Raw genomic sequence first — 72,089 nt, 5'->3', positions numbered from 1 at the left:
TGACAACAAAAAGGGCTATAAACTATAACACTTACAATCTCCCCCTTTGTCAAATTAGTGACAAAACACACTTCCAAGATATGTTACATAACATAGAATATCTGATTAAAGAATCATGCACTAGTTGTTATATCATGTACCAGTTGTTATCAACCGGCATACAAACATGATCCTACAAACCTGTAAATTAACATAACATACAGTCCACTTCTGCACATGCCCCCCTGAGTAATATACAATGCTACTCTCTCCTCATAACATAATCATGTTATGATATATGAGTGGACAGATGACACATCACATCCATATCCATTCTCACCCTTTTTGTCACAATAGGACAAAGGAAGCATAGAACAGATGGCTGAGGAGAAATAAGGAAAGAGATATATGAGTGGAAACAAGACATGATATGATTAACCAACTAAGTCAAAAATAGCTATAGTCTCAAAACCAGTTAAGCTAACATAAGAGTAATAAAGTTATAACAGACCAGCTAACTTAAAAGATCTAATCAGAACTAGATGAAGGTGCAGGGATGGAAGGATCAAGTTGATACAAGCCCTTGTTCAAGCGCCTAAGATATTTGCGCATATACTTGAATTGAAAATCATGGGTAACAGACATGTTTTCCATCTTAACATTCATATTCTCAACTTTATCTTTCAATGCATGTAGACGTGCATCAAACTCAGAAGGCTCATAATCTGGATCATTTCTAGAATCAGATTCAAGTTCTTCAAATATATCATCCATGTTGATATCATCAGGAGGAAGATCACTAGCTTCTTCCTCATGTTCAGCTTCAGCATTGCCACCACCAACACCTTGACCAGGAAGGAAATCAAGCTTCATCTTATTGATATTAGAATTGTTAAATATTAGATGATGGATAAGGGCCTCTCCAACCGGCATATCGACTAACATATGCATAGCCAACACAGTTATCAAATAATAAAAAAGAATGTCACTGTGATCAGGATGGAGTCGAAATTGAATAATGGAGTGACAAATCAAGAATGATAGACAAACATGAGCACCGCTAGCAATAGCATGAAGAACACGGACCATGAAGGAAGTCAATTCAGATTTATTACCCGATTGAGGATACAAGTTAGACACAAAGATTTTGTGAAGAACTCTGTATTTGGGTAACAGATATTTTGAAGGAAGCATATTCCCTTTATGAGTCCATTGAACATCTAAATTACATAAATCTTTAATGAGCATACGTTTTTCAGATACTGAGGGTTTTTTAGATAATTTATGGATAGGAATGCCCTCATCATTCACAAGAATTTCCATAAGAGCGGAAATCAAATGACGATCAACTTAAAAGATAAATTTTTCAATGAAAAATCACATATGCATGTAAACATGGACTTGGCAATGGACCGGTATGCTGGCCCACCCCAATGTAATAAGTTATCCCAACCTACAGCTTGGAGTATAGGAAGGACATCAAAAGGAGCAACATGATCAATATCAACAGGATGTTCAACAATAACATTACGCAATCTGATGTCCCGAACATAGGATGGATCATCCTCGGGAGCTTGAAGATGACGCTTAGTAATAAGGGTTGATCTGGAGGAAGAAGAAGGACCACAGGATGTTATTTTTCTTCCTCTAGATGCCATTTGCAACAAGGATTTCAAGAAAAAAGAGAGTTGCAAAGGGTTAAGAAGTGGGTTTTCTTAAATTAGATTTTACCTAAGAAAAACCCCAAATCTCAAAGAAATTTGAAAATAGATAACTTTAAGAGTCAAATAGAAGAAATCTAGACACAAATCTATAAGAAAAATACAAATGAAGCACTAACCTTGAAGATTTTGAACGATGGGTTCGACTGGTCGTGTGTCGGCCCGTTGGCGAGTGAAGAAGAAATGAAGAAGAAGAAGCATTTCCCCAAATTATAAGAGATTCACGCGATTCACGACTGGTTGTGGATGTACACGACCGGTCGTAGCATGACTGGTGGTGTAGATTCACGACTGGTCGAGTACCGGCCAGAAAAAATGGATTTTCAGCATTATATTCAAAAATTTGAAAACAAATCAAGCAATTATATACACTATAATATAAATAGGCATAAATAATCACTTTAAAATGCACATGCTAAGATTAAATTTCATTTTGTTAAACCTGCTTTTGTTGAGCGGTTTAGTGAAAATGTCAGCACGTTGATTTTCGGTAGGGATATATTCCAAAGATATAACCTTTTCTTCTACTAATTTTCGAATATAATGAAATCTAACGTCAATGTGCTTAGTATGAGAATGTTGAATTGGATTTTTTGAAATATTTATGGCACTGGAATTATCACAATATAATAACATAGAATCCTATTTAATTTCATAGTCACTTAGCATACGTTTCATCCAAACAAGCTGCGTACACGCATTACCAGCTGCGATATATTCAGCTTCAGCTGTTGAAAGTGATATAGAACTTTGTTTCTTACTAAACCAAGAAACTAAATAGTTTCTAATATAGAAACAACCACTACTGGTTGATTTTCTATCATCAAGATTACTAGCCCAGTCTGCATCTGAGTACCTAGCTAATTGAACACTAGTCTCATGTGGATACCAGAGACCGAGATTAATAGTACTTGTGACATATCGCATAATCCGCTTGACAGCAGTCAAGTGTGACTCTTTAGGATCAGACTGATATCTAGTGCAAAACTAACACTTAGAGCGATAGCAGGTCTACTAGTAGTTAAATACAGTAAACTACCAATCATACTATGATATAATTTCGGATCCACATTTTTACCTGTAAAATCTTTTGAGAGTTTCAAAGTTGTACTCATAGGAGTATCAAAGTTCTTACCATTCTCAAATCCAAATTTCTTAATCAAATTCATTACATGTTTAGATTGAGAAATAAACATTCTGTCAGGTTTTTGCTTTACTTGCAACCCAAGAAAATAATTCAATTCCCCAACCATGCTCATTTCAAACTGAGATTTCATCAAATCTGCAAACTCAATAGTCATGTCAGTACAGGTAGATCCATAAATGATATCATCAACATAAATTTGTACTATTAAAATATTATCATCATATTTTTTGATAAACAAAGTCTTATCAACACATCCCATTTGAAAATTATGGCTTAATAGAAACTTTGTTAGTTTCTCGTACCATGCCCTAGGAGCTTGTTTTAAACTGTAAAGTGCCTTTTTAAGGCGATACATATGATCAATATTTTTGAGATCTTCAAAACCCATCGGTTGTTCAACATAGACTTCCTCATGCAGATCACCATTTAAAAAAGCACTTTTCACATATATTTAGTAAATCTTAAACTTTCTAACACAGGCAATGGATATAAAGAGTATAATTGATTCAAGACGTGCTATTGGTGCGAAGGTTTCATCAAAATCAATGACTTCAATTTGAGTGTAACCTGGTACCACTAGCCTAGCCTTGTTTCTAATAATATTGCCAAGCTCGTCAGACTTATTTTTGAAAATCCATTTGGTTCCAATGATGTGTTTATCTTTAGGTCTAGGTACGAGATACCAAACATCATTTCTCTTGAATTGGTTAAGTTCTTCTTGCATCGCAACAATCCAGTTTTCATCAGCAAGAGCTTCTTTTACATTAGATGGTTCTATCTGAGATGTAAAACATACGTAATTACATATATCCTCAAGTTGTCTACGGGTACGAACACCAGTGAGAGGGTTTCTAAGAATCTGTGTGGTTGGATGATCTTTAACAATCCTTAGTTCAGAATCAATTTGATTAGATGAAGTATCAGATTTATCAATTACTAGTACTTCATCATTATCTGAACTTGAGACTGGTGTGTTTAAGTGATCATCAATGACTACACTGATAGACTCTTGAATCACACCGGTCCTTTTGTTCAGAACCCTATAAGCTTGACTGTTTAAAGAGTATCCTAAAATGATCCCTTCATCACTCTTCGTATCAAACTTTCCCAGATATTCACGATCTCGTAAAATATAGCACTTGCTACCAAAAACTCGAAAGTATTTGACAGTAGGCTTTTTATCGAACTACGATTCATAAGCTGTTTTATTATACCTTTACTAGTGGAAACCCGGTTAATGATATAGCAAGCTGTATTGACTACTTCTGCCCAAAGGTTCTTAGAGAGCTTCATACTGTTCAACATGACATTAGCCATTTCTTGAAGCACTCTATTTTTCCTTTCAACTATTCCATTTTGTTGTGGAGTTTTGGGCGCTGAGAATTCATGTAATATTCCTGGTCACTACAGAACTTCTCAAAACCGCTATTCTCAAATTCGGATCCATGATCACTATGAATCTTATTGACTTAAGAACCGTTTTCAGTTTGAATCCTTTTAAGAACCTTTTTCACTTCTTCAAAGGTTTCTGATTTGTCCCTTAAGAAGACAACCCATGTATATCTGGTAAAGTCATTTACTATTACCAAGATATATCTTTTGCCACCTCGACTTTCCGTCCTGGTAGGTCCTACAAGATCCATATGGAGAAGCTCGAGTGGTCTTGATGTGGTATTGGAATTCACCTTTTTGTGTGAGTTCCTTGTTTGTTTGCCAATTTGGCATTCACCACATATTTTATCTAACTTTTGTAGTTTGGGTAGACCTCTTATAAGTTCTCGTTTGCTCAATCTATATAGATTTCTGTAGTGTACATGTCCAAGACATTTGTGCCACAAATCAGTCTCGTCTATATTGACCATGTAACACGATTGATTAGATGAGTTGGATTCACTAATAATATAGCAGTTTTCAGACGTTCTACGTCCAGTTAGTATTACTGACCCCTTGTTGTTTAGAATCTCACAACCTTGATTAGAAAACCGAACACTATGATTATTCTGAGAAATTTGTGATATGCTTAGAAGATTATGTTTTAGTCCTTCAACAAACAAAATATTTTTAAACAAAGGAAGGTTATAGAGTTGAACTATACCTTGGCCCATAATCTTGCAATTGCTTCCATCACCAAAAGTAACTGACCCATCAGTCATATCTTTAAGATCGGTGAATAAGGCCTTGTCACCTGTCATATGCCTGGAGCATCCACTATTTAGGTACCACTTTGAATGGCTTGTTGCTTTGAAAGCGGTGTGGGCAACCAAGCAGGTAACTTTAGGAACCCATTTCAGAACTGTTTTGGGTTTAGTAGTATAGTTGGTCTTCTTCTGACTGTTGTTATAAGAATGACCTACTGAGTTAGATTTTAAGAGTTCCTTGAGTAAATCCACTATCTTTTCAGCTAGTGGGTTTCTATTTTGATTTTTGAAGTTGACATAGCTACCTCCAGGTTTTTGAAAAGCTTTTGTATTTTTAGAAAAACTTTGACTAGTATTTTTCCCTTTTGAGTTAGAGGACTCTCTTTTCACAAACTTAGGAGAAGTATACTTTTGTTTAGGAGGAACATTTTTATCATAGCTTAATCCGGATCTGTCGCCACATTTTTTAGATACAGATAAAAGTTTTTCTAACTTTGGATTTCCTTGGGCATACCTCCATGTATCCTTTAAACTCAGAAGAGAAGATACTTCATTTTTAAGTCTCTCATTTTCAGATTTTAGATTTTTAATTAGGGAGGTTTTGAATTCTAAATCACATTTTGATTTTTCAAAACAATTTGAAATTTGGGATTTTTCTAAAACAAGAGATTCAAAACATTCTTTGAGTTTAAAAAACTTTTCTTTTTGAAGTTTAAGTTTGGCAGCAATTTTACAACTTTCCTTGTATAGGGCATTGTAAGCATCTTGAAGATCATCTTCATTTTCATAATCACTATTCAGATTTTCTTTGCTAGTTGAATCATCATGATTTGAAAAAGTGAATTTGGCTAGAGTCATAAGGGCTTTAACTTCCCTGCCTAACTCGGTTTCAGAATCTTCTGATTTAGAAGAAGCTTCAGAATCAGATGATTCATCCCAAGTAGCCAACATACCCTTCTTTTTGGGTTTGTCCTTTTTAGGACACTTGTCTGCTAAATGCCCATATTCTTGGCAGTTGTAACATTGACTATATTTCAAAGAATTCCAAGTTTTAGATTTGGGTTTTGATCTTTTCTTATCATTTGATTTTTGAAAATCAACCCTCTTTTTACTCTTGAAAATCTTGTAAAACTTTTTTGCTAAAAGAGCCATATCATCTTCAGAATCAGAGTTTTCTTTAGAAGATTTAAGAGCGATGGATTTACTTTTAGGAGCTTTAAAGTGTAACTCATAGGTTTGTAAAGAACCAACTAGTTCTTCTACCCTCATATTGTCCGTATCACGAAGTTCCTGGATTGCGGTTACCTTAGAGTTGAACCGTTCAGGAAGTGAGCGTAGTATCTTTACACACACTTTACCTTCTGGGATTTTATCGCCAAGACCCCACATTGAGTTTACAATGTCATTTAATCTAGTGTAAAAGTCCATAAACATTTCATTTTCCTCTATATGAATTTCTTCAAATTTGGTTGTGAGGAGTTGGACTTTAGATTTTTTAACAATTGTAGTACCCTCGTGTGTCATTTCTAATATATCCCAGGCTTGCTTTGCAGTATCACAGGATATGATTCTTTTGAACTCATCCGGTGATATTGCGCAAGTGATTGGATTTAGTGTTTTTGCATTGGCACTACTCTCATTTTTTTGAAGGGTGGTCCATGAGAAATATAGTGTTACTCTCATTGATTTTGAACCATCAATACCAGTCACTTCAGTGGTAGGTGGGTTCCATTCAGTCATTGTGGCTTGCCAAACACTCTCATCCATTGATTTGAGGAAGATCCTCATCCTGGCTTTCCAATAGGCATAGTTGGAGCCATCAAAGGTTGGAGGCCTAGTGACTGATAGGCTATCAAAATTTGACATCTTATATATAGCTTAGATCATTAACTCAAGAATTAAATCCAAATAAAAAGCAATAAGAGCGAGCTATTAGGCTTTGATACCACTTGAAATGGCCTAGCTATACATCTTAGAGGGGGAGGGGGGGGGGGTGAATAGGACGATGCCAAAATAAAACTTTAACAACGGAATAAAGTAAGATAGATAACCAAATAAACTAAATCAAATCACAATGCCGAAATAAAAGCAATCTCACTAAACAAGTATTGAGAGGTTGATACGAATTCAGTTCTAAGGACAACCTTACACCATAAAAACCAAAGGTTTATGGCAGGACAACCTTATTTCTAGAACGTCCTTTGTATCAAAAACTCAAACCTGAGAGGAATAAATAAATAGCAAGGAATTGAAATAAATTGCAAGAATTTAAAACTAAATTATTACAACATTCCCATTGTGCTTGTAATGTAAATTTTACAACATTCACATCCACACATACATTCCACAAATCTGAATGAAAAGAGATATAAAATGTAAGCAATCATTCAAACCACAAGATAAAGAATTATAGTGGTTCGCCTGTGTGTACACCAACTGTTCAACAACAGCCACACAACACTACTCCACTCCTAATATCCTCACACAGGGGATATCAGCATTCACTATCAAAGATAGGTTTTCCAGGTTCACCCAAAACCTTACCAAGTCGGAGTAGAGATTTGAATGTCAAAGTTTAATGTCTAATACTCTCTTTGTAATGGTTCTAAGTTCTAACAGATTTTAAATTAAACCAAATGGGGCGTAACTTTATTTGATTTTGATTCCAAGAAGACGGAATACAGCAATTCCTCTTTTCAAATAAGATTGGAATATAAGAACAAAATCAAATAAGAAAAGCTTAAGAAAGAGAATATTAAATATGCACACTTAGCTTAAAATAGAGCACAGACTTATCTCTCAGAAGGCCAAATTAAATTAGCTTGAATTTTATATTTTATTCTGAGATTCGTGCTCTATTTATAGGTGAGCAAATCATGTCTTCGACTGGTCTAAAGACCTCTACGACTGGTCGTAGAACCAACCGATATTTGAAAATTCGGGCGCGATAAGATCTGGCAGTTTCACGACTGGTCGTAGGTGGTCTACGACTGGTCGTAGGTCTCCTTCGACTGGTCATAGGTTTCATATGACTAGTCGAAGCTAGCTAATCTCCAACACTGTACATTGAGTCGTAGCTCTACGACAGGTCGAAGAAACAGTCGACACTGTTCATACGACTAGTCGAAGCCAAACAAAAAATATCCAAATTTTGCAACAAACTTACGACTGATCTAGAAAATTCTTAGACAGGTCGAAGCAGTGCTAAGACTAGTCGAACAAAGTTTAGGACTAGTCTTAGAACAACCTAAACTCACATATATAAAACATATGAATTATGTATCCAGAATGACCTAGTCTAAAGGTCAACCTAAGGTTAGTCATACCTCAATAGTGAAGTAAGGACATTGAAACTTAGAAACAAGAGACCTTTAAAAGTAGCAAAGCTTGAAGTCTTGATGGAGCTTAAACTTGAAAGCTTCTTGAGATCTTGAGGTTGAACTTGAAAGCTTCTTGAGATTCTTGACTTGTGAACAGTGCTTGTCAAACAAAGCTGATCTTGAGTAGAGCATTGTTTTTCACAGATGCAAGCTGCATAACAGTGTCTTTGGCACCACAAATTTGACAATAAAAGGGCTATAAACTATAACATTTACGCAGATATATTGTAATTTCAGTCACAACAAACCATTAAACACTAAAAGTATTCCTCAAATATCAAACTACAATAAAAGGAGTACAACAATAACAAGAATTAAACAAGAAAAACATCCTAATCGCGCTACAGGCTTCACCCCTTAGCACTAGTTAAGGGATCTAGACAATCATAGACATTATTGGATTAAAAACCCTAGAAGAAAGCATTAAAAACTAAGTAGAAGGGAAGAAGAACTCTTAGGAAGTGACTCTGCCCTTTTGCTCTACTCCTCTAAACCTAGATATCTTAGAAAGTGCCTAGAAACCCCTATTTATAGGCAAAATTTTACAAAATCACAAAACTGGATCAAATTTACATAGACTGCGTAATGCCTTTGATGTCATTGAACACCCTTTGATGTCATCGAAGGGGTTTGAATCTAAAAGTCGCGCCTTTTCTTCTTTTACGCTGCGTAAGTCTCTGTGTCATTGAATCGCCCTTTGATGTCATTGAGTGAAGCTTCGATCCATCGAACAGTCTTCGAGTCATCAAAAATGTGTTCAAAATAGTCCAGTGAGTTTCTTCAATTTCTTCAATAAATTCGATGTCATTGAGCAGTCTTCGATGTCATCGAGCACCTTCCTTCGAGTCATTGAACATGTCATCGATTAATCGAGAAAAACACCTAATATGTCCAACAACTAACTCAATTTTTCTTCAAAAATTTGATGTTATCGTCCAGTGTTTGATGTCATCGAACAGTTCTTCGATGTGATCGAACGGTTCTTGATGACAGAGTCTTTGTGATTTCTACGCTTGTTCTTTCGACTTCCTTCTTCACTTGATTTTCTTGGATCTTGATGTCTTGAAATCTTCAATCTTGGTCTCCGAAGATCCATTCTTTGCTTTGGTGGCTTTTGAGCACTAAATCCATGCTTCTAACATTCTTTTGATTCCAAGCTCTTAAATCACATTGTAACACAAACATATGCAAAATATTCCATTAAGCCATATTATGTTTGTAAAACCAAGAAATAAATGTGGGATAATATGCAATATTTGACCCTTAACAATTATTAATCCATGATTAGAAGTTTTAAATATTGATTGAGTCGTGATTTCACATGTCACATCTAGCTTACACATTAAGGTGTCAGGTTGATATTAAATTATTAACATGGTGATTATTAAGCATGAAAGGAACTAACCTGGGGAATTTGTCCATCATGTTCAATGAGAAAAATTGAAATAATAATAATAAAAAAAATAAATACCCAGTTAAAAAACCAGTTATCGTCGAAAATGACTACCTATTAAAGATTTTAAAAAAAGGTTGACATAGCGTGAAGGCCATCGATGGAAAAATCAAAAGCTGGAAGAATGAGAAGATGAACTGTAAGGCAAATTTTGGTTGTCCTGAATGCTCTTTTGATTATTAATATTATCATGAAAATGGAGAATTGAACCTTTGAGTGTTATAAGTCTAAGCTTTACTATGCACCCATGGAACTCAATGTTTAGAATTGTTCTAATTTGTGGATTAATACTTTGAACTTGACTATGAAATTTTTCGAGTGCTACAGTTTAGGAGAAAGCAATGCTCAACATTGATGTATCTTAGAATTATATTATTTGGATAATTTTTAAAAACCACTTGAGCTTATAGAAATTGTCTTGAGGTTCTCAAAATAATTTTTGCATACTTTGCTTGGGACTAGCAAAATGCTGGTTGGGGATTGTGTTGAGGGTCAAATATTGCATAGTATCCCCCATTTATTACTTGGTTTTATGAACATGATAATGCTTAATGTTCTATTTTAATCATGTTTGTGTTGCAAGGTGAATTTAAGAGCTTGGATTGAAAAGGATGCTAAAAGCATGGATTTAATGCTCAAGAATCACCAAAGCCATGGATGGATCTTATGAGACCAAGAATGAAGAATTCACATGCTATAGATCCATGAAAACTAAGTGAGGAGTGAAGAGCATTGAAGACTTGAAGTGAAAAAAATGAACCCCAAAAATTTGCCTCCTTCGACTAGTCCCTCAACGAGTCGAAGATTCCTCGGCTCGACCTTGACCTCACTGAGATTATTACTACATCGTGACCCTACACTTGGGGTTGTGAACAATATGGTTGTTTGATAGTCTGATGTGGTTACACTAGATAATATGATACGGTTGATGGATTATGTGATGAGGTTGCACTTGAAGATATGATATAGTTGGGTGATGGTGTGATATGGTTACACTTGATAATATGATATCGTTGATAGACTATATGATGATGATGCACTTGATAATATGATATCGTTGATAGACTATATGATGATGATGCACTTGATGATATGATATGGTTGTGTGATGGTGTGATGAGGTATATCTACTTAAGAATGTGATATGGTTGGTGGATTATGTGATGAGTTGAACTTGAAGATATGATATGGTTGTGTGGTTGTGTGATGTGATTCCACTTGAGAGTGTGAAATGGTTGATGGACTACGTGATGAGGTTGCACTTGAGGATATGATATGATAGTATGATAGTATGATGAGGTTACACTTGATAATGTGAAATAGTTGATGAACTATGTGATGAGGTTGCACTTGAGGATGTGATATGATTATGTGATAATGTGATGTGGTTGTTTCACTTGAGAATGAGATGCGGTTGATGGACTATGTGATGAGGTTGCACTTGAGGATGTGATATGGTTGTGTGATACTGTGATGTGGTTCCGCTTGAGAATGTCATATGGTTATTTATTTTGGCAAATATTATAGTTTATTTTTCTGTATCCAGTGTTTGATCTTCATTCATTTAAATCCCTCTAAAGAAAGAATAAAAGAAATAATCGAAAAGAAAAAAAATAGAAATTCTTAGGTCCTAAAGAAAAAGTACCAGCTACCTAGGTAGATTTAAGTAACAAATTTTAGTTAAACAATGGATTATGTCAGTTTAGTGAATAAAATGTCATATTTGAATGTTCAATTGAATTATGACAATACAATGCAATTAAGTAAATAACGAAAGTGGGTTCCATTACATTCACAACCGAGGTTTTTGTGGTTACTAAACAAAAAAGTTAGAGCTAAAGTTAGCTCAATTCCATTATTATTCAAGGACTTGCACCTTACTGTGGTTACTTGCATTTTTAACTAATAAGATGGACCAGACTATTTAGCTTACGGTTTTGTTGATAAGCATTCCAAATTAGCATCTTAGCAAACATTAACATCAATTCACATCAACTAGAATTCAACACCTAAGCTTGGAGATGTGGTATTCATTATACAAGTATGTTCTATTTGTAAATCATCAAAAATAAGCACCGACTCATTTCAAGAGCCTCCAACAATCTCCAAACTTGTCACTTGCATTACTTCAACTTCCTTCGTCATTATCACATCTCAAAAGTGAAATTTTAATATGTGGATGACATTCCAACGCATACATAAGTGGAATTTCAATACTTAATTTTATTAATTTTCAAAATTACTGTACATGAATTCTCACAGACCTACAAAAGAAACAAGCTTCACTTATCATATAATGCACCTAAACAACACAAAATGTACATGAATTCAAGCGGGCCCCACAAAAAAGAAATGGGGTTCACCTTTCTCACTTATTGTATAATGCACCTAAAAAGTACAAAATGTACATGAACTAAGACAAGACCCACAAAAAAAGACCTCGCCTATCGTATAAGGCATGTATATAATACAAAACATACATTTGATATAAACAGAGAAAAAAATATAGCCATTCTGAGTTCTTGAAACATTTCAAAATCTGAGCATCCTTCGACTTGAACAATGATCCTTAGCGCAACCGAATTACACTCCCGAGACATAACGAAGGAGCTGTTGTTGCTTGAACTTCTTATCTGTGCAAGCCCATCTACAACTAAATTACCCTCCCGTAGCATATAATTCAAAATGAAGTTGACCCTCATGAAGATCTCATTCATAACAACACACCAATCCTAATTTAAAGCAATACCTACAAAAAAAATGAAAGAAATCAACAAATATTTAATTACACATTTAATCCACATTTTGTATATTTGGGTTATACACCTGGAGGTGTATATATTTACATTATACATGAGAATGTGAAGAGGTTTAATGACTAAGAGATGATACAATTTAAAGACAATGTGATTAGGTTGCACTTGAAGATGTGATATGCATTTTAAGAAAGTATGATGCAGTTACATTTAAGAGCGTAATGAAAATGAAGGTGTATGTGAGTTGGTTACACTTAAGAATGTGATGCGGTTAGAGTATATATATGAGTTAAAATATGTGATGGATTACCATTGAGACTGTGATGTGGTTGATTGAGAGTATAACTTGGTTCCACTTTAGGATGTGAATGAGTTTTCAGATAGAGTGGTCCCATTACACTTGATAGTATGATGGTGGTGATGAAGTGTGTGTTGAGGTTGAACTTGAGGATGTGATATGGATAGTGGAGAGTGTGATTGGTTTACACTTGACGATGTGTTATGCATTATAAGGAAATGTGATGTGATTACACATAATTGTGTGATGAGGACGGAGTATGTGATTATACTTAGGGGCTGAGAAATTTTAGGAGAAATCTGAAAACGGTTTAAGAAAATATTAGATATGGATGAACCTTACCGTATTATATTTCCATCAAGGTTGTTGTTCATTTGTTCCAAATATTGAACTATTGCCTCTTACCATGGACTATTGGAATGCACTGTATGTAATGGGATGTTGCACAGTCAATATTCCATAAATTTCAAATTAATTTCATTAAGATATAGCACAATCAATGAAATCAAAGTTCGATTTGAATAACTACTTTTTTAATTACTAAAATACTTAAGTTTGTAAAATCTATAAACATACATTTTCATTTTACAAAACTAAATTATATCAGCTTTTCTTAAATGTTATTAATTACCTGGATTAATTGAGTAAAGTTAAAATTATCAAGTATATGAAATTTTGAATCAAATTGATATTGGACAGATGGATGTGGTTGATCCATGGAAGGAAACAACTGTGGTTAACATCAGAAAGGAGAGAGTTGTGGTTGAATCTGTGCTTCCGAGAATGTACGTGGTCATGGGGAGTGACCCAACATTATGTACAAGTAAATATTAAGTTTATCAAAAATTTCAATTTCACTATAAAATAATTTTATCTCGTTCTCTGCTCTTCTCCAACAACTTGCACATGTCCTCTCCATTTATTCTCTATCCTGGTTTCCTATTTTCTTCTACATTGATGGACTTAACCATTGTTCATGTGTTGGCATACAACTAAGAACAATATGACTCATAGTGTAATGATAATGCTATATTAGTTTCAGTTCTCATGTGTGTGCTAAGTGAGAGATGAGAATGAGTAATTAAAACCATGGATTAACCAAAAAAAAAGATGCTTACACCCATGGATTTTAGAATCATATATGCCAATTGGAATTTACCTATGTAAATGCATGTAAACAACTGCAAGGATCTTTGTACAAATAAATATAAGAATTTGGTGCAATTATGGTGTTGTTGTTTGCAGAAGGCCTAATAATAACTTTAGAAATTTCAATGTAGGGGCACTACTATTGCAGCTTATTGATGCACGCAAGATCTCACATTCTAAAAGATACATGGCATTCTTGAAAAACATATCATGGGAATCATCATGCCACACACCATGTTGAGATATTAACCCAAACATCTGACCAATGTTGAATTGAGACTCGGCCCATCATCTAATATAAAACACTTCAAATAAATTTAAAAACACTTTAAATAAATTTAAGGGGTTACCATAAAGAACAATAGACGAAAATCAACCATAAATCTTATATATTTTGTGGGTCACTAGAGTTTTGAATGGCCTAATGAATGGCCAAGATCACAATACCTGTTCCACATTGGCATGCATCCATGACTGCACAAATTGCCTTGACATTTCATGAGTTCGGACCTTTGTTTGTAACAAGAAGAAATGTTGAGAGAGGAAGAGAGTTTAGATCCTCTGTTTCAAATAGAAATGTTGGAGAGAAGAAGGAAAGCTAGGGGAGAAGTTGAGAGAGAAGAGGGAAAGCTAGGAGAGACGTTGAGAGAGAAGAGGGAGAGTTGGGAGAAAAGAGAAAGAGACGCTCTTTCTTTCTTTCTCTGTTATTTTACTTTTACTTTTTTACTTTTTCCTTTTTTCCTTTTTTTATATTTTGATAATATTTTCGGGCTTAGGCTCCATTTAGTTTATATATATATATATATATATATATATATATATATATATATATATATATATATATATATATATATATATATATATATATATATATATATATATATATATATATAATAGATGACCTAGACCAATAGGAAAGCTGTAATCAGAATATGCCTATTACCGTATAACAGAGGATCCAGACTCTTTTACTTTACGGAGCCATCGTCCGTTCCAATGGGCACGTATATAGGTCCCATGAACTCTCTCTCTAACTCTCTAACTCTCTGCAGTTGCGGGGGACTCTCGTTAAATATTTTTGTGGCCATACAACCTTTATAATGGCAAGTTCTTTGTCAAAGACCCTTTTGCCCTTTTTTGTGCCAATGGGTTGTGTTTGGTGTGTGTGAGTGTAATTAATGTTCTTAGCTAATGACATTTTTATGCTAATGGCTTTAATTTATTTATTTTAGTGATGTTGTACCTGGTGGGGTTGACCATGTCATGGAATCCAAACCATCTGATCCAGTTCGATCGGCCAGATTTCATTTGGATCCTCCTTATTTGTCGTGGATTTTCTTCTCTTCACTTCCTTCTTTTATCCACTTGAGCTACAATTGTTACGAGAGGAATGTTACAGCTCTGATCATCTTCAGCTCTGCGGAACTCATTTTACTGGGAATTTAGTTGCTGGATTGGACTTGTCTTAGATGTAATCAGATTTAGAGTCAAGGTATGCATGCATTCACCTTTCCTACCCTTTATGTGCTTTAAGGGAAAAGCCATCCATGGAAAGCATTGAAGAATTGCAGTATATGTGTATAGCTTGAATCTCGTTGAACCCACAGTTTCACCTTAGGTTCTTGAGTAACTGCACTAGCAGAGAGAAGAGGACAATGGGGTGCCAATTATGCCCGGGACCCTCCGATGCTTAAGGTAAATGAACCTAAAATAAGTGTGACTCGAGTTAGGATTTTCATGCGTACCTTTTACCCCAGGCATGGGGCATATTTATATATTTTCTAAGCATTTTGTGTATCTCTGTATATATGTTAGATACGTTGGAGGAGCTCATATTAGAGTAGGAGTTTGTTTATGAGAATATCTCTGATTCAGCCTTGATTGGCATGATTTTCGGCTGGGATCTCGTCGGATCAATCCCTGCCCAATACAACACAAGATTTTCTCCAGACATTTGTATTCCGAGGTCAAAGTCGATTTTGAAGGTCGAGGTCAGTTTGTTCAGATTGCTCGGTTGATATGGTCAGGCCTGTTGGTGAGTCTCACTACTGAGTTCTGAGCTTGATCAGTTCGACTTAGCGGGTGAGTCTTTCATTGAAGCTCAGTTTGGCTTCCCAGGTGGTCAATGCGTTAAAGGCTCAGGGAAGAAGGTTTGCTGACTTTCTGCCATGTGTCTCATATCACTGGTCAGTTCAGTTTTTTCCATAACAGTTGCCCCCTACTTTCCGAGTTCAACATTTATGAGATCGGAAGGTAATAGCCTAAACCGATCTACAAGTGCAGGAGTTTAGAATTTCAAATTATGAGTAGATAGCTCGGTTCGTCCTTCTTTTTCAATTTTTTCACCTGGTGATGAGGGTGGGAATAAAAAAGGATGACACTTGTCACGAGAATCGAAAAAGATATAATGGCAGTTTTATCGTATGAGGGTTCATGCACTGAGTGGTGAGCGTCGTTTCTCCTTTCAGATGACTCACAGGCAGACACCTGTCTCCACATCATTTAATGCCTCTCTCGGGCGAACCCTAAGTTGCCACGTGGTGGAGGTCGTGGATCAAAGCGTATCTTCATGTTCTAGTTAGTGTTGTTAGCATTAAAGGTGTTATCCCTTAGATTCTTATAAATAGAGGCTTCCCCTCCCCCACTATGCATCCACCAAGTCCAGTGAAGTTCGAGCTCTGTCGAGCTTTCTTCTTCTTCCCCTGTCCTGTGAGGCCTTCTCTCATCCCCTTGCACTCATTCGAAGACCAGATCTTTCCAATACGCCTCCTCTGTGTCCCTCCCCCTTTTCTTTTCTTTCACAGTCGGTTTGCTTTCTACAAGTAGGTCTTCTGAGGAGATCTCAAGTGGAGCCTTTATTTCTAGAGCCTTCCATAAGGAGTCTGTGCATGACAGCATAGATTCTCAGTTGGTTACGTCTTCGAGGGAAACATCGCCGGCGATGGCACCTTGTAGTGGGGAGGCTTTTTCGCCTCAGGTTGAGGTAAGGTTGGATGTGGCCTTCTTGTCTTTAGATGGGGTGACCTTATTGGCCAACATTTTTGTTTCCCGGTTGTGACAGGACTTACAGTCCATCTAGTCAGAGTTTAAGATCCCAAACACGGTGGGGTTGCGGCTTCCCTGAGTTGGGAAACTACTGGGTCATCCTATCACGGAGGAGGTGGCCCTATATCCAATCCTTTTCTCCTATGGCCAGTTGTAATGCCCTAAATTTCGAGGGTGGAGCAAAGCTCTACTCTTGAGATTCAGATCATCACTTTTGCATTATGGATGATGATATTCATATTTTTTTCATGTTAATGAGTTAAGCATGCATGAGATTATACTAAACAACACATCATACTCTGGATTTAATTAAGTTAAGCAAGTGCAGAATTCTAAACATATCTGTATAAGTATACGAATGTTTCACAAGGTTTCTTCCAGAGTATGACTACGTAACCGGGTTCAATATATATATGTATCATTTTAAAATGAATAAAATATAGAAATGTAAATGTGTCCAACGAAGCCCAGATGCTCCAGTGGTCCCTGCGTAACGATACGTGGTCTACATCGACCCGCCCGAGAGTTAGAAGTAGGAGAATTCCTCCTCATCCAAGAAGTCCTACTCCATTGCATAGACGTCATCTGTACCTGCATCTACATTAGAGTCTGGTTGGTGTTTTAAAACACTGTTCCAGAGTGGGAGTGAGTAATCAACTTAGTAGTTCTATAAGGCAAAAGTTACACATGTTATCAAGTCCATCAAAGTAGTAATGATAAAGCAATCATAACAATCACTTCCTAACTACTCTTTTTAATCCAGAAATGGAGTGCAAGTAATGATACATGCCCTCACCCATCAATGCTCCCTCACATGCGACTCCGACAGTCTATTTCGCATATGACAACACTTCTTCAAACGGTGCAACTCCAACGCCTTTTTGGCACATCCTAACTAATGCAGTGCGATGCATGGTCGTGTTAGCCAAGTAATTAATTAAGCTCATTCGTACAATAAATTTAGGAAGCTAGGGTACCTCCCTTTATATCATTAACCCAAATCAAACATTTGACATTGGATAACTGTAGTGGTCCTACTCCTATGTTCTGGATCCATCTAGGTTCATCACTCCTAGTCAAACACATACGATAGGTAAGTTGTAGGTTCGTCACTCCTTGTCAAAACACATACGATAGGCAAGTTACAAGAAGTTGTGCTCACGGTCACTGCGGGGAGGCTCGTCACCCCAGCGTAGGCCGACAGCACGAACACGATGTCCCATACCACCATGCCTAGCTTACGAGTCTTATTTGTTCACTGGTCACTACGAGGAGGCTCATCAACTCAGCGTTGGCCGACAGCTAGGACACGGTGTCCCATACCACCATGCCTGGCTCATGAGTCTTAGTGGATCATGGTACCATGGTTAAAATAGATCTTTACATTGGTGAGGGGTACCTTAGATTTAAGCAGTCACATCCATACATAGTAAATACACAATAGGTCAATCGGTTCATTAGGCAAGCTCGATTGGTACGGGCATACGTTGACTTAATCGACATGGAGCGCATAAGTGCCCCTCGTGGCCTAGCCACTGTCGATAATCGTCGTGCGACTCGTATTCATCGAGTTTACCCAAAGTGGCAAGACTAAATCGGCCACCCAAACAAGGACTTTTACCGATTGCCTGGGCTACGTTTGTAGCCTCAATCCTACTCAAATGCGGCTAGCAATCATGTGTAATATTTATCCCAGCATTCAACAAACAATCCATGTGGATTTCTCATGTGGACATTTTATCAAACACATAGACCATGCTAATACAACATGCATTTATCAATTGATTTCATAGAGGAAAATATACATACGCATAAAATAATGAAGAATCCTACCTTAATACTCGTCGTAAATACAATTCATCAACAATTTCTCATTTAGACAATTTATGAAACACAAACTACGCTAGTTACAACATGTGTTTTATCAATTCTTTATATAGAGAGATCTACATGCATATGACAATGATGAATCCTAGATTAGTAATCATGGCAAGAACTAATCATTTTCTATTGTTCATTTAAACATCTCAACAAACACATAGGGTGCATCATTTATTTATCATAGTTCATAGGTGTATCTCATACAAAAATCAATGTGTTTAAGATGATACGGTAGCAATCAAGACAGACATAAATCATTAGCTGTCATGAAAGCATTGATAAACCGCAACCTAAGCATTTATAGTCCACACCTTTCGTTAGTATGCTGGACTCAGACTCGGTCCAAACTCTAAGTTTCCAAAAATGGAATGTCAGGCACCTAAATGATGAAACTGGTTAGCTAGGTTGACGAAAAACTATCCTGGTGCTCTACCTCGATATTAGGGTTGGTATTTCTTACCCGAAATCGTAGCCGAAAGAGGTTTTGTAGCGCAATGGGGTGTTGATTTGGCGTATGGATTCGTGGAAGAAGGTTTCTGTAGCAATCTCTCAACGTTTCTCTTCTCTCTTTCCTCTTTCTCCTCTCTCTTCCTCTAGGGTTTATGAAATTCGGATATGGGAGAGTGGGGGCGAAATGAGGACTATTTATAGCCTCAGATGTGATGCAAATGGCCCCAGGGCCTCTTTATATATGGTTTATACCCCATAGGCGGCTGTTTTTGACGAACAGGGCTCATAGGGAGGCCCACTGCTCATTTACATCATAAGGTACGCTCCTTGACAATGGATCCTTGCCAAGACATGGTTTCGGTGCGATCAGATAAGCCGATCAACCGTGGAGAGCCTGTCTCAGATCAACGGTCGTACGTGTTCAATCGGGGCCACGGTTATACGGATATGTGTAGGGAAATTTCCTTTCCACATGGGTGAAGTTTGGTCATAAACTAATGGTCTGAATTCTTCAAGTTCGTGTGAGAGCGAACGACCTAATTCACTTAAGTTTCAGCTTATTTTCTAAGGATAGTCGTGTTTCCCATGCACTTCACTCATGGCTCAAGTTGGGCATTTTTGGACACTATCTGGGCTTGATTCCTGCGTTGGTTGTCAAGCCCAGTAGGACAGACATCTTCCTATAATTTCATAGTCATCGGACCCTCAACGTGCAGTCTAGGTCCATTACCGAGTTTCAATGTACTCCCAAGGGCAACAGGCCCTTGGGATTTCTTCTAGGTCTTAAGATGACATTGAGCCTATGGTATTCCTGGTTCTAGACCTTCCCATTTGTGAAAATGGTGGCCCAAGCTTAATCCACCGATTATTTAGTACTTAACTAAATCCCGTCTAAATTATACGACAGGATGCGGTCCTTGGGTTGTTCTGCCTAAGGTTGTACTCGGGTCTTTGTACGAATTTTTTTGGGATGTTACAATCTACCCCCCTTAAAGAAAAATTTCATCCCTGAAATTTGTACCTTTTCGTACTCCTTGAGGATTTGTGTGTAGTTCTTATGGACTTTAGCTTTCGTTTCCCAAGTAGCCTCCTCCTTGGTGTGGTGTGTCCATAACACTTTTACGAGTGGGATGACCTTGCTGCGCAATACTTGCTCTTTCCTATCTAGAACACGCGTAGGCCGCAATACATAGGTGGTGTCTTCTCTTAGTTGTACTTGCTCCCACCTGATAATATGAGTGGGGTAGGGAACATATTTATTCAGTATCGACACATGAAACATGTTGTGTACGCCTGCGAGTGGTGTGTGCAAGGCGAGACGGTATGCCCCCACACCTACTCGGTCTAAAATCTGGAAAGGTCCAATGAACCTTGGCGTGAGTTTCCCTTTCCTGCCAAAATGAAGTCCTCCCTTCATTGGGGAAACTTTAATGAATACATGGTCTCCAACTTCGAATTTCAACTATCTCTTTCTCGTATTGGCGTAGCTCTTCTTCCTACTCTGGGCCGTAAGGAGTCGACACCTAATAATATCGATCTTTTCTGAGGTCGCCTGAACCAGATCTGGGCCAACCAAGCTCTTCTCGCCAACTTTTGCACAACAATGTAGAGCCCGATATGGGCGTCCATATAAGGATTCGTAAGGAGCCATGCCAATGTTTGCTTGGAAACTGTTGTTTTAAGCAAATTTGGCATAAGGGAGATAGTCATTCCAGCTGTCCTTGAAGTCAAGTATGTAAGCTCGTAACATGTCCTCAAGTATCTGATTTACCCGCTCCGTCTGCCCATCGGTCTGTGGGTGGAACGTGGTACTAAACTTCAACTTCACCCCCATCGCCTCTTATATTCGAGTCCAGAACATAGACGTAAATCATGTGTCTCGGTCCGACACAATCTCTAGAGGAACCCCATGTAGTTGTATTATCTCCTTAATGTACGGCTTGGCCAGGTCATCTACCGAATTAGAAACCCGAATTGGGAGGAAATGGGCCGACTTTGTCAATGAGTCCACAATCACCCAAAGGGAGTCATGACCCTTTCTCATCTTTGGTAACCCGGAAATGAAATCCATAAATATAAAATCCCACTTCCGCTCTACTATGGGCATGGGTTAAAGTAAACCAGGGGGTCAGCGGTGCTCGGCCTTGACTTGCTGATATGTGAGGCATTAGGACACAAAGTTTGCTATTTGGGCCTTCATATTGTCTCACCAATGCAAACGCTTCATGTCCTGATACATTTTTGTACTACTCGGATGCATCGCCAACTTTGAACTATGTGCGACCTCTAGAACTTCTCTCCTCAAGTCGTGAAAGTTCGGGATGTATAGGCGGCCACGATATCGCAAACCTCCATCTAAGCCAATCCTCCATTCTGATTCTTCACTGTCGCTTGCACGCTCTCTCATCTTTAATAATAGCTCATCTTCTTTCTAAGCCGCAATGATTCGATCATTGATAAGTGGTTGTACGTGGAGGTTTGCAACGCTCTTGAATGGCTCCTCCACTGTCAGCCTCTGTTCGAAATCTCACACGAACTCCACCATATTCTACTCTCCTACCATCTACAGATTTTATGGTTTTCTTACGGCTCAACACATCGACCACAAGGTTGGTCTTTCCAGGATGGTAGGAGACTTCAAACTTGAAGTCTTTCAAAGTCTCCATCTAATGGCGTTGCCTCATATTCAGGTCCCTCTGTGTAAAGATGTACTTGAGGCTCTTATGGTCGCGAAAGAGCTCGAACTCCTCTCCGTAGAGGTAATGTCTCCAAAGATTTAATGCGAAAATGATTGCCACCAACTCCAGGTCGTGAGTGGAGTAATTTTCTTTGTGTTTCCTCAACTGTTGTGAGGCGTAGGGGATCACCCTATCCTCCTGCATAAGTACACACCCCAAACTAACTCAAGAGGCGTTAGTGTAAATAGTGTATTTAACCCCTTTCTCTGGCAGTACTAGCACATGCATAGACATTAGCTTGTCTTTTAATTCTTGAAAGGTTGCCTCTGCTTTCTCATTCTAAGCAAATTTAAGATCTTTTTGAGTAATCGGGCTATCTTGGAGAAATCTTTAATGAATCGGCGATAATAGCCGGTAAGTCTGAGAAAACTCCTCACTTCTGTAACTGAGCTGGGCTAATCCTAGTCTTATATCGCGGTCACCTTGGCAAGGTCCATGGAAATTCCTTCCTTAGAAATTACGTGTCCCAAAAACTTGACTTCTTCCTTCCAGAAGTCACATTTTCGGTACTGGGTACACAACTGATTCTGCCTAAGAGTATAAAGGACTACTCGCAGGTGTTCTTCATGATCTTTTCGACTCTTTGAGTATATTAAAATGTCATCTATGAATACGATGACAAATCTGTAAGGCCCGTATCTTAGTCTGTACCGTTCCGTAGACTCCAGCGATCCTTCCCGTCGAATTTTGACTTGTGACCTATGATTGACGTTTACGTGCGACCCTAAGTCGTATCCCATAGATCTGAGTCGGCTCAATTCGAGACTTGTACCATTACGAGCGCATCGTCATTGTGGTTCTAACGCCGCGTCTTGCACACCGATCTGATACCCAGGCCAGGAGATGTGGGCCCGCGTTCAGTTCGAGAAAACACCGCGCATTTGCAATCCCAAGAGAATCTCTACATCATGTCCCATGAATCAATCAATCAATCACCTCATGTCAAGTACAAGAGCAACCCCAAAGTCAACTCTCTCCCTCTCTCTCTTACACACCCATACATGTCAAGTACAATTATCACCTCACATCCATCACCTCTCTTACAATCATCCTCTCTCTCTCTCTCTCTCTCTCTCTCTCTTTCTCTTCACATTTTCCAGGCAACAAAGGAGACAAAAATAGTGCACGTCCAAGAACTTCCAAAAGAGAGAAAAGGGAGTGTGTTGTGTGGCCCATTTCCTCTCCCAAGATCCATCATCCTACCCCTTCATTTCTCATATTCTTCCATTAAAGTGAGGCACAAGGAGTTCGACGTTCCATTGGACCAAGAAGATTGAATGGTGGTGTTTCTATAGGCCTAGATTTCATTTTTGATGATGGGCCAAGTGAGGCCTACCAATTGATGGTATGGATCTCACTTTGGACCCTAGGTGTGGCCGATGGCCCACCTTGATTCTCATGATCATTTCATGATGGGCCCATTCTCTATGGACCCCATCATGATGTTTATTTTCCTTGCATGGCTAGGGTCATGTTGTCCTTGCATTTCAGTAGAGAAAGGATCTCCACTGTTGATTTTGATCGGTGGGCCCATATGTAATGGGACCCACTTGATGTATGTTGTAAATCATGGAAGGGAGGGCCCATAGTGCCGGGGTCCCTCCATCACTCTCTCTCTCTCTCTCTCCCTCTCTTCCCTTGTTGTTGGCCCCATGATGTATGCAATTTATCCAAGATGTCCACCTTCGTGGGACCCACTTAATGGACATGTTAGATCTACACCATCCAAACCTGTGGGCCCTACCTTATGGCGATGGGAAAACACAAATATTAGATTGATACAAATCAAGTGGGCCACGTCCATGTGGGACCCACCTGGATGAGTTATATTCACATCGTCCAGTGTCCTTAGATGCTGGACGTGTAGTGAAGTGTGAACAGATAGTGGATTGTACTAACAAAAAAAATATCACCTTGATTCTAAACTTTTTGGGTGGGCCACTTATACAAGCCCCACCTTGATGCATTGATCTGATTCACGCCATCCATCCCATTCCCCGGTTCATTTTAGGCATTGAAGTTAATCCGATTATCTGGCGGGCCATTTCATAGAAAACAGTGGTTTTACCGTTAAAATCCACTCTGATATTTCCATACATCGAAACATGCTGAATATTGGGCTTGTTTGATCTGTCTTGAGCTGTAGTATCCAATGAGTGGGGTGGATTCTCCTGATGCGGGCCCCACCTACGAAAAACCTCTCAAAAATAAAAAAAGCAACAGACGCTGCTGCTGGTGTCTAGAGGATGCTGTAGCAACGTCCTGCCGCGTAGGCGGAAGTGGGTAGGGACGTGGGTCCCAGCCGTGGGCCCCACCATGATGTGTTTTGGGCATCAACACCGTGCATTTGATGGGTCCCTTAGGGCAGTGGGCCCCCCAAAAATCAGCCATGCTCACGTGGTCCACGTCACATAGAAACAGTGGAGGGATGAACATCCACCCTTGAAACTTCTACGGTCCAGAAGTTTTGGATCATTATGAAATTTGTTTTTCCTCTTTATCTAGGTCTGTGTGACCTTATTAGCAGATTGGATGGTAGATAAATGTTATAGTGGGCACCACATGGGACCCACTGATGTATGTATTGTATTCACACCTTCCATTAGTGTGGACCCCCTACCATGAGGTGTGTGCTTTATCTATGCCGTCCATCTATATGGGGCCACACTGATGCATGTGTTGCATCCAAATCGTCCAACCCTTTGATAAGCTCGTCTTAAGGCTTGAGACTAGAAATTAGACAGATTTAGGATCAGGTGGACCACATTATAGAAAACAGTGGGTTTGAATGTCCACCATTAAAATCCTTGGGCTACTAAGTTTGGACCAATATGATATTTGTTTTCCCTCTATATCCAGGTCTTTTTGACCTTATGAATAGGCTGGATGGGAAGTAAACCGTATGATGGGGTCCACTGGAATTTAACCGTGGAAATCATCATCATCACGGTTAGATATGGTATGGTCCAGTTGATCTTTTGATATGATTCATATTTATATATATATGGATTTCTAAAAATAGATGAGTTGGGTTCGGCTTATTTGAATTGGCCCATTCGACTTGCCCCATTTGATTCGGCCCATTGATTCGACCCATTTGATTAGGCTCGATTTGATATATGAGGCCCGTTGTTGAGGCTCACCTTGATGTGATATATGAGGCCTATTGTTGAGGCCCACATTGATATACATGAGGCCCATGTGATGCGGCCCATTTGACGTATTTGGGGCCCATGGGTCGAGGCCCAATGGGGTGTATATAAGGTCCATTGCAATGTATGATTCCACCATGGTTTATATAATGATATTTATAACAGGCCATGCCTTGGGAGCAATGATGGTTTGACGTCCACATTGTAAGAATAATGTTGTTTAAATGTCCACATTGTAACTCTCCTTAGGGCCCATTGATAGGCCCATACTTGTTGTTTGTAAGCCGTCTAGGCCCATCTTCGTTGTGAGGATAGTTTATCACCATATAACATGCTTAGTATAACTCCATGACTCATGTTCATACGCATCATATGTATGCTTGATATGAGTAGTCACTGATCATAGCATATGTCATTGGGCAGACTATTTATGGGACTCACTGATAGGAGTTACCCACATGAGTGCGTGGTACGCACAAGATTGCTGCATGACTGGAGGGTGTGACTTATGCATCTCACATATGTGTGACGTGATTACTGTATGCCCTAGCTACATCAAGGATGTGATCTCCACAGGCATGTCGTGGATGGTTGGAGGGGCAATGAAAATGTTTTGTTTGAGCATCTGGGCGCTTTAGATATCCGTGGGTGAAAGTCCCTAAACCTCTAAGGCCAGGAGATGCCCTAACGTTTAGACCAAGTGGATACATGAGCGCCTGAGTGCTGAATACTAGTAGGCCGTGTCTCCCACTATGTCGTGGTCGGTTGGGAGGGGGTGTGGCCTTATCTGCCCAAGTGAGGGGGCTGTAAGCTAGGTTGAGTATGACCAGCTCGTAAATGGGTCCGCTATCGACGAGCCAAGTAGGTAATGGTAGACTGCTGCATAGGCGGATAGTGAGGTCTTTTCCACTCACTGGTTGTGCGGCTAAGGAGGCGATAGCCATTGTGCAGTGTACTAGACCCCGATGATGATCTCAGAGAGGAACCGTACTGATATGTGGACTTATTGAGCAAGAATTGCATACCCATTTATTTATTCATTTACTATCCACTCGGGCTGGTGGTACACAACTATTTATTACATGTACCTTCGCATGGCCAGGATTTCGGTCAAGCGCGCGACTAACCTGAGATCAAGAGTTTACCACATTGAGTTTGACTATCCAAATTTAGGTATGAGACTGGTTTGGATAGAAGTCTCTTGTGGTGGACTCCGTAGCCTGCGATACTACATACTATCATCTTGACTTCACACTCCAGCTTGGTCATTTCATTTGCATTGCATATTACATTGCATCATCAGACATCTGATATTTAGTTCTCTATGATTCCACATTTGTATAGCCGATCCACATTACATACTCTGATATTGTATGATTCATGATCTTGCCAGTATATTTTCGCTTACTCTGATATCGTATGATTCATGATTTTATCAGTATTTTCGCTTATTCCAATGATGTATGATTTATGGGCTTTATTGTATACTTGACACTTACCTTACACACACTTTTACCACCCTCTAAGCTTTCTATAAGCTTATGCACGATAGATGCATGCAGGTGGCGTTAGGTTGCACTAGTGTTGAACTTGGAGCGTGCAGCGGACTTCTTCAGCTTTGATTTGATACATATGTATTTCCCTTTTAGCATTGTATTCAACTGTTTATATTAGTGGATATGTGATGATGATATTGCTTTTATGATTTGAGTAAACTTATGGTTATGCTTTTTATGAGATAAATGTACGTTGGAAAATCCTCCTTGTAGGATCCCGGGATCGGAATCTGGCGTATGCCCACTGGGAGTCAAAAATGGGGTACTACGGAGCTATCGACACCGGATTTGGCGATCAGAAATTTTGTGAGCCCAGTTTTCGAGTTTGGGGCATGACAGAATCGGTAAAGATACAGACGAAACACCCAGTTCATGAGATCCATGAATACCGCCGGTGCATTTGTAAGTCCAAATGGCATCACGAGGAATTCGTAGTGCCTGAAGCTAGTCTTGAAAGCTGTTTGTTGCACGTCTTCATTCCTGACGTGTAACTAATGATACCCAGACTGTAAGTCTATCTTAGAAAAATACTGAGCTGCCTTCAATTGTTCGAACAGGTCATTTTCCTGGACAGAGGATACTTGTTCTTTACCGTGACGTGATTTAGCCTGCGATAACCTGTACACAACCGGAGCGATCCATCCTCCTTTTTCACAGACAACACAGGTGCTCCCCAAGGAAATACACTAGGTCGTATAAAACTCGAGTCCAATAAATCATCAATTTGTTTCCTCAATTCCTCCATTTCACACGGAGGCATGCGGAACGTCGGTAAGGAAATATGTGTCCCATCTGGCACAAGGTCGATGGTAAAGTTGATCTCGCATTGAGGAGGTAGTACAGGGATCGTCCTAAACACATCCTAGAAATCTTGGACCACTAGCGTTTCACCAAGTGACGAACCATTATAATCTTTCAATATGGAAGCATAACAAAAGACCTGGAAGGGATAATTGACCTGAACTGGGAAGGTGAAGGTTGTGCCCTCGGGCCCATGGGCTGTCACCAATCTGGTTTCACAATCAATCTTTACCTTCATTTCGGTGAGCCAACACATGCCGAGGATGATGTCGTAATGATATATCTTGGTTCCAATTAGGTCAATGCACACCACTATACTCCCTAAGTCTATTGGGCAACTCTTACAAAGCTTAGTGGCGTCTGAGAAGGTTCCTGCTGCGGCGATGACTCTCACCTCAATTATAGGGGTAGTGTCCACCCTAATTGCTTGACTGTAGAACATGCTATCATAGAAACAGTGGACCCGATGTCCATTAATAGGAATACAGGTGTACCTTGGACGTGGGTAGTGACTTCAAATGCTAGCGGCACTGTAACTGCTAATTCAGATGCTTCGGCGGTGAGTGCATGTACGCGATCTTATAGCTGGCGGTTAGGCTGCGCTGTCATAGGCCAATGAGGCGGCCTATTTTGGGGTACAGGAGGTCGGTTGTATGGTTGTGCTGGTGCTATAGATCGTAAAGGAGGGGCTGAAATAGAGTGAGGGGACTGGTGGTTGACCCTTTGAGGCGGGATGTAGCTGTTATCCCTCATCTTGGTAAAGCAGAAGGGGTTAGTGTGGCCTGCTCTGTTATAGTAGGTACACATAAGATCGGAACGCCTTTGCTGAGCCGGCGGAGCCATTGGTCTTGGAGGTGAGTTCATACGCGGCCTCTTGCTGAGAAACGGTTAGGTTCGTAATACGGGCCTAGGCCTCGGGCCCACTGGCAAGCTTTTTCGAGACACCCGCTCACTGTCCTGCTCAGCCCACAGGGACATGTTCACCAATTCATCATAGGTAGGAATGCTAGTACAACACATCTTGGTGCGGATGTCAGCCCCCAACCCTTTCGAGAATCGTCGCTTTATCATTGGTTCATTAGTCAAAATCAGGAGAGCATATCTAGCTAGCTCTGTGAAGTGGTTCTTATACTCTGCTATCGTCATTCCCCCTTGCTTGAGGTGAAGGAATTCGTCCTCTTTCTCATTACAATAGATGAGGGGAAATTATTTCTCATGGAAGCATACCTTGAACCCATCCCACGTCCACACAAACCCCGTAGGAACGGTTCGCAGGACACTGTCCCACCATAGGCTAGCTTCCTTCTCAAACATGTATGTAACAAGCTCAACCTGTTCTGCTTCAGAGCAGTGTAATGGCCTTAACATCTTGGATATTCTAACCAACCAATACTCGGCCTCCTCGGGTCTATGGGTACCCATGAACGTAGGAGGATGGAGGCATTGAAAATGTTCAAACAGGCCACTTGCAGCCATTGTCCCAGTAGCCTGTATGTGTTGTATCAGCGGGGCCACGTTCATGTTATGTGCAATGGCCCCCACTATAGTTGCTAGGACCTGTTGTTGTTGTTGCATCAAGAGAATCAACTACTCCAATCTATTTGGGGGTGGGGCAGTCTGAGGTATATGTGGCACCGCCGAAGAAGCATAGTTCTGACCTAGAATCGGTGGCGCACTTGCCATTGGCGTATCCGTAGGGCCGGTGGTTGGTTGCGAGTCCGGCATTGTCTCGCTACCTGGACCCAAACTAGGGCCTTGTTGGCTATCACTCAGAAAAGGGGTTTTGTCAACCAACCCGTCAGGTGGGAGGCGTGCCATGTTCAGAGTGGTTTTAGGAGACATTCCCTATATACAACATAGGGTACAACATTTATAGAATTAGGGTAACATCATTAGCTTTTCCAAAACATTCCACACATTACTAAATAAAAGGAGCTCTATGCAATTCATTAAAATTTTTTGTCACAGTTACATATGATATGGCATTACATGTATTATAACAGAAAACACATGACAGCTGACTAACAAAAAACTTCAACATTTACCAACCTAGCATCCAAACTAGGCCTATCCAAGGCTATTACAAAAAGAAGTAACTACAAACTATACTACTAATTCTTTGATTCTGGCAAAGGCAGAGGTGCTCCCTTATCTTGCATGCAGCACAGGAGGGCCTTTAGAGTACGGGACATTCTCTTGAATTTCTTCTTCAGGTATTCTTGATTTTCCTCGACCTTGGCTAGGCGGGCGTCTTGGGCGGCCTGGTCCTAGCAGTCATCATGAGCAGTGAGAGGCTCCCAGTTGGAGTCCTAAAGCTCCACTTCTTCCACCTGTTCCTCTTCTTCACTTTCTTCCTCTTCTTCTGTCTCTTCCTCTATCTCATCCCCAAATTCCTCAAGTCTGGCTTGGCATTGCTCGGGACCTATTTTCATGTTGTTGAGGGTAGTCTTGTTGATGAAATGGACAGGGGTGAGATTGTCGATGTGGAGCCTGAATCCAAAGTTGTGGGCGATCTTGCAAACTAGTCGGCCAAATGGGAGAGATGAATCCACCCAAGTGGAATGTGCCGCCTTAACTATCTAGGTCAAGGTAAGAGTGGGTAGGCACACCTTTTCTCCCTGTCCTACTCGGTACAGGAAGTCCACCATGAACCTCGTGTAGTTGCTCCATCTGGGATACACGTTGTATGTGCATATATGGTGGAGCAGGTGGTAATCGTCCATCATGAGCATCGTTTTGAGGCTGTTCTCTCGCCTCCAATTAATGAGTTAGCTACAAAGGAAGCGAGTGCGACGATCTCTCTCCCACCCACTAGTGAGATTAGTCTCACTTACTTGCACAACACCACGCTCCACTCCCACGATGTGGGCCATGATGTCCACATCGACCCTGGTTTCTGTTCTCCCCAACGGGATGGTAAACTGGAGAGGGTTAAGAGTTGGGTCCCTTATGTGTGCATAGAAGGCCCGCATGGTGCCCTCACTAGCATGTGTCTTTCCTTCAAATATGGGTCCCCATCCATTCTCCAGGAGGTGGTCGATCACTGGATACATCCCAAACAATTTCTCATCCACGTGAGCTTCAAAAACAACTTGTCGATGGCGGAACTTACCAAGTTCAATGCCCATCGGTAGAGACCTCTCTATCAGGATTTGAGGGTCGAGGTCCCGCTTCCACCTCCGTTCTGTGCTTGAACTTGCTCTAGTACTCACCTTCTTCTAGGAATAGGTCGGACGGCTTGGCCCAGCCTCGTTCGGGGCCGCTTGCTTCTTCCCCATAAGGGAAAAGAGCGTCGAAATGGAGAAGATGGTGGCCACGATCTCGAAAAGGGCCATGGAGATGGAAGAGATATGGAAAGGAGGGATTTTTGAGGAGAGTGTTTTGGGAGCCCTAGGTATGGGTTTGGTGCTTAAATGAGAAAAAGGGAAGAAATGCAAGGGAGGTTAGGAGAGAGTTGAGGTGAGGGGGTGTAAAATGCAAGGAGAAAGTGGATTTAGAAGCATGAAAATGGAAATTTGAGAGAGAGGGAGGGTTTTTGGAGGGTTAGAGGGGTTGGAAGTGGATAAAAATGAGCATGGGAGGGGAGGTGGGGTCATATAAGTGGACCCCCACACGTGGGAGGGGCCCACACAATTGGACCAGCGGTGATGCGCCACCGATCCCTCGGCACCGTAACGCCCTGCTGGATAGGCTTGCGGTGCACTGCCGATCTTGCGGCGCCGCTGCGCCCTGCTGGGCATTTCAACGGTGCGCCGCCGATTGGCTGTGGCCACCCCCCCTTGGGTCGGTATTTTTGGTTTGTGGGACCCCCTAGGCCCCACTGACTCATTGTTTTGGGTCCCCGATAGGTCAGGTCCACCCATCGCAGTACGAAGGGGTGTTTCATCTCGTGTTCTGGATCCCTTTGTGATATAGAAATCCATCAATTGATGACTCATATCGCCAAGGTTATTCAGGAGCTTTTTTACTTTGTCGGGGCTAAATTTGGCGAAGATCTATACTCAGTTTGAACTACAAAGTTCAACATTTAGGCCGTCTTGGCCTTATTAGCTACTTGCGCCAAGTCCCACTGTACAACGATCGAGTCGACCCCAAGTTGACTTGATTTGTTATCTTTGGTTAGAGGTGACTTAGGTCATTGTGTCATGCCCCAAATACATAAGTCAAAATCACAGGAATCCCAATCACCGAACTCTGTGCCGACAGCCTCTGCAGTATCCCATTCTCGGCCCCCGGTGTACCTACGTCAGGTTCTGATCCTGGGATCCTACAAGGAGAATTTTCCAACGTACATTTGTCTCATAAGTAGCATAACCACATGTATACCCAAATCATAAAGGTAACATCATCATCACATACCCACTAATATAATCATTTGAGTACAATGTTGAAAAGAAAATACATCAATCGAAAATCATGCTCCAAAAGACCGCTGCACGGTCCAAGCTCAACACTGCTATAACCTAACATCACTTGCATGCATCTATCATGCATAAGCTTATAGAAAGCTTAGAGGGTGGTGTAAGTGTGTACACAAGGTAAGTGCCAAGTATTCAATACAATGCCATCATCATACAATACCGGAATTACTGGTAATACATAAATCGTATAATATCGGAATAAGCAGAAATACTGACAATATCATGAATTATCAGAGTAAGCAGAAATACTGACAAGATCATAAATCATACGATAACAAAGTAAGCGAAAACACGGACAATTCCATGAGTCAATCAATATCAGAATACGCAATATAGAACAGCTATGCAAATGAGGAGTCATAAAGAGCCAGGTATCAGATGCCAAGGATGCGATGCAATATGCAATTCCTGATATGTCCCGAATAGCATCAGTCGTATCTAGACCATATAATGCAGAAACACAGTAACCTAAAATGTCATATGCCATGGATGTAATGCAATATACAGTGTAAATGGAATGACCATGCTGGGGTGTGAAGTCGGGATGATAGTATGTAGTATCGCAGGCTACTATGGGGTCCATCACAAGAGACTTCTAACCAAACCAGTCCCATACCTAAATTTAGATAGTCAGACTTCATGTGGTAGACTCTTAAACTCAAGTTAGTCGTGCGCCTAACCGAAATCCTGACCATACGAAGGTACACAATAATTAGTTACGCACCAATGAGTATGCAACTCCTGCTCAATAAGTCCACATATCAGTACAGTTCCTCTTTGGGATCATTACTGGGGTTTAGTACACTCCAAATGGCACTGCCACTCTCCCAGCAGCACAGTCCAAGTGAGCGTAAGAAACCTCACTATCCGCCTGGCCAATAGTCTGCCAATACCTATCCGACACGTCGATAGTGGACCCATTCACGAGCTGGTCAAACTCAGCCTAGTATTGCCCCTTACGCTCGGGCGGGTAAGGCCACACCCCCTCGTAACCGACCACGACATAGTGGGAGACACGGCCTCCTAGTATTCGGCACTCGGACGCTCATGTATCCACTCGGTCTCGACGTTGGGGCATCCTCTAGTACCAAGAGGGGTTAAGGATTTTCACCTAGGGCCATCTATGACAGCCCGATGCTAGAATAAATTTTCGGTGTCCCGTCTGACCATCCACGATATGCTTGTGGAGGCTACAGCCCTGATGTCGCTAGGGTGTACAGTAATCATAATGCGAGATGCATGAGTCATATAATCCAGTCATGCATCAATCCTGCACATACCGTGCGCTCATGTGAGACAATCTCCACCTATCAGGGAGTCTCATAACAACCTGCCCAATGACATATGCAATGGCTAACCACATCTCATAATAAGCAGGCAGATGATGCGTATGGGCATGTATCATGATGTTATGCTGTCACCTACTTAAAATCAGTATCAATAACCGGCATCGACAATCGACCTCGACAATATGGACATTTAACCAACATTGCCCCCAAGGAATGACCCACATAAAGCCTAACATATAGTGGACCCATGACCTCATACAAGGACTAAATATACAACACCATGAGCCTTACTCAAGAGCTTAATACATATAATGATGGGCCTCTCACATGGGCCTCATATACATCATAATGGACTCCATCACCTGACCCTCCAATGCATCACAATGGGCCTCAACTACGGATCGCATATACATCATACAGGTCTCGACAATCGGCCTCGGCAATTAAAATCGGCCTTGATAATCGAAATCGGTAATCGGCCTCGATCGATAATCAATAATCGGCCATGACAAATCAGAATCGGTGATCGACCTCGATCGATAATCAGCCTTGATCGATATTCGGCAATTGGCCAAGACAAATCAGAATCGGTAATCGGCCTCGATCGATAATGGACAATCGGCCACGATAAATCAAAATCGGTAATCAGCCTCGATCAATAATTAACCTCGATCGATATTCGACAATCGGCCAAGACAAATCAGAATCAGTAATCGGCCTCGATTAATAATGGACAATCGGCCACGATAAATCAGAATTGGTAATCGGCCTCGATCGATAATTAGCCTCGATCGATATTCGGTAATCTGCCAAGACAAATCAGAATCGGTAATCGGCCTCGATCGATAATGAACAATCGGCCACGATAAATCAGAATCGGTAATCAGCCTCGATCGATAATTAGCCTCGATCGATATTCGGCAATTGACCAATACAAATCAGAATCGGTAATCGGCCTCGATCGATAATAGACAATCGACCACTATAAATCAGAATCAGTAATCGGCCTCGATCGATAATGGACAATCGACCATGACAAATCAGAATCGGTGATCGGCCTCGATCGATAATTAGCCTCGAATATGCATCACATGTGGCCTTGCGCATGCAGCAAGTGGGCCTACTCATCACAGTTGGGCCTACCAGCGGTTCTGCCAGAGGACGACCTGGATAACATACACATCACGGTGAGGCACATCATTGAGCCGCACTAATGGGCCTTATATCTGCACCAATGGGCCTTGTATACATCAAATGGTCCGCAATACGTGGATCGAAAATATATTCAGTGGGCCTCACTATATGGGCCATAAACGCATCACGTCAGGCCTTACCTATGGGCCTCGAATACATCACAATGGGCCACAACCCATGGGCTTCAAATACATAATAGGTGGGCCTTACACATGAGCCTATATACTTCACGGTGGGCCCTACACATGGTCCTCAAATATACATCATGATGGGGCTCATGGATGGACGGCACCAATGGGCCTCAAGTGGGCTTGGACCATACCACAAAGCATTTAAATGGTTGTAGGTGTAACATGTATATCACTGTACACTGTTATCCCATGGGGCATATGGCCCACTAATGATGATCAGCACCGCCCAAACACTGTATAGGTAAATTAGCACCATCCAAACATTGTCCAGCACCGTCTAGACATTCTACACGGTGTGGATGAAACAAATATATCACTGGTAGTGGGTGTAACATTAGATGGATGGTTAGATAAAACATGTCTTAAGGTAGGTCCCACGTAGGGCCTACCATATAATAATAATATATATTATTATCATTATTATTATATTATTATTTATTTTAAAAAAAGATGCAGCGCTCAGGCCTGCCAAATTAGACCCGGGCCCACCATATAAATGATCTTTAAAAATGGATGGACGGTGTTGATAAAACACATATATCAGCGGACCACATCGTCCTCAGCTGGACGGTTTGGGAAATACATACATTCAAGGTGGGCCACGTTTGGACAGCCTGGATGGTACATATATACTAGGTGGCCCACACGTGACAAGGATAATGCGCACATCGTGGTGAGGGTCATCACAAACGTCACTACAGTAGCTATATCTGCTGGTGTGACCAGCAGATGGACAGTGTAGAGGAAAAACAGATTGACGACAGAAAGTACAGTAAATGCATCCAAAGTGGGTCCTACACTGGCATAACAGACGGATGGTGCGGATGAAATCCACACGTCAGGTGGGTCTCATGCGATGGACAGATGGACGTCAGGTGGATAAAACCCATACCTCAATGGTCACATAGAACTCACTGACGTCAATACCAGCTATAGCTGGTGTGACGTACTCCAACCAGATCCTCTAGCAGGTGGGTCCCACATGGGGCCCACCATAATGTTTATCTTCCATCCCAACCATTGATAGGGTCACACCGACCTAGATAAAGAGAAAAAAAACAAATTTCATATTCATCCAAAGCTTCTGGGACCCAAGACGGATTTCAATGGTAGACGTTCACGCCTTGCTGTTTGGTGGTGCGGACCACCTGAGTGCTGTAAACAGTTGATTTTTTTTTGGGATATCCCCATAATTAAAGGGGACCATCAATTGGACGGTGGTGATGATCAACAGGCATCATGGTGGGGCCTACCCTATCGTTCCAAGCAAAGGACGCTGCTTGCTGCAGCATCCTCTGGACGTTGATAGCAGCAGCGTCAACCACCCCCTTTTTTTTTATTAGTTGCACGTTATCATAAGTGGGGCCCACATCAGTAGAATCCACCCCGTCGGTTGGGTTCCCAGGCTCGAGATAGGCTTAACAAGCTCAATCTTAAGTGTATTTGATGCATACAAACATCACAGCGGCCCCCAACAGTTTATATCACCAAAACTGCTGTTTTTGATGATGTGGCTCATCAAAGATTTGGATTGGCATCATTTTTTGGCTCAACGCCTGAAATGGGCTAAGGAATGGGATGGACGGTGTGGATTAGTTCTATACATCAAGTAAGGCCTGCATGAGTGGCCCACCCCAAAACTTTAAAAGGGTATATATATATATATATATTTGTTAGCTGATAGTACACGCCCATGTCAGTACACGCACTCCATGTTAGCTATCAACACATCCAGCGTCCAGGGACGCTGGACGACATGGATAAACACAGGCATTGTGGTGGGTCCCACACGGAAGTGGCCCACATTTCATCAAGGTGAGTCCCACATGAACGTGGCCCACCATGTATATATATATACACACACACACATATATATATATATTACTATAATATCAATATATTATATAATATTTAGTCCAGTAAGTGGGACCTCCCACCGTCCCAACAATGGACAGCGGATCTCGCCTGAAATGCGATGGGCCACACCGTCTAATGGATAGAGTAGGTTTAACACAAATAGGTGGGGCCCACTTCATTCTAGGGGGAGGATAGAGAGAGAGAGATGTAGCGGAGGGACCCCGCCACTATGGGCCCCTCCTTGATCATACACATATATCAAAATGGGCCTTCAATTCATCAAATCCAAATAAAAATCAGCCACCTCTAGATTTCTTCTTCCTTCTTCGGCCAATGCATGATAAAATCCCACTCATGTTAAACATACTCATACTCTGGAGGTTGTGAAACACTTACATACTTAAATATATATGTTTCAGTCTTCCGCTTACTTAATTTAATTATATCTGGAGTATGATATGCTGTTTTGGTATAATCCCACTCATGTTTAACTCATTAATATGGATGAAATCTAAACATCATTATCCATGTTACATAAGTGATGTGCTGGATTTCGGGAGTAGAGATTTGCTCGACCCTCGAAATCTGGGGCATTAAAAGTTGGTATCAAAGTATGATTTAGATTAAATTGGACCTGAGTTATAGGTAACACAACACACTTTGATGCACTCTGACTTAGAAAGGGAGCGATGGAATCTAGAAACCACATTAGGATCCCAAAGTTTCACTGACGGGTGAGATTGACCACTGTAGTGTAGCCCATACGCATCCTAGATAATGTAAATTGGTCTCAGTCATCATTAGGCCATTAATCGACGGGTTTGAACCATTGGTCGATAAATATAAAACTTGAAACAGGCCAAGAGGTGTGAATACGTGCACGTGCAGCTAGGAAAACATACCGTGCAGGCCTAAAAACCTGAATCACAAAATTCAGTGGGGCCCTGACACCTATACGACACCTCGGGAGGGGGTGGCCATGGCCCTAGGGTGAAGCCAGTGCCTGACACTGCAAAGGGGAGCAACGACACTGCCCGGGCGGTGGTGCACCACCCACCTCCACAACGGGGTGCGGCGGCACCGTGGCAGCTACGGCGCACTGCCGATTGGCTGTCCATGTGGGGCCACTCCCATGTGTGGAACCCCCACTTAACCCATTTTTTGCCCTTTTTGCTCATTTCACCCCATTGCACCCTATTCCTGCCCCAAAAACACCCCCAAACCCACCATTTCCCTAAAACTATCCCTTATAACTCTCTATCTTCCTTATTTCCACTCATTTGAGCACAAAAACCCTCTTTTTGTGTCTCATAACTCCTAATCTTCAAACCCACTTCATTCCCAAAGCTTTTCCAACTCAATGGCCCTCTTTGAGCAAATCACTGCCATTTTCTCCATCTCAACGCTCCTCTCCCTTATAAGAAAGAAGAGAGCGGCCCCGGATGAAGCCGAGCCTAGCCATCCAAGCCATTCTAAGAAGAAGGCGAGTGCCAAGACTAGTGCAAGCACCGAGCGAAGGTCGAAATGGGATCTCAACCCTCAAGTCCCGATAGAAAGGTTGCTACTGGCGGGCGGCGAACTTGGTAAGTTCCGTGGTCGCAAAGTTGTGTTTGAAGCTCATGTTGATGAGAAATTATTTGGAATATATCCCGTGATTGATCTCCTTCTAGGGAATGTGTGGGGTCCCATATTTGAAGGAAAAACTCTCGAAAGTGAAGGCATCGTACGAGCCTTCTTACTCACATATGGGACCCAACCGTGGTGCCTCCTCAATTTATCATACCATTGGAAAGATCTCCCGCCAAGGTCGATGTGGATGTCATGTCACATATCATGGGAATAGAACATGGAGTTGTACATGCAAGTGAGACAAATCTCGCTAGTGAGCGGGAGAGAAATCACTGCACTCGTTTCCTTTGCGGCCAACTTAAGTGGTGGAGCAAGGAAATAGCCTTGCATCGACTTAGATGACGGTTGATTTTTACCTACTCCACCATATATACACTTATAATGTGTATCCTAGGTGAAGCAACCACACAGAATGTACTCAATTCATGGTGGATTTCTTATACAGAGTTGGACAGGGAGACAAGCTGTGCCTGCCTACTTTTGCCTTGACTCAGATAATCAACACTGCATGATCTACTAGGGGAGACACCTCACTCCCTTTCCGCTGACTTATTTGTAAGATCGTCCAAAATTTCAGCTTCAGACTCAATATGGAAAACCTCGCCCCAATCCATTTCATCGGTGAAACTACACTCAACAATATGGACATAGGCCCAGGCAACGCCAAGCAAGGATTGATGAATATGGGGATGAGATAGAAGAAGAGATTGAAGAAGAGGAAGGAAGTGAAGAAGAGGAAGGAAATGAAGAAGAGGAAGGCAGTGGGGAAGAGGAGCATGAAGAAGAGGAGGAGGCCCAAGACTCAGATGGGGGACCTCATACTACTACACATGACGACAGCCATGACCGGGCCACCTTATAAGTCCTCATGGCTAAGATTGAAGAAAGCAAAGCCCATCCGAAGCAAAAAATTCAAGGAGAGCAAGGCATATCTCAAAAAAAAGTTCAAGAGAATGTCTCGCACCCTAAAGGCCCTCCTATGCTGTATGCAGGATAAGGGTGCACCTCCGCCTTCGCCAGAATCGGAAGCCTAGTCATATGTTTGTAGTTGTTGTTCTTGCTTTTTTTGTAATAGCCTTAGTTAGGCTTAGTTGGATGTTAGGTTAGTTAGTGTTAAAGCCTTTTGTTAAATTAGCTCACATGCATTCTCTTTCATAATTCATGTAATGTTACATCATATGTATTGCGACAATTTTGGTTAAATGAAATGCATGAAGTTTCTTTTATTCAGAAATGTGTAGAATGTTTGGAAAAGGTGGTTGATGTTATCCTAATCCTGTAAACGTTGCACCCTATGTTGTATAGAGGGAATGCCTCGTAAAACCACTCAAAATATGACACATCTCCCACCCAGCGGATCGATTGATGGAGCACCTCCCCCGAGCGATAGCCACACAGACCCCAGTTTGGGCCCAGGTATTGAGACAATGCTAGATTCACAGCCGGCCACGAATGGGCCAACACCTAGTGCACCACCGGTTCTGGATCAAAACCGTGCGTCAACGTCGACACCACACGTGCCACAGGCGGCCTCTCCCCCTGATAGGTTGGAGCAGATGATGCTCCTAATGCAGCAACAACAACAAGTTTTGGCTACTATTGCAGGTGCCATTGCCGAGAACATGAATGCGGCCCCGTCGATGCCACTTGTACAACCTACTGGGGCTATGCCCATAAGTGGCCTATTTGAGCACTTTCAGTGCCTTCGTCCTCCCACTTTTGCCGGTACTCATAAACCCGAGGAGGCTGAGTACTGGTTGGATCACATATCTAAGATGTTGAGGCCATTGCACTGTACTGAAGTAGAATAAGTCGAGCTGGTTACGTATATGTTTGAGAAGGAGGCTAGTCTTTACTAGGATAGTAACCTATGAACCGTTCCCATAGGATTTGCGTGGACTTGGGATGAGTTCAAGACCATTTTCATGGAAAATAATTTTCCCTCACCTACTGCAATGAAAAGGTGGGCGAGTTTCTTTGCCTTCGACAAGGGGGGATGACAGTGGCAGAATATGAAAACTAGGTCACAGAGCTAGCCAGATATGCTCCTTTGATCTTGGTAAATGAGTCGATGAGAATGCGGTAGTTTTCAGAGGGATTCGGGCTGATATCGAAACCAAGATGTATTGCACTAGCATTCCCAATTATGCTGAGCTAGTTAACATGTCCCTGCGAGCTGAGTAGGATGGTGAGAGAGACTCTCGGACACGCACGCCGATGGGCCTAAGGCCTCCGCCTGAATTATCGAACCAACCGTTTCTCGACAAGAGGCCGCGTGCAAATTCGCCTCCCAAACAACTGGCTCCACCAGTCCAGCAGAGGCGATCCAACACTACCAAAAAATCGAGCAAAGGCTATGGACTTTGAATGATTTTAGCCATGGATTAAATCCGTAGCAATATAGCTACGAATTTAATTCGTAGCTAAAGCCTAAGTGATCTGTAGCTAAAGCGTACCTCCTCGCCTAAACCATATTAAACATAGATGGTGCTTAAGGGGATCCATGGGGTCCATTGGAATATATGTGTTTGATCTATGCTGTCTAACAATTCTGATATATAATTTTAGTGCATGAGCCTAAAAATTATATAGATCAAATGTCTAAGTGGACCACACCGTAAGAAATAATAAAAATTAAAAATTTACTATTAATATGTTGTGTGGTCTCCTTACAGATTCAATCTAACTCATTTTTTTATATCAGCACTTAAAATAATAATTTAAAATTAATGGACGGAGTAGATATATGAAATACATCACAGTGGGCCCCACGGTCCTAAAACCCAACGTCCCCAAGGAGCCGTCTGTCACGCACCCCTCCAAAATCCAAACCTCCTCCCAAAAATAAAACCCTTCCCGTCTGCCATTTTCTCCCACGCACAGATGAAAACCATCTCTCCATCTCTCTCTCTCTCTCTCTCTCTCTCTCTCTCGTACTCAGTCTCTCTCTTTCCCTTGCCCTCTCTCGATCTCCCGCTCTCCCTCACCCTCTTTCCCTGTCTCTTGGCCGCATTCCCCTCTCTCTGTTTTCAAAAACCTCTTTTGCTGCAAGAAGGAGAAGAAGAAGGAGAAGGAGAAGAAGAAGAAGCATGGTTAGTTTCTCTCTTTCTCTCTCTTTCTCTCTCTTTATCTGTTTCTCTAATCTGTTGTGTTTGGATGCTCAATCCTTCAATCCCTATGCTCAATCTTTCAATCCTTCAATCTGCATTCCCCTCTCTCTATTTTTGAAATCTAAAAATGCTTTGTGGGCTCCTCCATAATATGTGTATGCGGGCCAGTCATTTTTTCCAGCTCATTTTAGGGCTAAATCTTAGGTGGACCACACCACAGGAAACTGTGGTGATTGAACGCCCACCATTAGGGCCTATTTGGCCGGGTAGATTGGATGGAATTAGAGTGGATTGTATGGATTTCAAGGTAATGATAGTCGTGTCAGTGGATTGGTGCAAGATCTATGGGATTGCTATATCCCAGGATTGCTATTTCCAGTCTGTTTGGGATGCCCGACCAATCCCGGGATTAAACCTTCCAATCCCTTTCAATCCCTTGAACCAAACATGTCCTAAGCAATTTTAAAGGGATTAGGGTGGATTGGATGAGATTTAAAGGTAATGATGGTGATGTCAGTGGATTGTCTTAAGATCCATGGGATTGTAACATCCCGGGATCAAGATCCCGTGTCTGTTTGGCATGCCTGGTCAATCTGGGATCTATCTTCCAATCCCTTTTAATCCCTTCCAATCCCATCCAAGCTTCCTGGCCAAACAGGCCCTTAAATACTTCCTAAGGTCATAAGAATCCCTTGTTTTGTGATTTTTGAATTTTTTTTAAAGGTGTGTTTTTGGATCTGTTGTCATATACACAATAACATTTGTGTGTCTCTAGTCATTTGCATTGTGGGATTAAAGTCAACCTTGGGAGGTGCTTCCATCTGTAGTGAGGTCTATTGTTTATGGTGTGGTCTGCACCCTTAAAAATTGTGGTGAAACAAGCCATGCTAACCATGAAAAATTGTTTGATTGGTTGCAAGTGTAGTTGACTGTAAATGAGTAGTAATTATTTACATTTTCATTATGCATGAATTAAAATAATTTGCATTATGGCATGTTATATAAGTTTTGGTTTAAAAAAAAAGATCCAGTGTAATGTTTATTTTCTATCCAACATGTTGCTTTGTGTTAGATAGATCTAGATGAAGGGAAAACATAAATATCATCTTAATCCAAAACTATATTGCCCTAAAAAGTTTTTAACGGTGGGTGTTCAATTACCATCTTTCCTTTGGTGTAGTCTACTTGAGATTTGAATCTACCTCATTTTTTGACAATTAGTTGGAAAAATGGATTGACTGTTGATGCGAATGCTAATAGGTTCAAATGTAACTATGTTGATGTGAATGCTAACTGGTTCAAATGTAACCATGTGCCGCATGTAACATTCGCTCTTTTAAGTTGTAAGTGACTTACCTGTAAGTCACTTACAAGTGAAAGTTACTTACAGGTAATCTGTTTGGATGTAAGTTGTAAGTCACTTACAGGTAAGTTAGTTTTTCTGTTTGGATGACCTGTAAGTTACTTACAGGTAGAAAGCTGAATATTCACTTGTAAAACACTTGCCAAAATAGCCATTACAGAAAAAATGATCCATTATGTATAGGAAGGTCATATTCATTTTATTTCTCTAATTTTGCTTGAGATGGGCTTTCTTGCTTTTTGTTGTGTAATTTGTCAAGTGGTTTTGCCTATTGATTGGTTGGTAGAAGATGTGTGCCTTTATCAACCCATTAAATCTTTCTTTTGAGCAGCTTGTGCAGGGTGGTACTACTATGGGAACTGGATTGAATTCCAAAAAAGGGTATGAATTTTTCTGGGTTTTAAGCAATGTCGCTTTATGGCTATTTGTCAGTGTGATTTGTTGTGGTAGTTATGTACTCATCATTTCTTACAATCTTCATATCTGGGATATTGTTTCTTCTTTTCTTTGCTTTTTTGAGTTTACATTTACCTTGATATTTGTTAAGGTTGATACATTTGTACTTCTTGTAATGTCTCCTTCAGCATATCTCTTGTAAAAATTGCTACTGCAATAGCTGATTGATTCATTTTTCTTTTACTGGCAAGAAACCAAATATTTCAGTGTAAGAAAATGGGCGTTAGTGGTATTATTACATTAAAATGATTTTATGTTTTATTGATCTTCTCTATAATATGATTTTACAGGTAGAAATGGTGGCATTGATAGGAAGAAGATCATTGCCATAGGTATTATGCTCTAAACCTCTGCATTCTTTTTTCATCGCTTCTTGTTCAGTGGTGTTTTGTCAATACGAGGTGATAATTTATAGACCATAGCTGTCCTGAAAATACCATTTTGCCGAAACTGAATACATTTTCAATTCATCCAACACAAATTGGCACAAAATATTTAATATGTTTGGATCTCATTCTTAAAGATGGTGGGCTCAGGTTTGTTTCTTACAAACGAGATTGCCGAGCTTGTGGCCATGTTGATTCTGTTGCGAGTATTGTCCACTACTTTCATAAAATTTGTGTAATTTCTGTTGCTTATGTAGGTATGAAAAGCCTTGCTCTCAGTCTCTTTGTTTGATTGAGACAAAGAACCCAAGTTTGGCAATTGTTTCAAAGAAGACCATGTAGTAATTTCAAGGCCATTTGTGCTAATTTATTTCTACTTGCAAAAATCTACATTTGTATTCCTCTCTCTCTCTCTCTCTCTCTCTCTCTCTCTCTCTCTCCCTCACTCTCTCTCATGTACACACTGAGTATCTTCTGTTCTTGGCATTAAAACCTATCAATTTCAATTTTGACCTTTCTTTCAGACATTTAAATGGGAATAAGTCTGCTGCATGGATTTGTAATTTATTTAGACACCTCTTACATCTTTGGTTGCATTTTTCTCATCTTAAAAATGACTACAGGGTTGAAGAATCATAACACATCATCCCATATGTATACCTCGTGTCTGACTGTAGCTATCTACAGACAAGGTACCTGTACATATAGCCCGCTCGAGCATTTCTCCATTTGTTTTCTTTTGTAGCCATTTGTAGTTTAGTGTATGGGGTTCCAAAGATGTATGTTCCAAGACCATGAATACATTCAACTCTCCTTCAATAATTGTGCTTCTGTAATGGATACCATAAAATGGGTAGATGCTATATTTTCACTGTATTATGGATCTTATATGGTTTACTTGGCTTGGATGATCCAACAAAAATTAGCCTTACTTCTCACAACTGTTACTCTTAACAGCCTAAGCCCCAACCCATCAAGTTCCAGGGTGTAGAACATCTGTCTGACATGCTGGTCCACTACAACCAAGTTGTCCATCACAGTGCCTTCTGCTTGTCTTACTGTTTTGGTCATGCTACTATATCTGAGAAATTATATCCAATAACATGTCATGAATAACTGGAATTTTCCAAGTTCATTTCTTTTGGTGCAGACTTCCGATATCTTGAATTATGAAGTGTTGGACATTCCTTTGCCAGAATTGCAAGGCTTGAAAACTTTGAAAGTTGCTTTCCATCACTCCACTAAAGATGAGGTGAGACCCCAAACCATGCGAGTCATCTAATTCTGGATCAAGTACAAACTTAGGTGTCTTTTACTTTCTTTTCAGGTGGTTATTCACACTATTAGATTGCCCGAACAGAGTACTGTAGGGGATGTAATCAACGACTTGAAAACCAAGGTTAATTTCTGTAACTATTTATGCACTTCTATTCGATGTGGTCCTCTTCTTCTTCAAGGTTTCCTTAATGCATGAGCCTATTATCCCACTCTTTCTTAAAAGAGGACAACTGCTTTTCTAAGCTAGTAGTTTATTGAAACCCAATTGATATGCAATCGGGATGCTTCTCATGTATTGACTGATAGAATGTTGCTATTTTGGTGCCCTTAGAAGAAAATCAACTGACTCTCTCCTGCATTCTGCAATAGGTTGAGCTGTCTCATCCCAATGCCGAGCTTTAACAGCTTGAGGCTTTTTGTCACAAGATATACAAGGTATGTATGTCTTTTGGAAATTGCTAGGCAGTGGTTAAAGTTAATTGCCATCCTCTTCTGAACTGATTTTGCCAATGACCAGAAGTACTTTGCTTTGGATCAGGATTTTCCCATGTCTGGTTAGACATACCCCCCTTCAAAATAGCCGCTCCATGGAAACTCACATCTGCCTTTTGTTGTGACTCTGCCGAGTCTTGGCAGTTTTTGTTTCAGAAGTGTTGAGTCAACTAGGAGAATGTTAGTTTATATCAATGCAGTTGTCTTTGAGTTCCTAGATCTTAGAAAGAACCATGGAAATGTATTGCTCATAGCCTATTAAGATCTTATGTGATTGGAATAGTTCTGTAGTGCATTTTTTAAATAAAAACTTTTTTTTTTTGGTTATGTAATCCATTTACTTTGATGGACATTTTTTGAGCTGAATGTTTGTATGATTTAGTTAGTCAAATATAATGAATTTATTGTATGTTTGTTGTGAAAACTCAATTTGTAGGTGTCAGGCCCTATCATCTGAATATTGGGAGTTCTAGTACATCATAGTTTGATAACTCAAAAAATTCATGGTCTTCAAGACTCAATAGAACTTAACCTACTCTTTGACTAAACTCTAGTTTGACTTTTCTGGTTTTTAAGCTATGGCCATTCTCATGTTTTGCAAAATGTTATATTGATGCTCAAGCGGAGGATTATAAGCCCCTTGTATAATGTTATACTGATGCTCAAGCAGAGGATTTTTGGTTGTTCGCAGGTAAGCAACCCTTCCATACAATTCATGCTGTATTAGACCATGCTGAAGCAGCTGAAGGAAAGATGCACCTTGAGTAAGAAAGCCACAAAAGGAGTGACTGCATTGGAGGTAGACCAATGATCTCGTGTTTTGCATCTCCCGTTGTTGCTGTTGCAATGCTTTTACATTCATTTTGGTGTTTTCACGTTCTATGGTGCTTCTTTGGTTAGGTATTTCTTCTTGGAGCTGTTGTTAAACTTAGGTCGACTGTTGTGACTTATCCCCTGCTTGTTGTGAAGGTAACTGATTTTGCTTTGTCTTTCAGCCATTTTCACATGATGCAACTTTTTCCATGTGTTTGTCTTTTTAGTTTTAAATTTTTTCTGCTTGCTTCAATGATAATATGAGGATGTATTTATGTGGTATGAGCAGTTTTCTTGTAATGGTTGTGATTTTTTTTCTCCTACCGTTGGTAGAATCTATTTCTTTACTCTCTCTCTCTCTCTTGTGTGTGTTCTTTCTAAGGGATATGTGTTCCATTTTTATGCTGGAAATTTTTGCAGGAAATGCGATGTTTCAAAATATTGAGTACTCTAGCTGAAGTTTGATTGCATTTTAAAATTTTTTGTGCTTGGATGGGAGTGGATGTTTGTGGAGGATTATGCGTGTTGATAAGATGTCTTGTTTTGTCAAGTTGTTGTACTTATTCTTTTGTGATGGATTTTTTTTTCTTTTTCTTTCTTGCAGAAGTGCATCATTTCCTCTACTAATTTCATAGTTCTTTGTATTTTGTTAGTGTGTTTTAACATTTTAATCAATGCTTGTGATGGAAATTTCTTCCTATCGTGGTTTCGCTGGAATATGACTTTCTTTTGAACTTTCCTTGACGTGTTGAGCAACTACTACTGCATGCTTAATTTCTTTAACCATTATGCAATACATGAACTGTGTTAAGTGAGTTGTCTACACATCTAAACACCATCTTAAGGAACTCAGATTTTGCTATTGTCTACACATTCAATTTGTGGCCATAACATATTATGTTTTGACCAGGAAATGGAACTAGCCAGCCATGATATCTCTGTGGGCAATGTAAGTCATTTTACCTCTTCTCATGATATGTCATTTTATAATTGGTTCCTTATCCTGAAACTTATGATATTAGTTTTAAGGAAATCATTAATTTACAGGTTTGACTATATTGAACGAGATTGCCGAGTTTGTGGCCTTGGTTGCAATTTTGAATTTTAGATGTATGTCTTAAGAACTTTCAAATTTCAGATTACCTCTTTGTTTTTATGGATTGGTAATGCAAAATGTATGTCCATTGTAATTTTTAATTTCATTTTATTGCTTGCAGGTTCATTGCAATGTATGCTACTCTTGCCAGTTGAGATGTGGTATGTATTATCATTAGTCATCCTACATTATCCTATCTTCTTTTTCTGCCATGGTGCCATTTCATTTTAAATTGCATAACCGAAAGTTTTCAACTTGTGGTTTAAATCTTCATTATTTGTATTTTAACATGCTAAGGAAAATTGTCATTGCCATTTTCCTTAGGACTTTTGCTTGATTCCAGAGTCACCCTTTTATCTGGAAGGACCTTTTTTAACTCTGCCAATGCAACTCCTTGCATTGCCAGTCCCAAGCCCGGGTAAAGGAGGAGGGAGAAGGGCTTTAGAATGAGATTGTTAACTATGGAGGAGATCCTAAAAATGCAGTGAGTATCTCTGGTTTTATGGTTTTACTTGTATATTCCTGTATTGATTACTCAAGCATGACGGTTATGCGCATTTTTTCAGGTGGATGTTGCATGTGGGAGGATTGGAGCTGCATATTTCAGATTTAAGCATCTGATACATCTCTTATCAAGAATGCACATGTGTAGTTCATCAAACAATACATTATGTGATATCGCGTGCATGATATCTATGTTGTAATTACAGTTATCTATAATAATAATAATTTTTTCATCATAGTGCATTCACAATAGTTATCATTGTGGTTACAGTTATTCATTATGTGACAGGTTTTCAGGTGAGATGAACGAATTCTAAAAAAAATAGTCTGCGGTTTTGAGAAGTGATTCCCAGGATGTATGTGTGTTTCAGGGGCCATCTGCACCTTGGAAGCATACAATGGAAGGTAAGGAAAACCCTCAAGTTCCCTTCTTTGAATCATGAAAATGTATTTGTACTGACCTAGATTGTGTCGGAGCTATCCGATGACCGGGGGTCTATGGAAGGTGGGAACCACTGTTATGACCATGATAAAACTGTCCATTTCCTTGGACAACATTGGAGGGGCCTGGCTATTTGGACAGGCCGTGTTTATGTATTTACTCAAAATTAATGGAGCAGACCTGGATGTGCGTCAGAGCTATCCGGATGAGCAGGGATCCCTGGAAGGTGAGAACTGTTGTTATGACCATGATGAAGTTGTCCATTTCCTATGGATAGCATTGGAGGGGCCTGACCATTTGGATAGGCCGTGTTTATATCTGTATTTGCAGGCCCTTAACCTGAGCCACACCTTAAACCTATTCTCAATTCCCAAAAGCTATAACCTATAATCTATAACCTAAACCTAACTCTAAACCAAAACCTATAACCTAAACCTTAACCTAAACATAAACCTAAACCTAAGCCTATAACTTATACTTATAACCTTAACCTAAACTATAACCTTAACCTATAACCTATACTTATAACCTTAACCTAAACTTATAACCTTAACCTAAATCTATTCTCAGATCGTAAAACCTATACTTATAACCTAAACCTAGACCTTAACCTAAACCTAAACCTATACTTATAACCTATAACCTATAACTTAAACCTTAACTTATAACCCAAACCTTAACCTATAAACTAAACCTATAACCTAGAACCTAAAACCTAAACCCAAACCTAAACCCGATCCCGAACTCAAACCCGATTACCTAAACCTAAACCTAAACCTTAACCTATAACCTATACTTATAACCTTAACCTAAACCTATTCTCAAATCCCAAAACCTATACCTATGACCTAAACTTAGACCTTAACCTAAACATAAACCTATACTTATAACCTATAACCTAAACCTAAACCTTAACCTATAACCCAACCTAAACCTATACTTATAACCTAAACCTATTCTCAAATCCCATAACCCATAACCTAAACCTAAACCTTAACCTAAACCTATAACCTATAACCTAAACCAAAACCTATAACCTAAACCGGAACCCAAACCCGAATCCGAACCCAAATCCCTGAACCTTAACCTAAACATATAACCTATAACCTATAACCTAAGCTTTTACCTAAACCTAAAACCTAAACCTAAACCTAAACCTATAACTTAAACCTAAACCTATAACCTAAACCCTAACCTAAACCTTATAACCTTAACCTAAACCTTAACCTAAACCTATAACCTAAACTTAAACCTAAACTTATAACCTAAACCTATTCTCAAATCCTAAAACCTATAACCTAAACCTAAACCTTAACCTATAACCCAACCTAAACCTAAACTTATAACCTAAACCTATTCTCAAATCCCAAAACCTATAACCTAAACCTAAACCTTAACCTATAACCCAACCTAAACCTAAACTTATAACCTAAACCTATTCTCAAATCCCAAAACCTATAACCTAAACCTAAACCTTAACCTATAATCCAACCTAAACCTATACTTATAACCTAAACCTATTCTCAAATCCCAAAACCCATAACCTAAACCTAAACCTTAACCTAAACCTATAACCTATAACTTAAACCAAAACCTATAACTTAAACCCGAACCCAAACCCGAACCCGAACCCGAACCTGAATCCCTAAACCTTAACCTAAACATATAACCTATAACCTATAACATAAACCTATACCTAAACCTAAAACCTATACCTAAACCTAAACCTATAACTTAAACCTAAACCTATAACCTAAACCTATAACCTAAACCCTAACCTAAACCCTATAACCCATAACCTATAACCTAAACCTATAACCTAAACTCAAATCCTTAAACTTAACCTATAACCCAACCTAAACCTATACTTATAATCTAAAACTATTCTCAAATCCCAAAACCTAAACCTAAAACCTAAATGTATTCTCAAATTCCTAAACCTAAACCTACACCTAATCCTAATCTCAACTCCCTAACCTAAACCTATAACCTAAACCTAGACCTTAACCTAAACATAAACCTATACTTATAACCTATAACCTAAACCTAAACCTTAACCTTAACCTAAACCTATTCTCAAATCCCAAAACCTATACCTATAACCTATAACCTAAACCGAAACGTAAAACCTAAATCTAAATTTATTCTCAAATCCCTAAACCTAAACCTTAACCTTAACCTAAACCTATTCTCAAATCCCAAAACCTATACCTATAACCTATAACCTAAACCGAAACGTAAAACCTAAATCTAAATGTATTCTCAAATCCCTAAACCTAAACCTACACGTAATCCTAATCTCAACTCCCTAACCTAACCTAAACCTAAACTTGAAAATCCAAACCTAAACCCGATCCCGAACCCGAACCCGATTTCCTAAACCTAAACCTTAACCTATTCTCAATTCCCAAAAGCTATAACCTATAACATATAACTTATAACCTAAACCTAAACCTTAACCTATTCTCAATTCCCAAAAGCTATAACCTATAACATATAACTTATAACCTAAACCTAAACCTTAACCTAAACCTATAACCTAAACCTAAACCTAAACCTTAACCTAAACCTAAACCTATAACCTTAACCTAAACCAAAACCTTAACCTATAACCTTAACCTAAACCAAAACCTTAACCTATAACCTATAACTTATAACCTAAACTTATAACCTCTAACCTAACGTTAACCTAAACCTAAACCTAAACCTAAAACCTAAACCTAAACCTAAAACCTAAATGTATTCTCAAATCCCTAAACCCAAACCTACACCTACACCTAATCCTAATCTCAACTCCCTAACCTAAGCTTAAACCTAAACTTGAAATCCAAACCTAAACCCGATCCCGAACCTGAACCCGATTTCCTAAACCTAAACCTTAACCTATTCTCAATTCCCTAAAGCTATAACCTATAACCTAAACCTAAACCTAAACCTAACCTAAACCTATAACCTAAACCTAAACCTAAACCTATAACCTTAACCTAAACCAAAACCTATAACCTAAACCTTAACATATAACCTATAACCTATAACCTATAACCTAAACTTATAACCTATAACCAAACCTTAACCTAAACCTAAAACCTAAACCTAAACCTATTACCTAAACCTATAACCTAAACCAAAAACCTAAATGTATTCTCAAATCCCTAAACCTAAACCTACACCTAATCCTAATCTCAACTCCCTAACCTAAACCTAAACCTAAACTTGAAAACCCAAACTTAAACCTAATCCCGAACCCGAACCCGATTTCCTAAACCTAAACCTTAACCTATTCTCAATTCCCAAAAGCTATAACCTATAACATATAACCTATAACCTAAACCTAAACCTAAACCTTAACCTAAACCTAAACCTAAACCTAAACCTATAACCTTAACCTAAACCAAAACCTATAACCTAAACCTTAACCTATAACCTATAACCTAAAATTATAATATATAACCTAACATTAACCTAAACCTAAACCTAAACCTATAACCTAAACCTAAAACCTAAACCTAAACCTAAAACCTAAATGTATTCTCAAATCCCTAAACCTAAACCTACACCTAATCCTAATCTCAACTCCCTAACCTAAACCTAAACCTAAACTTGAAAACCCAAACCTAAACCCGATCCTGAACCCGAACTCGATTTCCTAAACCTAAACCTTAACCTATTCTCAATTCCCTAAAGCTATAACCTAAACCTAAACCTATAACCTAAACTTATAACCTAAACCTAAAACCTAAACCTAAACCTAAAACCTAAATGTATTCTCAAATCCCTAAACCTAAACCTAAAACCTAAATGTATTCTCAAATCCCTAAACCTAAACCTAAACCTATAACCTATAACATTAACATAAACTTATAACCTAAACCTATAACCTACAAAGTAACCTAAACCTATACTTATAACGTAAACCTATTCTCAAATCCCAAAACTATAACCTAAACCTAAACCTATAACCTAAACCTAAACCTTAACCTATAACCTAAACTCAATTCCCTAAACCTTAACATATAACCTAACCTAAACCTAAACCTATAACCTACACTTATAACCTAAACCTAAACTTGTAACCTTAACCTAAATGTAAAAGCTAAACCTAAACCTAAAACGTAAATATATTCTCAAATCCCTAAACCTAAACCTATAACCTACGACATTAACATAAACTTATAACTTAAACCATATGGTGAGACCATTCCTTAGGAAGTGGGTACTTGTGGATACCGATGGTCTTCCTTGCGAAAATCGTCCAGACGTTTATTTTGGCCCTACAAACCATATGGTGAGACCATTCCTTTTGTGTCAATTTCATTCCTCTTTGAGTTTTTATTAATTCATTAAGAAAGAAAAGAAAAGAAAATGGTTATACATGATGCACTTCTTTCACTTTATTTTTCTTTCCCCTAATGGTCATTCTGATTTATGAATGCCATGGCTATTTGTAGGATGATGGAATATACGAAGCTGTTGCAAGAAGTGACTTTGTCATTACTAGAGTTGCATTTTGAGACAACTTTTCAAAGTACTACATAAATGACCATGGAAGTAATATTACAGAGGTCACTAAGAAATTGAAAGGAAAAGGAGTGGACTTGGACAATAATCGGTTTTTGATTCTTCAGGTGAGTGATGGCTGAAAAAGGCTTATTTACTTGTGAAAAAAATATCATACCATTAAAATATATCTTCTCTTTCAATTCTTTATCATTGAAATTTCAGGGTGAAGTCGAGCAAAGTTCTCTAATGAGGCTAAAGATTTGTATTTTCAGCATTATTGTAATTGTAATTGTAATTGATTAAATGAAGGATTGTAATTGATTGTAATTGTAATTGATTGAATGAAGGATTGTAATTGATTGTAATTATAATTGATTGAATGAAGGATTGTAATTGATTGTAATTGAATGAATGAATGATTGTAATGGAATGAATGAATGATTATGCAGGTGGTAATTGAATGAAGAAATGATTATATATATATTTTTTAATGTATGAAATAGCTATGGATATTAACCATAGCCGGTAATCCGACAGCTGTAGCCATAATTAAATTTGGCATATTGCTACGGACTTTTAGCTATAAATAATATCCATAATTGTTTATACTTATCGCTACAGATATAATTGCTATGGATTATATCTATAGCTGTTGTAACATATAGCTACAGATTAAATCCGTAGCTATAGGTTTTAGATCTCTTGTTACAGCACCTACGACTACGGTCATGCTATGGACTAGTTACGGACTAGAACTGTAGCCATAGGTCTAAGGCTATGGATTTTATCCGTAGCCTTTGCCCCTTTTTCTGGTAATGTAATCTTTAGTGCGTTTATTGTAACAAGACGGGCCATATAGAGCCCTTTTGTTTTAACAAGATGAGGGACAACGGCTTTACGCCACCTCAAAAGATCAACCGCCAGCCACCACAAGTTATATCGGCTCCACTTCTACGATCTGCGCCACCGACACATCCATTCAACCGACCTCCCACACCTCAATATAGGCTGCCTCAATGGCCAATGACAGCGCAACCCAATCATCCTCAACAAGCTTAAGTACATGCCCTTGCAGCCGAAGCATCTGAATCTATGGTTGCAGTACTGCTAGCCTTCAAAGTCATTGCCCACATCCAAGGTACACTGGTATTTCTGTTGTTGGACACCGGGTTCACCATTTCGAAGATAGCAGACTCTTCAGTCAAGTGATTGAAAGTACCCTAGTTTGTCAATTAGCGTGAGTGTTAAGTCGGACAGACTGCAGAGCCTCATAGGAAGATCAATTTAAGCGTTTACTTCAACCGGGATGTGTGCAACCTCGCCTTAGGTAAATCAAAGCCTCACATCCCATGTCCCAAAACACCAGGTATATAAAACCCTTAAAATAAACTAGAATATCATAGGGTTTTTAAGTTAAGAAAACTTTTTCAAAATCAGAAAATTCTCTAAGTTTTCTTACTTTGTCGATTTTATCGATACACTGATCGATAGAATTGACATGTGCTGTCGATGTCCTCGATGCTTAAACGATATCATTGAAATGAGGACAAAATATGTCCAGCAACCACATACTCATCTGGTGTAACGCCTTGAAATTCGGAGGTCGAGCATAACTCAGCTCCCGAGTTCCAAAACATCACTTATGCAACATATTTAATGATGGATGTATGTTGACTGTATTAGTGCATAAAACATGAAATAGATTAAGCCAAAACATAGATATAATTCAGGGATAAGTGAATAAAGCAAGCGGAAGACTTATAAAAATATATGTGTACAAGTGTAAATCCCTGAAGTACATTCACCAACCAAGTCGTATGAAAGTGTTACTTAACAAAATTACAAGTATCAAGTTACATCATTTAAATTCCCAAAAATAATCCCGGAGTCCCGCGCATCAGAACAAGGCTCGCTAGAACCCGTCTGAAAACTGCATATAAGAGAAAGCAGCCTCATCATCATCCATCTCCCGCTCTGCCTCAGAAGTCGCATCAACATCTGCAACATCAGAACCTAAGACAGAGTCTGGTGGGTGTTTAACACCGCCCCAGAACGTGGGAGTGAGTGATCAACTCAGTGGAACAATAAGGCACTAGTTAACATGTTATCAGTTCAATCAAACAGTAATGATAAAGCAGAACAATTAAATAAATCCTAAGTACTCTTGTTAACGCAAGGATGCTTGCAAAATGATGCGTGCCCTCACGCGTACACCCTCAGCGTCTTCATCTTACGTTACGCATGACACCACCTCAAAGTGCGCCACATCTACAAAGTGCATGCAAATGCGGTGCATGGATATGATTACCAAGTTGTTATTAGTCCATTTCATATAGCAGGATTGGGAAGCTAAGATACCTTCCTCATGTCACCATCCAAACAGTGATCCATTCTAAGGTCGTCAGTCCTAGACATCTCATACGATCATATGGTTTCAGGTCGTAGCAAAGGGCTCATCACCAATCAATGCACGCTTTTCATACCTTTATTACCACAGTTCGGCTCGTCACCTCATTGCGGTATCCAGGTATGCTCGAGGTCACTACAAAGGGCTCGTCACCAATCAATGTAGGCCGACAGCACGAATATAGTGTCCCATACCACCATAATCGGCTCACGAGTTTAGTTGCTCGCTGGTCACTATGGGGAGGCTCGTCACCCCAGCGTAGGCCGACAGCTAGACCATGGTGTCCCATACCACCATGTTCGGCTCATGAGTCTTAGCGGATCAAGGTACCATGGTTATTCGGATTTCACTGGTAAGTTCGGTACCCTAGATTTAAGTAGTAGCGTCCATACATGGTGAACATACATCGGACAATCGGGTTACTTGACGAACTCGACTAGCACGAGCGCACGTTGAGTTGAGCGACATAGAGTGCGCAAACCTCTGCGTGACCAAACCACTGCCGACAACTCTAATACGACTCGGGTTTGTCTAATACGTCCTACGTGGCGAAAGCAACCTCAACCACGATCTTAAGGCCGATTACCGATTTCCTGGACTAATACATAGTCCCACACACATTACACTACAACAGATATATGAATTGAATGTAGAACAGTAAAGGAAACAACAACTCAAATCATGGTACATAAGCACTTGAGAAATATCAACTTAACATAAATGTAAGCACAAGTAATGCTTGAATTTAAATAACATGGAATGTAACTTGCATAAAGGAAATCATGCACATCAATAGGAGTGTTGAGAATCACTTCTCAACGCCCGCAATTAGTGTAATAAGTTACACTTTAGATCATTCATGCATTTCTACAAACACTTAGAATACATGATACAACATACATGACGTATGTTGAACTACAAGCTTTTGGACAATTCCTTTTACCAAGGAGTTGTCATACATACATCTAGCATACATACACGACAAATAATCATGGCAAACACAAGTGCATATTTTATACGTATACGGTACTTTATACATACACATAGAATACACAAATCTCAATATAACACATGCATATCAGGAACGCAACATAAACATAACATTTGGCATGCGAAATCTCATCCATAACAAGAATAAATCATTAACTGGCATTGAAAGCCTTGAAAACCATAACCTATACACTTAAAGTCCGCACCTTAAGCCAGAAAAGAACACCGAATTGATTTAGACGAGTTGTCTTCGTCAACGGCAACAGAATAACCTAAGGCAAGAACAGAAATGAGATACAACAACACCAAGACTATTCTAAGCTCTAACACAGATTAGAGTTAGGTTAACTTACCCCAAGATGAACTCAGAATCGTCAGAATAACGATTCAAAGTGAAGGTTCAAGGATGCAGAAGAATAGGAAAGAATCCAAGGATGATTCACCAACTTCTCTCTCACTATCTCTCTCTTTTCCACTCTCTTTCCAAGCTAGGGTTAGAGAAAATTCGTATGGAAAAGAGGACTAGGGTTTAAGGACTATAAATAGGCCTATTATTGAAGGAAATAACCCCAGGGCTAAGGTATACTTAAAGTATAACCAAAACCTGCCTCTTATGATCCAACGAAGCACTTCTGGTGGGCCTATAACCACGAAAGGTTGGACTTAAGCTCACTGACCATGGATCTAGGTCAGGCTGAGTTTTCGTACCGACCGGCTTTTCAGATCAGCCATGGTAGACCACACTCAATTCAACGGTCATGGAAACTCGATCAGGTCCACAAGCACAAGGATATGCCTGGGCCACCTTCCCTGATCAGAGGGTGAAATTGGGTCAGAATCCAACAGTCAGATAGCTTAAAATCATTGCGCAAGCGACACGACTCAGATTTCATAAAAGCTTATTAAATTTCCAACCGTTCTCATACTCTTCACTCCGAACTTAAACAAATCGACCCAGAACATCAGATGGACTTGATTTTCGAGGTGATGGTCAAGCCCAACATAGTGACCGCAACAGCCTAAGATCATCGCTATCGGACTTTCGACGCACGGTCCAGGTTCGATCCAGATCTTCCAAAAATTCTCCAGAACAACTGGATTTAGCGATGGATCCCAGATTTCAGAGTAACGTAGCGCTAACTAATCTACAAGTTTTGAGCCATGCAGATATAATTTAAAGTGATTGATGCGAATTTCACAAGCAATCGAGTATAACGCTAATTTCCCCAAAAAACAACTACTTAAGGAAAGATTAACACAAAATTTCCAAGGTCGTTACATCTGGACGGATTTATTGATGTATTGATATACATATCGATATCATCGATATCTGAATCTTGAGTCCATCGATGGTGACTCGATAATATCGACAGACAGATCTTCGGCACCCTTGTTTTCACTTAAGAAAATCACATGTGCATCGATATATCAAAGTCGTTCTCGATACCATCGAAGTTCAAATCTCGATGATATTGGAAGACTCTCGATGTTATCGGTCATGGGCGCCTAAGTTCTCCAGTAATTATTTCAGGATTGTTTATCTGCGATTGAGGGGCACTCGATAGAATTGATATTCAAATATCGATGATATCGGTATGGTTTCGATGGCATCGAATAGGAACAAAAACTGTCCAGCAAGCTTAAACAAAAATCCTTTGGATTTATCCATACCTCGACACTCTATCAATATCATCGACATTCAAATTCTGATGATCTCGAAGGTCCCTGATCATTCTTGTAAAACCTGAAATATTACATAGCAAGTCTCTCTCATTTTTAAGTGTCGATGAATCGATTCTCACATCGATGATATCGGAGTTCAAAATCCGATGACATCAATGTGTGTTTCGATTCCCTCGACCAACTGATAAAATGTTTTAAAAGCGTATGACATTTGAGTTTGTGTCATCGAGCGGCCAGTCGATGCAATCGAGAGTATACACTTGATGATATCGACCCCGCTTGATGATATCGAACTCTGTCATAAATGTGACTGTTTTATATCCGTTAGAACCTTTTGCTTATATAAAGAGAGCTTGTCTATTGTTGCTGGTAGAGAAAGAAGAGAGTACTTTTGAGTATTTTACCTTAGATCATATACCAAAAGCCCTTTCTCTCAAGGGAGTTCATCCTCCAATCCACCCTCATCATTGATATTCAATAGAGTGGATTGGGGAATTAACTTTCGCATTCAAGGATCCTCCAGTTACTACCTTAATGGCAAATCATTAAGCTGGGATGCCTTGAATGCATAAATGATTGGAATGGCTCTATCTTCCTAATAGGAAAACATTTAGAGAGTAGGATTCCATCATAACCTTGACCCAACCCGTCACCATATATTGGTACATCTTTTGAGTTGCGGATCAAGGAAGCAGAAGACTCTTCATCAACAAAGGAGGAGATCTTCATTAACGAGCTGAATGAGACTCATCCACTTATCTGTAAGTAATTAGAGTCCAGAGGACCCTTTGATCATTCCTCTATAGGATTGGGTCTAAGGTGTTTCTCACCCTTTCAAGCCCTCGTAGGATGCCTTCGGCGGGAGTGTATGTGGTGGGTGCGTTGTGTGGACCCTTGCTCTATGGAGAGCATAAACATCCGGTTGAAGGTGAACCTGTCTAAAACCTTAGGTTAGAGGTGAACCATGTGAAACCTCAGTTATGGTCTTATGGAAGATCCTTGGCCAGTGTGCATAAAAGTGGGTGCGTTGTATTGACCCTTGCTCGTGAGAGCATAAACAGTCAGCCTCAGTGTAGGTTGTAAAGGTTGAAGGTGAACCTGATTTAAAACCTTAGGTTTGAGGTGAACCGCTGTGAAACCTCCTTAGTAAAATCCAGTACACTCAAGGGTTGAGTGCGGTTACTGAGAATAGAGTAGACATGTAGTCGAACCACTATAAAAATGATTGTGTTTGAGATTGCTATTCTTTAGTTTGTGTGATTTGCTTTAATATTTTCATATCTGAATATCTGAGATCACACCTCACACACATACACAGTCATATCCATCATAAACTAGTTTGCCTATTGTTCACTTATTAAATAATTTGTGATTGGATCCTTTATCGGGCTTGAAAGCTAGTAGAGTTACTTTTGAGTAATCCTAATATGAGCTTGTTGTTAGGATTAGCGCAATAGGATTTTAAATAAACCATACAAACTTTAAAAGTCCTATTCACCCCATCTAGGACATATTGGCATATTCTTACTTCAACTAAAGCAGTCTTTACTAAAATTTCAATTGGTATCAGAGCGGGTCTTTCTTTAAGGGCTTCATCGCCTAGAGAGTGTGATCTTGACTGAAGTTGGGAATATGGCCAAAGGAGAGGGCTCATCGGTCACTAGACCTCCAGTGTTTGATGGATCAAATTATGCATACTAGAAGGCTAGGATGCACTACTTTCTGAGATCTTTGGATCATGATGTTTGGGATATAGTTGAAAGTGATATGTGCCACCATCTGAACAAGTTGTACTTGACAGTGGCACAACCATCACAAAACCCAAACCGAAAGAAAAGTGGATGACATTCGATAAAGAAAAACAGACTGCTGAAGTTAAAGCTATGAACGCCATCTACTGTGTCGTGTCCCAAGATATATTCAATCAAATAAGTATGTGTGGGACATCCAAAGAAGCATGGGATCTATTGGAAACAACCCATGAAGGCACAAGCACTGTGAAGAGATCTAAACTGCAACTCCTAACTTCACAGTTCGAAGGTCTCAAAATGAAAGATCATGAGACCTTTATAGACCTTTATGGAGTTTTTCACTAAGCTGAATATCATTTGCAACTCCATGGGTGGTTTGGGAGAAAAAGTTTTGGTTCCTAAAATCTGTAGGAAAATACTGAGATCACTGCCGGAACGGTTTAATCCCAAAGTAACAACCATTGAAGAGTGTAGGAATATTGATGAAATGAAAGTAGAAGAACTAGTAGGTTCCCTACAAACTTTTGAACTACACTTCAAACAAACCCAAAAATCTAAAAATACTGTCCTAAAAACTTCAAAGAAAACAACAAATGAGGACAGTGGAAGTGAAAAAGAAGATGAAGATGAGGAAGTTGCTTTGCTGTCACAAAGATTCAGGAAATTCTTTCAGAAGAATTGTGGCTGTCCATCTAGAAGAAAGTGGGTAGACAACAAACCTTTTACAGGAAAATTTGGTAAAAAGACCAAAGAACCACAATATTATGCCTGTCAGAAGTATGGACATTTGTCTACTGAATGCCCAAATAGAAAAACTAAGGGCAAAGCAATGACTTCCACATGGGATGATATAGAAGAGTTAAACTTAGAATCTAGTGACTCAGAGAGCGATGGAGATCAGAAATCCTTGAAAATTCTTATGGTCTCCACTACTCCAATCATCTCCGGTGAATCTGAGAATGAGATAGAACAACATGCCACTGAATCGTCTCCGTCAGATAATGAGGAAACTGAAAAGGAAGAAGAAGAAGAACAACAAAACAAGCTATAAGATGCTTACAATCAACTTTATATTCATAGCATCAACATTCTTAAAAGACTTGGAATGTCTGAAAACAAGAAGGAACTGTTGCAAAAAGATCTGAACGAAACATTGGAAATCAATTCACATCTAATTAATGATCTATAGCAATATTATTCAGATAATGACAAGTTAGAAAGAATCAACCTATCCCTAAAAACTGACTCATCAAAGCTTACCAAACAAATTGAATTATTAGAAGATGGAAATAGGCATCTCCAGAATGAGAATCACACACTCTGGTTTGACTTAGAAAAATCCAAAAAAATTGCTGAAATAAACTATAAAATTTCCTAGAGTGGTGAAAAGCTTGAAAAATTGTTAGGGATGGGAAGATAAGGAAGAGACAAGAGTGGCCTAGGGTATGATAAAACTAAAATAAGAACTGGAAATGCAGCATCAATAACTGAAAAATTGGCTGCTTCAGGTAGTAATATGAAAACCACTCCAGTTTGTCATTTATGTGGTGATTTGGGTCATTATAAGTGTGAATGCTTGACACCTAGAAGGACTTCACATAACTCTGGTCAAAATTATATTGGTAAATTCAAACTGTCAGAGAAATACAGAATGTTAAAAATCCACCTAGGAGAAACACTCATCCATCACCACCTAAAATGAAAGATAGGAAGAAGGGATCATTGGATCAAGTGGGTGAGATAACCTTGAAAACTAAATCTACCACAGTAAAGAATTCTATCTCAAAATGGATAGTAAAACAAAAACTGAATTGTCTAAACTCTATACCTTGATATATCAAGCATGAAAAGACAAGTCTAGGTCAAGCATCTAGATCTAGATATTTGCTGAAATGATGTAATTTTTGCTGAGCTTTTAAAGATATATTTGATGTTTCTCACCTTAATCCTTTTGTATATAAACATTTTAAATGTTTATAATTTTGTCTTGTACAACGTCTGTACAAAATTTTGTGGTATACTATTGATTCACAGATACACTAAAGGTATACATAAAGGGATGTCTGAATGCTAAGTATTGAAAATGCTCAACTTCGATATGACTGTTACGTGCATTTTTGATAAAATCGATAAACAATCGATATCATCGATATCTCTTCAGAATGTGAAAAGGCACACAAGTGAGGATAATATCGAAGATAGTCTTGATAGCAACGAGGAAGTTACCTCGATATCATCGAAACAAGGATCGATGATATCGACAGATACCGCCCGATATAAGTCGTGGAGCGCGAAAAAGGGGTTTTTATCTCAAGGGTTTCTTTTCTTCTTCACTGCTCGATTCTCTCGACCGGACCACTCAGATCCTCGACGGACTACCTCAATCATTCAACAAATCTGGTAATACCCTTCTAATCATCAATATTCCATCTTATTTTTTTGGGTATTTCCTTTTCAGTTGGTTTGTGTTCCTTTTTTCTAAATACCTTTAAATCCTTTTTGTCCACATGGGAAAAGACAAGGGAAAAGTGTCGGGTCCGGGTGAATCTTCGAGATCCGCTTGATAAAAGGTGCTTGCTCCAAAAGAAAGAGCAAGCGCCCCAAAACTGTAACGCCCTGAAATTCGGGGGTCGAGCATAACTCAGCTCCCGAGTTCCAAAACATCACTTATGCATCATATTTAATGATGGATGTATGTTGTCTGTATTAGTGTATAAAACATGGAATAGATTAAGCCAAATAACAAATATAATTCAGGGATAAGTGAAGAAAGCAAGCGGAAGACTTATAGAAATATATGTGTACAAGTGCAAATCCCTGAAGTACATATACATACCAGGTCGTTCTGACAAGTGTTACTATCAAAATTACAAGTATTAGATTACATCATTTAATTTTCCAAAAGAAATCCCAGCATCTCACGCATCAGAACAAGGCTCACTAGAACCTGTCTGAAAACTGTATAAAAGAGAAAGCAGCCTCATCATCATCCATCTCCCGCTCTGCCTCAGAGGTCGCATCAACATCTGCAACATCAGCAGCTAAGACAGAGTCTGGTGGGTGTTTATCACCGCCCCAGAACGTGGGAGTGAGTGATCAACTCAGTGGAACAATAAGGCACATGTTAACATGCTATCAGTTCAATCAAGCAGTAATTATAAAGTAGAACAATTAAACATGTCCTAAGTACTCTTGTTAATGCACGGATGTATGCAAAATGATGCGTGCCCTCATGTGTACACCCTCAGCGTCTTCATCTTACGTTACGCATGACACCACCTCAAAGTGCGCCATGTCTACAAAGCACATGCAAATGCAGTGCATGAATATGATTACCACGTTGTTATTAGTCCTTTTCATACAGCAGGATTGGGAAGCTAAGATACCTTCCTCATATCACCATCCAAACAGTGATCCATTCTAGGGTCGTTAGTCCTAGACATCTCATACGATCATATGGTTTGAGGTCGTTGCAAAGGGCTCGTCGCCAATCAATGCATGTATATCACACATTCTTTACTACACTAAGGCTCGTCACCTCAATGCGGTATCCAGGTATGCTCGAGGTCACTACAAAGGGCTCGTCACCAATCAATGTAGGCTGACAGCATGAATATAGTGTCCCATACCACCATAATCGGCTCACGAGTTTAGTTGCTCACTGGTCACTACGGGGAGGCTCGTCACCCCAGCGTAGGCCGACAGCTCGACCACGGTGTCCCATACCACCATGTCCGGCTCATGAGTCTTAGCGGATCAAGGTACCATGGTTAATAGGATTTCATTGGTAAGTTCGGTACCCTAGATTCAAGCAGTAGCGTCCATACATGGTAAACATACATCGAAAAATCAGGTTACTTGACGAACTCGACTAGCACGAGCGCACGTTGGATTAAACGATATAGAGTGTGCAAACACTCCGCGTGGCCAAACCACTGCCGACAACTCTAATACGACTCGGGTTCGTCTAATACGTCCTACGTGGCGAAAGCAACCTCAGCCATGAACTTAAGGTCGATTACCGATTTCCTGGACTAATGCATAGTCCCACACACATTACACTACCACAGATATTCGTATTGAATGTAGAACAGTAAAGGAACAACAACTCAAATCATGTAGTACTCAAGCATTTGAAGAATATCAACTTAACATGAATGAAAGCATAAGTAATACTTGGATTTAAACAACAAGGAATGCAACTTATATGAAGAAAATCATGCACACTGGTGGGAGAGTTGAGAATCGCTTCTCAACGCCCATACTAGGTTGAAATATCACACTTTAGATCATTCAGACATTTCTACAAACACTTAGAATACATAAAACAATATACATGACGTATGTTGAAATACACGCATTTGGACAATTCCTTTTACCAAGGAGTTGTCGCACATACATCTAGCATACATACATGATAAATAATCATGGCAAACATAAGTGCATATACATATACGGTACTTTATACATACACATAGAATACACAAATCTCAATACAACACATGCATATCAGGAATGCAAAGCAAACATAACATTTGGCATGTGAAATCTCATCGATAGCAAGAATAAATCATTCACTGGCATTGAAAGCCTTGAAAACCATAACCTATACACTTAAAGTCCGCACCTTAAACTAGAAAAGAACACCGAACTGATTTCAGACGATATGTCTTCGTCAACGGCGACAAGATAACCTAAGACAAGAATAGAAATGAGATACAACAACACCAAGACTATTCTAAGCTCTAACATAGATTAGGGTTAGGTTAACTTATCCAAAGATGAACTCAGAATCGTCAGAATAACGATTCAAAGTAAAGGTTCAAGGATGAAGAAGAACAGGAAAGAATCTAAGATGATTCACCAACTTCTCTCTCACTTTCTCTCTCTTTTCCTTTCTCTTTCTTAGATAGGGTTAGAAAATTCGTATGGAAAAGAGAGCTGGGGTTTTAAGGACTATAAATAGGGCTAATATTGATGAAAATAACCCCAGGGCCAAGGTATACTTAAGGTATAACCAAAACCGGCCTCTCACGATCCAACGAAGCACTTCCGGTGGGCCTATTACCACGAAAGGTCGGACTTAAGCTCACTGACCATGGATCTAGGTCAAGCTGAGTTCTCGTACCGACCGGATCTTCAGATCAGTCGTGGCAGACCACACTCAATTCAACGGTCACAGAATCTCGATCAGGTCCACAAGCACAAGGATATGCCTAGGCCACCTTCCCTGATTAGAGGGTGAAATTGGGTCAGAATCCAATGGTCAGATTGCTTAAAATCGTCGTGCAAGCAACACGACTCAGATTTCATAAAATCTTAATAAATTTCCAACCGTTCTCACACTCTTCACTCCGAACTCAATCAAATCGACCCAGAACATCACATGGACTTGATTTTTGAGGTGATGGTCAAGTCCAACATGGTGACCGCAATAGCCTAAGATCATCGCTATGGGACTTTCGGCGCGCGGTCCAGGTTTGATCCAGAACTTCTAAAAATTCCCAAGAACAACTGGATTTAGCGATGAATCCCAGATTTCAGAGTAACATAGTGCTAACTAATCTACAAGTTTTGAGTCATGCAGATACAATTTAAAGTGATTGATGCAGATTTCACAAGCAATCGAGTATATCGCTAATTACCCCAAAAAAAACTACTAAGGAAAGATTAGCACAAAATTTTCAGGGTCATTACAAAAACATGGGACCCCTATTAGGCAATGCACATGACAGCGTGGGCCCCAGTCTGAGGTGCAGGTGCCCCTACCAGTACATGTTAATCCGGTTTTGGCAAAGTTCACTGGGAGAAAGGTTATTCCTGAGAGAAGAGTCGACAGAAGTTGTCTGACTCCATATAATCTGGAACCACTATTTGTCGCCATAGATTGGTTACCAGTTCTTGACTTTGGGAGACTGTATCAACTTGAACGGACTTGGAATTTCTTTGCCACCTGTCACTCACCCGTGTCTGATCCTCCTTCTATCATGGTGTCTATTGATGGTGATGATATACTGATCACTCCTGCTACAATTGGAAACATCCTAGGGCTGGAAATGTCACTCGATGGTCTCCCCGAAATGGACCTTGAACATCCTGAAATTCGGTCCAAGGTCACTAAATATCTCTGTCATGATAGGGACATTCCTTGGTATCAAGGGAATACATTAAAATCTAGGTACATGGAACCAAGGTTTTGAGTTTTCCATGGTATCTTCACCACAAATATATATCCCAGAAGTACCAACCGGTCCGATCTCACAGGTTTTATGACCATGCTAGTGTACTCAGTCGCCAAAGGGACAAAGATTTGTCTTCCGACTCTACTTGTCTATCAGTTGGTAAATGCCATTCATACATCCAGGGACCTTTATCTGCCATATCCCCGGATCATAAAGATGATATGCAATGCCATTAGCTTCCCAAAAATCACTGATCCGGTACTCTCTCTCCAAGTCTTCAACAAAAGCAACATTCGGAGAATGGACTTGAAGTTTCACAAGTACCTTGAGGACCCAGAAGAAGGTATTCAAGAAGAAGAGGGTGGAGGTGAAGGGGACGCTCCCATGGAAGGGATTGAAATGGCCAGAGATGAACCTCCTGGACCCGATCTATCACCGTCAACGTCAACACCCGGGTATGCCAAATGGTTCAAGTTGGAGATTGGAACAATTCAGAAGGATGTCCACTCAGTGCACGAGAGGCTTACTGTCTTAGAACGGCTGGTCCAAGGAGTACAACAAACTATCCAACAATTGGTTGATCTGATGACCTGCCATTGGGATAATACATCCCCATCGTACTCTGCTCCATAGTGCGGTCTTTTGAATGCTGTCACACACACCCCACTCCTATTTCAGTTATGAACATTAGCATCTTTTTGGATGATCTACGCTCTCTTGGGTGTATGTGATAGCTCTCTAACTTGCATAGTCCGACGCTTTTTTTTTTTCTTTTTCTCTGTGATTGCATATGCCCATGGATGGGCTACGTAGTTTTGTTTGAATGGCTATTAATCTACTGCCAACCTTGGGCAGTGTATGTTGCTTTTTGAATATTGGATTAAACGTGGCCAAATATAATTCTCCTTCTTACTGCTATACTGGTATATGTGGTCCCCCAGTTTATCTAGTCCTTGATGGAATGCAAGTGATTTATTGATTATTCTATCTGCTTTTATTTTATAACTGCTTTATTTAAGCTGATATGCACCCATACCTTCTGAAAATGATGCTTGCATAATCAACTGTTTGACCATTATACATCTATTTGATATATGCATATTTCATAAATATTGGTTCTCCCACATGTCTTTAAACCTTCAGTCAATCTCTGCTATAATGCTATCTTTGTCAATGACTGACAAAAAGGGGGAGAATAATTTATAGGGGGAGAACAGTTCAAACAAACACCCCGAACGAAAAATTATATAACTACTTGAATGGTGTTGCAGGTGTTAGGGGGAGCAACTGCATCAAGAAAAGGGGAGTCTACAGTAAGGGGGAGCAGATACTGGGTTGTGTACATGGGTTCTCTAGAAATTGTAAAATTGTGTAAAATGCATGTACACACAATTTAGGATGTGTTTGTCTAGATATTGTTCTAGGGTGTATTGGTATTTTGTCACGTAATTGACAAAGGGGGAGATTGAAAGTGCCCTGGTTTGTCAATTAGTGTGAGTGTTTAGTCAGATAGACTGCAGAGCCTCACATGAAGATCAATTTAAGCGTCTGCTTTAACCGGGATGTGTGCAAGCTCACCTCAGGTAAATCAAAGCCTCACATCCTATGTCCCAAAACACCAGGTATATAAAACCCTTAAAACAAACTATAATATCATAGGGTTTTTAAGTTAAGAAAACTTTTTCAAAATCAGAAAGTTCTCTAAGTTTTCTTGCTTTGTCAATTTTATCGATACACTGCTCGATAGAATCGACTTGTGCCATCGATGTCCTCGATGCTTAAATGATATCATTGAAATGAGGACAAAATATGTCCAGCAACCACATACTCATCTGGACGGATTTATCGATGTATCGATATACATATCGATATCATCGATATCTGAATCTCGAGTCCATCGATGATGACTCAATAATATCGACAGAAAGATCTCCTGCGCCCCTGTTTTTACTTAAGAAAATCACATGTGCATCGATATATCGAAGTCATTCTCGATACCAACGAAGTTCAAATATTGATGATATCGGAAGACTCTCGATGTTATCAGTCATGTGCGCCTAATTTCTCCAGTAATTATTTCAGGATTGTTTATCTGCGATCGAGGGGCACTCGATAGAATCGATATTCGAACATCGATGATATCAGTATAATTTCGATGGCATTGAACAGGGATAGAAACTGTCCAGCAAGCTTGAATGAAAATCCTTTAGATTTATCGATGCCTTGATACTCTATCGATATCATCGACATTCAAATTCCGATGATCTCGAAAGTCCCTCGATCATTCTTGTAAAACCTGAAATATTACATAGCAAGTCTCTCTCATTTTCAAGTGTCAATGAATCGATCCTTTCATCGATGATATCAGAGTTTGAAATCCGATGACATCAATACATGTTTCGATTCAAGGTTTCAAAAGCGTATGACATTTGAGTTTGTGTCATCGAGCGGCCAGTCGATGCAATCGAGAGTATACACTTGATGATATCGACCCCGCTCGATGATATCAAACTCTGTCATAAATGTGACCATTTTATATCAGTTGGAACCTTTTGCCTATATAAAGAGAGCTTAGCTATTGTTGCTGGTAGAGAAAGAAGAGAGTGCTTTTGAGTGTTTTACCTTAGATCATATACCAAATACCCTTTCTCTCAAGGGAGTTCATCCTCCAATCCACCCTCATCATTGATATTCAATAGAGTGGATTGGGGAATGAACTTCCACATTTAAGGATCCTCTAGCTACTACCTTAACGGCAAATCATTAAGCTGGGATGCCTTGAATGCATAAATGATTGGAATCGCTCTATCTTCCTAATATGAAAACATTTAGAGAGTAGGATTCCATCATAACCTTGACCCAACCTGTCGCCATATATTGGTACATCTTTTGAATTGCGGATCAAGGAAACAGAAGACTCTTCATCAACAAAGGAGGAGATCTTCATCAACGAGCTGAATGAGACTCTTCCACTTATCTGTAAGTAACTAGAGTCCAGAGGACCCTTTGATCATTCCTCTGTAGGATTGGGTCTAAGGTGTTTCTCACCCTTTCAAGCCCTCATAGGATGCCTTCAGCGGGAGTGTATGTGGTGGGTGCGTTGTGTGGACCCTTGCTCTATGGAGAGCATAAACATCCGATTGAAGGTGAACCTGTTTAAAACCTTAGGTTAGAGGTGAACCGTGTGAAACCTCAGTTAGGGTCTTATGGAAGATCCTTGGCCAGTGTGCCTAAAAATGGGTGCATTGTGTTGACCCTTGCTCGTGAGAGCATAAACAGTCAGCCTCAGTGTAGGTTATAAAGGTTGAAGGTAAACTTAATTTAAAACCTTAGGTTTAAGGTGAACCGTTGTGAAACCTCCTTAGTAAAATTTGGTACACTCAAGGGTTAAGTGTGGTTACCAGGAGTGGAGTAGACAAGTAGTCGAACCACTATAAAAATGACTGTGTTTGAGATTGTTATTCTTTGGTTTGTGTGATTTGCTTTAATATTTTTATATCTGAATATCTGAGATCATACCTCACATACATACACAGTCATATCCATCATAAAATAATTTGCCTATTGTTCACTTATTAAATAGTTTGTGATTGGATCCTCTACTAGGCTTGGAAGCTAATAGAGTTACTTTTGAGTAATCCTAATATGAGCTTGTTGTTAGGATTAGTGCAATAGGATTTTAAATAAACCATAAAAACTTTAAAAGTCCTATTAAACCCCCCCTCTAGGAAATATTGGCACATTCTTACTTCAACTAAAGCGGTCTTTATCGAAATTTTAGTGTTTAGGGCTAAATACGATCCCTATGGTTAGGGTGAGAGTCATCACAACAACATGAACTTTTATTGACGCCACTAAGATTTTTCATTGCCTGATAGACTTAGGAAGCAGGGTGGTGTGCATTGGCCTAATTATCACCACGATATATCATAATGACGTCATCCTCGGCATGGATTGGCTCATCGAAATGAAGGCCAAAATCGATTGTGAAACTAGATTGGTGACAACACATGGGCCCGAAAACACGACCTTCACTTTCCCAGTTCAGGTCAGTTTTCTATACCGTGTTCGTTGTTACGCTTCCTTATTGGAAAATGTTGACAGTCTGACACTCGGGGACACGCCAGTAGTCTAAGACTTCACAAACATGTTCAGAACGATCCCTAGACTACCTCCTCACCGCGAGATCAACTTTACCATCTACCTAGTGCCAGGTGCGACACCTATCTCTTTACCGACGTATCGCATGTCTCCATGTGAAATGGAGCAATTGAGAAAGTAGATTGATGATTTGTAAGATTTAGGTTTCATACGAACAAGCATATCTCCTTGGGGAGCACCTATGTTATTTGTAAAGAAGAAGGACGGATTGCTGTAGTTGTGTATTGAATATCGCAAACTAAATCACGTCACGGTCAAGAACAAGTATCCTCTGCTGAGGATAAATGACCTGTTCGACCAGTTGAAGGGGGCACAATATTTCTCTAAGATAGACTTTTAGTTTGGGTATCATCAGTTGTGTGTCAGGAATAAAGACGTGTAGAAAATAACATTCAAAAAGAGCTTCGGGCACTACGAGTTCCTTGTGATGCCATTTGGGCTTACAAACGCACCGCCCGTATTCATGGACTCATGAACCGGGTATTTTGACCATATCTGTACCAATTCATCATCGTATTTATAAATGACATTTTGAGATACTTGAAGAGTCAGAAAAATCATGAAAAACACCTGCGAGCAGTCTTTGATACTCTCAGGAAGAATTAGTTATTTGCGCCATACCGAAAATGTGACTTCTAAAAAGAAGAAGTCAAATTCCTGGGGCACGTGGTTTCCAAGGAAGGAATTATCGTGGACCTTGTTAAGGTGACCATGGTACAGGACTGGGAGCAGCTCGGCTCAGTTACTTAAGTGAGGAGCTTCCTCGGACTTACCGGCTATTATCGCCGATTCATTAAAGACTTCTCCAAAATAGCCCGACCGTTGTCTCAACTCACTTAGAAAGATCTTAAGTTTGCTTGAAACAAGAAAGCAGAAGCAGCCTTTCAGGAATTAAAGGACAAGCTGACATCCCCACCCATGCTAGTACTATCAGAGCAAGGGGTCAAATATACTATATACACCGACGCACCTCAAGTCGGTTTGGGTTGTGTACATTTACAGAAAGATAGGGTGATCGCCTATGCCTCACGACAGTTGAGTAAACACGAAGAGAAGTACCCTACTCATGACTTGGAGTTGGTGGTAGTCATTTTCGCATTAAAGCTATGGACACATTACCTTTATTGAGAGGAGTTCGAGCTCTTTTGCGACCACAAAAGCCTCAAGTACATCTATACGCAGAGGGACCTAAACATGACGCAACGACATTAGATGGAGACCTTGAAAGACTTACAGTTTGAGGTCTCTTACCATCCTAGCAAGGCCAACCTTATGGCTGATGTGTTGAGCCGCAAGAAAACTATATAATTTGCCGCCCCACTAATGATAAAGAGTGGAATATGGTAGAATTTGTACAAGATTTCGAGCAGAAGCTGATAGTGGAGGAGCCATTCGAGAGTGTCACACACTTCCACGTGCAACCACTTATTGATGACCAAATCATCGTGGCTCAGAAAGAAGATGAAATGTTGGTGAAGATGAGAGAGCATGTGAGCGACAGTGAAGAATCCAAGTGGAGGATTGGCTTGGATGGAGGTTTGCGATGTCGTGGCCGCCTGTGCGTCCCAAACCTCCATGACTTAAGGAGAGAAGTTTTAGAGGCCGCACACAATTCGAAGATGGGGATGCATCAGGACAGTACAAAGATGTATCAAGACATGAAGTGTTTATATTGGTGGGACAACATGAAGGCCTAGATAGCAGATTTTGTATCCTGTTGTCTCACGTACCAACAAGTCAAGACCGAGCATCGCCGACCCCCTAGTTTACTTCAGCCCATGCCCATAGCTGAGTGGAAGTGAGATTTCATATCTATGGATTTCATTTTTGGGTTACCGAAGACTAGAAAGGGGCATGACTCCATTTGGGTGATTGTAGACTAGTTGACAAAATCGGCCCATTTCCTCCCGATTAGAATTTCTAACTCAGCAGATGATCTAGCCAAGCTGTACATCAAGGTGATAGTACTAATGCATGGAGTTCCTATGGAGATTGTGTCGGACCGAGACACATGATTCACGTCTATTTTCTGAACTTGAATCCAAGAAGCAATGTGAGTGAAACTGAAGTTCAGTACCGCGTTCCACCCACAGACCGATGGGCAGATAGAACGGGTAAATCAGAAACTCGTGGACATGCTGCGAGCGTGCATGCTTGATTTCAAGGAAGTTGGGATGACTGTCTCCCCTATGCTGAGTTTGCATATAACAACAGCTTCCAAGCAAGCATTGCATGGCTCCTTACGAAGCC

At 39.9% G+C, this 72,089-nt stretch overlaps 3 long non-coding RNA genes across 6 annotated transcripts; 2 read left to right on the top strand and 1 right to left on the bottom strand.

The window, feature by feature from the left end:
• The first annotated feature begins 42,823 nt into the window (after nucleotides 1–42,823).
• On the top strand, nucleotides 42,824–43,873 carry LOC131223813 (uncharacterized). The gene is made up of 3 exons (XR_009160713.1): nucleotides 42,824–42,885; nucleotides 43,030–43,486; nucleotides 43,691–43,873. It is a non-coding gene; the product is annotated as an uncharacterized LOC131223813 (long non-coding RNA).
• Nucleotides 43,874–43,992: 119 nt separating this feature from the next.
• Nucleotides 43,993–46,201, bottom strand: LOC131223812 (uncharacterized). Its single transcript, XR_009160711.1, has 2 exons — nucleotides 46,070–46,201; nucleotides 43,993–44,437 (listed from the first exon to the last, which is right to left on the bottom strand). It is a non-coding gene; the product is annotated as an uncharacterized LOC131223812 (long non-coding RNA).
• Nucleotides 44,437–47,587, top strand: LOC131223811 (uncharacterized). 4 transcript variants are annotated; one of them, XR_009160709.1, is made up of 9 exons: nucleotides 44,437–44,566; nucleotides 44,691–44,792; nucleotides 44,868–44,939; nucleotides 45,188–45,253; nucleotides 46,002–46,934; nucleotides 47,034–47,072; nucleotides 47,171–47,233; nucleotides 47,341–47,380; nucleotides 47,544–47,587. It is a non-coding gene; the product is annotated as an uncharacterized LOC131223811 (long non-coding RNA). The 4 variants fall into 4 exon arrangements; XR_009160710.1 differs by having other exon boundaries at nucleotides 46,002–46,109; nucleotides 46,211–46,934; nucleotides 47,341–47,581; XR_009160708.1 differs by lacking the exon at nucleotides 47,341–47,380.
• The last annotated feature ends 24,502 nt before the right edge of the window (nucleotides 47,588–72,089 follow it).

The sequence above is a fragment of the Magnolia sinica genome, chromosome 13 (genome assembly GCF_029962835.1).
Source record: "Magnolia sinica isolate HGM2019 chromosome 13, MsV1, whole genome shotgun sequence".
Taxonomy (NCBI): domain Eukaryota; kingdom Viridiplantae; phylum Streptophyta; class Magnoliopsida; order Magnoliales; family Magnoliaceae; genus Magnolia; species Magnolia sinica.
This window is presented reverse-complemented; position numbering and strand designations above follow the sequence as displayed.